Genomic DNA, 72,089 nt, shown 5'->3' with positions numbered 1-72,089 from the left:
TATCGCCTACGAGCGATTCCGTTTACCTTGAAGGGGGAAGCTAATACGTGGCTATTGCGGTTGCCTCCGGATTCTATCCGCACGTGGAGGGACTTCAAGTTAGAATTCTTAGATTATTTCTTCCCATCCAACAAGACGAATGCACTTAAGAAAGAAATACTAGAGTGTAAGCAAGATTACGATGAATCGTTGAGTCAGTATTGGTCGAGATTTAAGGGGTTGTTGGATGCACGCCCGAATCACCGAATGATAGAGGCAGAGACCTACTCTCTGTTTTACGAAGGAGCAACTCCCGAGTCAAAGGACTTAATGAACTCCTCGAGTGGGGGAAATTTCACAAGAAAAAAGGGAAGTGAGGCAAGAGAGATCCTAGGGAAGTTGATTGACGCTAAGAAGGCGTACGATAACCCTAGGAATGCAGTGAAAAGAGGATCGGTGCATGCTGTGAGAGAACAAGAAGATGACAAAGTCGAAGCAAGGATTGATAGGCTCGAGAAGGCTCTTTTGAACGCGATTGAAAAGACGATTCCACTGGCTTCACAAGGGAAGGAGAAATCTCCTGGTCCATGAGATAATCAAATGCAACAATATTACGGGACCCAGGAAGGAGATTATCAGGCCCAGGTCAATGCAATGGGAGCTGGAATCCCGATGGGAGCTGGAATCCAGGAAGACAGAGAGATACGCCTTGGAGAAACCATCCAAATTTCAGATGGACTGACAATGAACAGAATCAGCTGACACCACAACAAGGTCAGCAGTTTGCACCTCAGCCCGAAAGACAAGATAACTGGTCAGGAAGGAATCAAGAAGGGCAGGGCAACTGGATCAATCGTAACCAAGGAGACCACCCAAACTGGGGAAACAGAAATCATAGCAATCAGGGGAACTCTTATGTACCACCACACCAAAGGAATTTTCAGAACAATTACCAGGGCCAAGGAAATCAATACAATAACTCTTCAGGCGGTCAAGGAAACGCTCGTCAGAATCAAGTGAGTGGACCAACTCTGAGTATAGGGCCAGGGCCCAGTCAGCCCCCGAAACCACCAAAAAGTATCGATGATATGGTGCACGACCTCGTCAGTTCTCAGCAACATATGCAAAACAACCTGCAATCGAACAATGACGTAGTGCACAAGCTTCAAGACGCTCAGCAAGAACAGAAAGCAGCCATGGATATGCTGGCTAAGCAATTGTCCCAAATAGCCACTTCTTTGAGTGACATGCGGGGAAACGAAGGAAAAATTCCGGCCTCAGTAAGGCCACCTGATAGAGCTAATATAAGTCAGATTACCTTGAGGTCCGGGAAAAGATATGAGGGACCGGTGGTGAGAACAAAGGAGGGGACAGATCCTAAGGAAGGCACGAAGAAAGAGGATACAACTCCCAGACCCAGACACTTGGAGGGAGGAAGTCCCTTGGTCGAGGATGATCTTGAGGAAAAAGATTTGGAGAAACAATTGCCTAGACCGACCGAACCATTCTTCCTCGACCCAGAGCCGGAGTTGGAAGATGAGGCAGTGGGAAAAGAAACTGGAGAGTTATCAGCTGAAAGTTCTACCGGAGCAGGGAAGCGACTGAAACCTTTTCCAAGTCGGGGGGAAGCCAAGAAACAGAAGGAAGAACCGGTAGACTTCATGGACATTTTTGGGAAGTTGGAAATCAATCTGCCATTTTTACAGGCCCTGAAGATGCCAGTCTTTAGCAAGTTCATCAAGGAATTTATAGCTGGGAAGGCTAGGCCCAGTGGGAAAATTCTGATAGGCGAGAATGTCTCCGCAGTAATTCAGAAGAGAAAGATGCCTTCAAAATGCAATGACCCAGGTATGTTCACCTTACCCATCTCTATTGGTGACGTGAAAATCGAGCATGCTATGTGTGATTTAGGTGCGTCGATAAACGTGTTACCACTTTCCATATACAAGAAGTTAGTTGGGGTAGGCATGGTAGATACGAAAGTTGTGATTCAATTGGCGGATAGGTCATGCATCTGTCCTGAAGGGGTGCTTGAGAATGTGATAGTCAGGGTACATGACTTCTTGTACCCTGCTGATTTCCATGTGATTAAGATGAGTGATAATGAGTCTGCTGAGTCGGGCGGAGTACTTTTAGGGAGACCTTTCCTACGTACCGCTAAAACTATCATTGATGTTTTTGATGGAACAATTTGCCTTGATTATAATGGGGAGAAATATACATTCAGTATAGATGAAGCAATGAAGAAACCTCTTGACGTTGAAAACCTGCATGCTATAGATGTTATTAACCCTTTGGTCCAGGAATACCTTGAGACGGAATTAATGCAGGAACAGATTGAGAACTCCGAGATGAGTCATGCCATTGATAGAGAGGTAGCCAGTTGGTGTCAAGCAATGAACACAAGTGAGTTATCTGATGAGGAGTTAGCTGAAGCAATTCTGGAATTCTGTGCAAATCCGGAACTAGTTAGGTCAAGAAAGACACCGTATGTGGCGAGTGTGGAAGGTTCTGCTGGGTCGAGGAAGGGAATGACTACGGAAGAAACAGAGAAAAATCCCTTGCCCCAGGAAAAAGATGTTCCCAAGAAAGAGCTGAAAACACTTCCACCAGGTCTAAAGTATGCTTATATAGAGGAGAACGAAACTTTCCCTGTTATTATCAACAGCAGCTTGACCGAAGGACAAGAAGAGGAACTGCTGAAGGTAATCCGAAGAAACAAGAAGGCTATTGGGTGGACACTCTCTGACCTGGTAGGAATTAGTCCAGATTTGTGCATGCATCACATCCGTTTGGAGGAAGGAGCAAAAGCCTGCAGAGATCCTCAACGCAAATTGAATCCTAACATGAGGGAGGAAGTGCTGAAGGAAGTATTGAAACTACTCTCCCTAGGAATCATTTATTCCATACCAGACAGTGAATGGGTGAGTCCAGTCCATATGGTACCCAAGAAGTCAGGAATACAGGTGGTCAAGAACGACAAGAATGAATTGGTGCCCACCAGACTAGTCACTGGGTGGAGGATGTGCATCGATTATAGGAAGTTAAATGAAGCAACCAAGAAAGACCATTTCCCTCTACCTTTCATTGACCAGATGCTGGAAAGGCTGGCGGGCAAGCAATATTTCTGTTTCCTAGACGGGTATAGTGGGTATTTTCAAATCTATGTGGATCCCGAGGACCAGGAGAAGACAACTTTCACGTGTCCTTTCGGCACGTATGCTTACAGGAGGATGCTGTTTGGCCTATGCAATGCGCCAGGCACTTTTCAGCGGTGTATGATGAGTATCTTCTCGGATCTTTTGGAGGACTGCATTGAGATTTTTATGGACGACTTCACTGTGTACGGGAATTCATTTGACTCATGTTTGGCTAGTTTGGATAGAGTATTGAGAAGGTGCCAGGAAAAACATTTGGTTTTGAACTTCGAGAAATGCCACTTTATGGTCCCTGAGGGAATTGTCCTAGGGCACGTAGTCTCGGAAAAAGGTATACAGGTAGACCATGCAAAGATTGAGGTGATATCAAAACTGCCTTACCCGACGAACCAGAAGGAGGTAAGAGGATTCCTAGGGCACGCAGGATTTTATAGAAGATTCATAAAGGATTTTGCGAAGATTGCTCAGCCACTCACTCATTTGCTGCACAATGATGTTGAGTTTGTTTTCAATGAGGAGTGCATAAAGGCTTTTCAACTACTGAAAGATAGACTAGTATCGGCTCCCATTATCCGAGCACCCGATTGGAGTTTGCCATTTGAAATAATATGCGACGCGAGTGACTATGCAGTAGGGGCGGTGCTAGGTCAAAGAGTTGACGGAAAAAGTTACGTAATTTTCTATGCATCAAAAACGCTCAACCAGGCCCAGAAAAACTATGACACCACGGAGAAGGAAATGTTGGCAGTCGTGTACTCTTTTGAAAAATTCCGACCATATTTGCTTGGGTCGAGGGTGATAGTCTTCACTGATCACGCTGCAATAAAGTACTTGCTGGCGAAGAAAGAATCCAAGCCGAGATTAATCCGTTGGGTGTTGCTTTTGCAAGAATTCGATTGGGAAGTTAGAGATAAAAAGGGAACTGAAAATAAAGTAGCCGATCATCTGAGCAGGATATTTCAAGGGGAGACCGAGGAAGCAATACCGGACGCATTCCCTGAGGAACATTTGTACTACGTGAAAAAAATTCCTCGACCTATCAGCTGGGAGGAGGTTATGGAGTTAACAGGTCCGGGGGATGTCGAAAAAGGGAAATGCCATCAAAACGCTGAGCCATGGTTCGCAGACCTGGCGAATTACTTAGTCACTGGAGAAGTGCCCAGTTCGCAAGTAATCTCCCGGGCCCAGAAGATGAAATTGAAGAGCGAAGCCAAGTACTATTTCTGGGATGACCCGTACTTGTGGCGAATGGGAGCCGACCAAGTAATCCGGAGGTGTATCCCGGAGTGGGAACAGAGGGATGTGCTGAATCATTGCCATGCCCTAGCTTGTGGATGTCACTTTGGACCTAGGAAGACCGCAAGGAAGGTGTTAGACAGTGGTTTTTACTGGCCTACATTGCATAGGGATGCGTTCGAGTTTTGTCAGAATTGTGAGAGGTGTCAACAGACCGCGGGAATATCCAGGAGGGATGAGATGCCGCAAGTTCCAGTGATTGTGTGTGAGATCTTCGATGTTTGGGGGATGGACTTCATGGGTCCATTTCCATCTTCATACGGAAACACTTACATACTTGTGGCAGTGGATTATGTGTCAAAGTGGATAGAGGCAAAAGCAACCACCTCGTGTGAAGCTAGGGAGGTAGCAAAGTTTCTTAGAGCTAACATTTTCAACAGGTACGGAGTGCCCAGAGCTATAATATCTGACAATGGGACGCACTTCCGCAACCGGACTATTGAAGCTCTGATGAGAAAATATGGTGTCCACCACAGACTGTCTACACCTTATCATCCTCAATCCAACGGCCAGGCGGAAATATCCAACAGAGAAATAAAGGCGATACTGGAAAAGACGGTTAATCCGTCCAGGAAAGACTGGAGTAAGAGGCTTGGAGACGCACTATGGGCTTACCGGACGGCATACAAGACGCCTATTGGGATGTCACCATATAGGCTTGTGTTCGGCAAAATGTGTCACTTGCCCGTGGGAGTAGAACACCGAGCATATTGGGCGGTCAAGGAGATAAACATGAGACCCGAATCCTGCGAGGAAGAGAGGAAATTGCAGCTGCAGGAGTTGGAGGAGCTAAGGCTGGAGTCATATGAATCGGTGATGTGGTACAAAGAGAAAACGAGACTCTGGCATGACAAGAACCTCCGGGTCAAGGAATTGCAAGTCGGGCAGAAGGTTCTTCTATTCCAATCCCGGCTCAAGCTAATACCTGGTAAGTTAAAGTCCAAATGGATTGGGCCATACACTGTTGTGAGTCTGCGTGCAAATGGAGCTGTAGAAATCCAGGGAAGTTCTTCAAACTCTACTCCTTTTCTTGTCAACGGTCATAGGGTAAAGGTATTTAGGGATAGCTCGGAGATGTGTGTAGTGGACGAAATGCCACTACGCGCACTCCATGATATCGCCTAATAGATCTGGGAAGTGAGTGTTCTTAGAAATTTCCTAGGTCCAGCATCCAAGAAGTTTTAGCATGACCTGACCTAGGGAATCTTGAGAACACTTGAACATAAATTGTAAATATTCAATCGCCTTCTTTAAATCAAGAAAAACCCAAACAAATCAGAAAAAAAATAATCTTCCAAAAATATTTTCGAAATACCAGACTCCTTAAGGAATGTTTTTGATGCTGTCATACCCTAGACCCGGGGAGTCTGGCGTTTCAATTTTTAGTTTAATGTTTTTCTCTAAGTGTGATTTTGCAGAAGGAATTCACAAGGGTAAGGAGTTGTGGAGTAAAAATTTTGGAGGGAGTTGGCACCGGTTCGGATTTCAAAAGGCACTTTATGGGGAGGCGTACGGTCGCAAGCGTCATCACCTGCAACCGCCTGCCAAAACGTCCTCTCTCATGCCTACACTATAATCGTTTTGCCTTTTTATTTCTCGTTACCTATTCTCTCTCCAATATTCACAAACACAAAAATCCCCAATTTCCTCTCCCCTTTTACTCTCTCTAACCCTAATTTGCTAATTCCGCCCCAAATTCTTTACAAAAATTCCCCAAAACAACATCCATGGAAAACAAACAAGGAACCGGAAGCACCTCAGGGTCCGCCGACTCTGGGGCGGCGGCGTTTATGGCCGAGCTATTCCAGAAATTTGGGGGTGCGGAGAAGGCGATGGAGGCATTCGCCATGTTTGCAACCGCAATGGGTAAATCCGTACAAGCTGCTCCGTCTTCTAGTGTACCACAACCGGAGACCGTCTCAGAACCCGTCGCCGAACCCGAAACCGTTCAAGAAGCCATCGACATTCCAGAACCCACTGTCGTACCAGAGGAGACATTTGCTCCGGAGACCACCACACAACCGGAGGACATTCAAGAATCCACGACCCCTAGCCCGGAACCAACCACCGCAGGGAATCGTGAAGACGACTCAGATTTGGTCACAGGGTTGGAATTGTTGGCTATGTGCGAACCAAGATTAGACTCTGCAACTGAGGGGGAAACCCCTGTTTTGGAAGAATCTGTGGGGGCAGAGCCCCTATAGTTGGTGAAGGCAGGGGCGACGAGGCCCTAAATTCTGAACAAAATGTGGAGGGGGATACCCCTGAGAAACCGGTGGGTACTGAGGCCCACGTCGGAGAAGGATTTGAGGGGGTAGAGACCCCTGTTTACATCTCGGGGGCAACCCCATTGTTGTCCAAGGAGGGAGAAGCCCTCGATTCTGAAATTAGCCAGGAACCCGCTGACGCCGGGGTGAAGTTGATTGTGGATCTGACCGAGATCCCAGAGGAGACCGACTCGCCGGTCAACCCCAGAGATGCTAGGAGGCGGGCTCGCCGGAGCCTCATTGATGAGATTGATGAAACTGTGGAGCCGACGGAGGAAGAATTGCTGGGTCCAGAGACCGCAGCTTCTGAACAGGTGAACTCTCCCAGACCTGGCAGGGGGGAGAGTGATGAGGAGAAACGTCGCCAAGCGGCTGAGAAGAAAAGGAAGGGGAAACAAATTGCTCCTTCCTCGACCAAGAAGGCGAGAGGGAACTCTACTGAATCCACGCTTCCGCCGGCAGCTAAGGTGCCATATGCCGTAGAAACCGAGAGCACTTCTGAGTCCAGCAACTCGGAAGAGGAACAAGAAGAGGAATTCAACTTTGAGCCAACCGAAGTGTGGATAACAAACAGCTTGCTAGATGAAATGAGGAGGTTTGACGACCCAAAGCGCACGGCCATTTATAAGGAGAAGTGTACTGAGGGGAAGGTCGCTAAGTCCGGAAAGATGTATAGCTCATCGGAGCTCAAAACGATTGCTTGCAACGATGAATTCCGGACTTATATCGACGCATTGGTTGCTCAAGCACAGTACTACCGAGGTTCCGATTGACCTGGCCCGAGAATTCTTTTCCACCTTCCGATTTAAGTCCACTACCGATTTGGATGCCGACTCCATTAATTTCAGACTTTTCAGTGAGGAACATACGATGAGCATCCGGGAATGGACCTTGCGGATGGGTTTGCAGACGCGAACAGAGGACGATGAAGGCCTGTGGAGCGAGAGGATGATTGGTCCCCCGAAAATGACGCCGGGATTCAAAGCGCAAAGCGCATGGGAGTTCTTGACTCACCCGAGGGTGGGTCAGTTTAAAACAAGCTTTTCGAAGGCACACCACATCGAAAATAGGGTCCTGAGGTTTGCCCAGACTTTTATTAGTTACAATTTAATGGGCACAGCCAACAACGCTCTGACTACCGCCGATCTGTACTTCACACGGTGCATGGCTACGGGGGTAAGAGTTCACTTGGGCTACTGGATAGCCCAAGCCTGCCATCAAGTGACTGCAAATCCTTCCCGGCACCTATACACGTGCCACTTGCTCGGAGCTTATTTGCAGAGGAATGTGATCATGAAGATCCATAAGGCATGCCGAGAGGTAAAGACATGTTCGCCCCCTGAGGTTTTTAACATGGATTATTTTTTCAATAAAGGGTTGCTGATCGCACGCGGAAGGGAAGTATGCTTTTACGAGGTTGGGCAGTCAGAGACTCAGGTGAAACAGGAATCCGATGTGGTGGAAGTGAAGAATACTACTGGTTTGGAAGCAGGAGCCAGGATAGAAGTAGAGGAAGTGCGAAAGGAGGTTGGTTGGATGAGGTCAGAAATGAAGATGGTTCGGAATGAAATTGTGTCCCTGCGGGGTAAAGGGAAGGATAGTAGTGAGGCTGAGAAAGTGAGGAAGGAAGTCGCCGGAGTACGAACGGAGATGGAAGAAATAAGAGTAGAAGTTCGGAAGGTTAGGGAGGAAATGGTGACCCTCAAGGGGCGCATGTCTGATCTTGTGGCGACATCGACCAGATGTACTGAAAAGATGACGGAAGGTGTTGAGTTGATGATGGCAATGACAAAGTGGCTTAGAGCAAGGTTCCCAGAGACACCGAAGGAACTTCCGAAGCCTAGCGGCGATTCTACAACGCCAGGTCAAGGAAGTATGACTGCGCAGAAGCCACCGCATGCCCCGAGGCCCCAGACTACTCCATCTCCCTCTCGGCCCGTGATATTGAAGACAACCGTACCCCGCCCGACAGAAGAACGACAAGAGAAGCCGGAGTTGCTAGCCAGAAAGAAAGCTAAGGTGACCCACCAGACAGCGCCACCAAAGTCTGGCCCTCGCGGGGGCCAGACCCCGAATTGAACCCCCCCACAGAGCCAAGTAACCCTTATTTTTTTTTATTTTCTTTTCCGTTTTGTTTGTGTTCTTATATGCCAGCATGCTCTGTAATTGTACATATGTGTTGCCTTTCTTACACTTAGCCCAACTTTTGGTCTAAGTGTGAGAAGGGGGTGTTTTGTTTTTTTTTGCATGCCTTAGTTTGTTTGTTGCGCCTTCTCCCACCTAGCCCGATGCTCGGTCTAAGTGTGAGAAGTTTTGCTCTGTATTTGTGTTTGTTGTTGTTTGCTTTATCAGTCTGCTGTTAGTACTTCCCTTTCCCCCCTTCACTACGATGGCTTGGGGACAAGCTTGAGTGAAGCGGGAGGGGGGGGAGTAAGTATCGTTTTTGTGTCTTAGGATGTGTGCTTCGCATGAGCTAGCTAGATAATAAGGCAAGATCCCCTTAGTAAGAGTGATTGAAGAGAGAAAGCAGATCAACTTTGACACTTTCTTCCTTAATAAGCCGAATGCGATCTGAATGAAGTTAGGACGATGGAAAACGCCTTAGATAACCTAGTTGTACAGCCCTACTATAAAGAGAGTTATAAGCCTAAACACTTTTAGAGCTAACATGAAACAATGGGCTATCACTTGATGCTTAGGGAGTAGAGTATGAAGGAGAAAAAAAATGGGTTAAGGAGGAATAAGCTGGACGAAGTCCAGAAATCGGAGGTATAAGCTGGACGAAGTCCAGGGAAAAAAAAATAGGAGGAATAAGCTGGACGAAGTCCAGGGGAAAAAGGTCGTAATACAGAAAAAAAAAAAAAAAAAAAAAAAAAAAAAAAAAAAAAAAAAAAAGAAAAAGAAAAAAAAATCGTAGCCTGGCCCAGGGAAATTCATAGGAAAGGAGGAAGAATAGGGAGAAAACTCTCATAACCCGACGCATCAGTGGTATAACTCTAACTTTGGAGCGTTTTTTATCCAAACATCCCTGGTGAGGAATGAGTGATCGAGCGAACCAAACAGATGGGAAATCAATAGGCTATCTTGACTAACTGACAGACCGTTTAGGCAGACGAAGGAAGGGGGAAGATTTGAAGACTGTAATCGATCAGATTGAACTTAAACTTGTGGGGATAGTAGCTTAAAAATTCGAAACTAGTTCATGCTTGTTTGTTTTGTTGTGTTTCTGTTCTTTGTGTTATTTTCTTTTCTAAGTCCGTAGTTGCTTAGGTCTAGGAGTTTGTTTTGTTTTCATTTTTTTTAAAGTTTTACTTGGTAACCATGCATTGAAATTTGCCTTATTCCTATTTTCTTGTCTTTCATACTTGAGGACAAGCATGGTTTAAGTGTGAGCAGTTTGATAAGGCTAATTTCATGCATCGGTCTAGGGGTTCATTTCATGAAATTACTGGGTCTAACGCATTGAATTAAGTCAGGTATGTGAAGTTTTTCGCCAGATCCAGGAAAAGAAGAGGACGCTTGCATGGTCCTAGGAAACTGGCGAAAGGGTGAACAATTGGAAGAAAATTGCTAGACGGAGGAAGCCTCGGAGTTGAAGGGTAGAATAGGGATTTCTACGAAAACTCTAGAAGGCTATGTCCGCATCTATAAAAGGGAGAAGCATGCAGGCTGGAGGGACCTTCTCGGTGGAGGCCTCACTAACAGCCCCTTGCTCGATTCACCTTTCCACACACTTGACTCCAATTCGCGAGAGATTCCAGTTAGCACTTGGCTGGGGTTCACGTTTTAGCTTTCCGAGAGTGGTTCGAGGGTTGTAACACCGTCCTAGTTCAGGGGCGAAGAAACAATTTACATTTCCGTTGCTATTTACACTGATCCCGCCGAGCTTCGCTGTTCGAAGCTCGGTTTTCTTTTGTTAACCAATATTTCCTGTTTTATTCCAGATTTTACTTTCGCTTATGTCTATTGTGTTCATTTCTGGTTTGCTGGTTGAGTTCGCTTGATTTCGAGTTGGATTGTCGGAGTTGTTTATTTTCTTTCGCAGTTGGTTTCTGATTATTTGCTGATATTTTTCGTTTGGATCTGAAGAATGGTTCTGTTTTTTGGATGAATCAGAGGTTGGGTTTTGCTGGAGTTTGTGATTTGTTTGCAGATTGTTCTTGATTGATTGAATTTGGCGGTGATCGGAGCAGATCTGTTAGAATCGGAGTTATGGAGTTGATTTAGTTGATTGTTGAGTTTGGATTGCTTGGATCCGGAGTGGATTAAGCGTCCGACGTGATTCTGAGCAGGAGTGTTTAAATTTCGTGCCTAGCTTACGTGTTTTCATTTCATTCCACCTAGTTTACGTAGATCTGGTTTATTTCCGATTCGTAGCAAGTTTCCGGCATCTCAATTTCTATATTCTGATCAAATCTGGGAGTATGCTCTGTTTTCTGCATTTGCGTTTCTGAATCTGTTAGGAACTTTGCATGCGAAGCTAGCTGGAGCTGATCTGTTATCTGCAGCTTTTTACCGTACTTGCTATATTTGGAATCATGTTCCCCGCTGTTTTATTCTTTCTGCCTAGTCTCAATCAGTTAGTTATTTACTCAGTCAAGGAAGTGATTGTGTCTTTCGGATTTGATGTCTGATTCCAGTAAGTTTTCTGTGTCCTAGGTCTAGCGTTTACATTTCTTGCCTAGATCTAGTGGTAGTTAAAATCTCAACCCCTTTGCGTGGCAGCAGCCGTTTGTTTCCATAGTCTCTTAGCACTACCCTGCGAATCCATCTCTGTGGGATCGACCCCACTTCCCTATACTAATTCATAGTATTCGGGTTGAGGGATTTATTTTTTGAAGGGGAGTCGAGTGTGTCCAACGACAAAAACACTGTAGTTCTCTTGAGTTCCTGGACCCAGTGATCCAGTGGATTTAAGGAGCGTTGTGTCTGGACCGAGCCTTGCATTAATTCTCATATGTGCACACTTGCTTACTCCTGAGTCTAGTCATTCGACATTAGAGTCGAGAGGCAGGCCCAACACTAACTTCACTCACAAAGCGAGCAAACACATAGAGCGGAAGTATCATATCATTAGAGATATTGTGCAGAGAGGAGACATACAAGTGGTCAAGATTGCGTCAGAGAACAACCTGGCAGATCCTTTTACAAAGGCTTTGGCGGTGAAACCGTTCGAATGCCACGTTGAAGGGATGGGAGTTCGGCTCATTCAAGACCTCAACTCGCTTTCAGTATAAGTGGGAGAAATTTTGACGTGTGCACTATTTTTTTTGTATACTCGAAAGCTGTTTTGAGTATAAGTGGGAGATTGTTAGAGTTTTGTATGCTAGAAATCACCTTTCGAGTGATTGGATACTGTAAAACTCTACTTGTTATTTTCCAATGAATAAAACATATTATTTTTGTCATAATGTTGTTATGTTTTACATTTAATGGTTGCTTATTGCATATTTAAATGTATAAGAACGTAACAAAGTCTAAGTCTTTTTTCTAGTAGACCGGTTGTGGGCGTCGTCCACTTTAAGGTAACACGGTCAGTTCTGAACAAAGAAAAAGAAGAATTTCACAACCCAGATAGGCCTAGACTACCTGTCGTGAAAGGTTGCAATGTCAGTCCGATTATTTCTAAGCCTTATTGAAATAAGATGACGTTGGTGTGGTATAGCACTGAATGGATCTAACAGCAAGACGAGTCTTTATGCTATCTACTGAAAGACGAGGTCTTGATAATAATTTCTTAATCAATGTACGTTAGCATTGAGCATACGATATTGAGTATCTACTACTTTGACTTACCAAAGGTGCGGGTTTTTCGTAACCCAACGATATAGGTATATTGGATAGTGGTGATCATTATCTAGCGGTGCTAGGATTGCTATTACTTTGAATCGTGCGCGAGGAGAGTCTCGTTTGATAACATCCACAAGAGGAGCTCGAAACAAGGTTTTATTATTCGGAACCTAGCTAGTTGGAGTTTGATTACTCTATGAATAATAAATAAGAGTTTCTTGCTAAGTCCACTCTTGGAGATTAAATATGTTGATTAATTAAGTCCATAGCAGACATTAATTAATTAATGGATATTTCTATCTTAAGCGCGGGAAATGAATTGAACGCAAATAAAGAAAACCCGGAATACTTGTAATTTCGGATTTGGAAATGCAGTGTAATATTACTTCTGTAGTGGCTGCTTGTAATATTCCAATATAAGCTTATATTAAATTGTGGGTTCAATTTAATTAGTAAAAAGCTAATTGGGTGAGGCCTGATCCAATTCTTCCTTAGATCCCTGACTGGACCCAATTTGTGACTTAATATAAATAGGAGAATAAAGGAGACAGAAATCATTTTTTTTTCTACAAAAATAAAAATAAAAATTTCGTCCCCCTCTAGAGAGAGAAAGTTTGAAATTTGTGCCTCCTCCGTGAGTAGTTTCTGTCTTCTATTATTCGAGTCCTAGTACGTTGGTGAGATTTTCCCACACAAATATCAGCGTATAGTCCGGGACACCAGCCAGAAGATTCGAGGTCTGGTATTGAAGATCTTCACGTGGAGACGGAGCAAGCCATCATCGATTCTTGATTGAATCAACGAGGTAAATTGGCTAATTCCGTAGTAAGCATGTGTTTAGGGATTTTATATGCTAAAGCATGTTTTAATTCAAGTTATGAGCATGATACATGTGATAATTGCGCGAATAGAATTTGTCTGAATAATCTGCTAAATAGATCAAATTCATGTGATCGGATAAATGTTGCACGCTTCCGCTGCCAACCCCTTCAAATACTAACCTCCAATTACCGGAGCACAAGCCGCAATCAAATCGCTAATACTTGCGGTGTTAGCAGTTGCATTATCAAAACCAATAGAAAATATCTCGTTGCATAATTGAAACTCATTCAAAACTTGTATAATCAAAGAAGCAATTTCGGGTGCAGTGTGTGGAGTTTCAAATTCTCTAAAACCTATTAAACGATTGTTTAAAGTCCAACTATTGTCCACAAAGTGAACCGTAATGCCCATGTATGAATGCCGGTTAAAACAATCAGTCCACACATCTGAGCAAATGTTCACTTTGTGGCTCAAGTTAACTAAATAACGTGATAATTCAACCTTTTTCTCTGAACATTGCCTAACGGTAGATCGTTGAACGGTCATTCGCCCTATTCTTTTGATAGCTACGTTTAAACCACTTTGCATAGTAACCTCAAATTTTTTGTCATCATAAACGTTAAAAGGAAAATGCTTCATTGCCGCCCATCTAGTCATAACATCAGAAAAACAAATTTGATCATATTTAAAAAGAGGCGTACCTGACCCCCGAGCCCCTGGGTTGGAAGTTTAGTTGGTTTGAGTAGAGGTAGTGCCGCATTCTACTGGATGCTTTGTCACCAAATGGCGACGGAGGGTGCCATATCTCCCACCACTCGAGAATTTGTAGACTTTATCACAATAGTTGCAATACACATGAAACGCCGATGTCTCTTCTTGAGAGTGCGGATCATGAGGACTTGGAATCACCACTGGGACCTTCTTGTAGTGTTTGACAAAAATATCAGATTTCAAAGCTTTTGTCGTGTTAGTGGGTGGAGGGGGGAGGCATCTCCTCATTTCCGCTGGTGCTAGACGGAATACGTGAATGAGATCTATCATCGTTGTTGTCTGAGTCCGACGATATAGACACGTCGTACTCGTCATTTTGTTAGGAACCACCGCCCCCGCCCCCGCCCCCACCTTGATGCATTTCAGCGAGTAGCATGACCATCCTATGATCTTCTTCTATCTATAAATATAATATAAGTTGAAGTTTAATTAGGAACACAAAAAAATTAAAAAACTCAATCTTATGAAATTATGAATTGTAAAAATAATTTTTCATTACTTACTTGCATGCGTTCAGCCGCCACTCGGGAAACCTCTTCCATAACTTCTCGACGACTAGGTCGCCTTGATTTTGAGGGACGACTAGTACTTTGATATTGGGCAATTCCCTTGCCCCGATCACCACGTCCCGGTCCACCACGAGAAGAAGACATAGTGATAAATGAAAGTAGTATGGATTGAATATGGAGTATGGAATAAGTGGTAAATTACGAGCACAACAACAAATATAGTAGTAAGTAGTAACTAGTAAACAACTTAAGCAATTAGACTCAAATTTAGAAAATACATATCCTTGTTGTACGGACAGAAAAAGAAATAATGCATATTCTTGTGGGACGGATGGTATTATCAATTTTCGTTCATAACAATTAATTAAATTGCAATTCTATATAAATATTATAATAATTCCAAAGATAATTATATTATTTCTTTCAAAATATTCATTTTATATATGTAAATATATTTCCTAGTACACCATTACAAAGCGGGCAAATGAATCTTTCTTATTGATAATAATTAAAGGTGCCACTTTTTTAATTATGGAAACATGTGAAGGGCCTTTGTTGAAGATGTGGAGAATGACATTATATAAAACCTATTTTCTGAATTCTTAAAGAAAGCCCACAATTGTACCTTTCATAAAAATTGTGCAGTAAACAGAAAGTCCAATTCGTTCGTTTAAAATTTCTTAATTCGAATTCTTCTCACTCCGCTCTTAACTTCCGAAGATAGCCTTTTGAAAATCAAACAACGTAATATTAAGACCCAAGAAATTCTTAAACTTTAATAAAAATGCATGCCCTAATTAATTCTGGCCCAACAACTTAATTAGAATTCCAACACAAAACCAAATTAATATGCAGCCCAAACTCCCTTAGAAATTAATTCCATTTGGGCCAACTGCTCGATTATATCGGTCCAATATGAAACTGATCTGGCCCAACATCTTAACTTCACAAGGATAAGCCCACTTTCTTGCACCTAAGAAAAATTGGTCCAACAATTAATGCACCTTACTCCTATGGTCCAATCTTCAAACCTTAATATTCTGGCCCAAGTTCAAAATGAAAAGGCTCCAAACCAATTTAGCAGCCTCTGTACTCGCCGTCCCCATCTCTTTCTATCTATGCTATTATCCCCAAATCAAAGAACACAATTAGGAGAAGATCTTAGGCTTGTTGGGATGAATTTTTTTGCTATAAGACAATTGAAACTAGTACTTTTTTTTAAAACAGTGGGATAAACTAGAATTTGACTATATTTCTTGATTTGTTTTGAATATTTATCCAATTAATTTGTGGTGTACCAGCTATCATGTATGTTTGTTGTTTTCATTCATATGATTTGTTTTTCTATCTTGCATTGATTTTTAAGCCAAATTCTAAAATATACTACCATAGTATTCATGCTTATATTAGTATTGTTACTTTCTAGTGGCATTATTTTACATTGTACTATTTTTTTTTGGGGGGGGGGGGTGGACTATGGCTATGGCAATACATGCTATTTTTAATTGGTATTGTTAGTGTCGCTAGCATAAGACCATTTTATTACTATATGATAGAGATGGATACAAAAATGTACTCTCTCCGTCCCGCCCTACTCGCACTTATTTCCTTTTTGGGCGTCCCAAGTTACTTGCACTCTTTCCATTTTTAGTAAAAAATTTCACCTACAGCCGTCATTTTTGACTTTCCTATACACTCATTCCTTAATCTCCGTGCCGAAAAGGAAATGAGCGAGTAGCCCGGGACGGAGGGAGTAATATTTCTTGAGTAAATAAATTTATAATATATTCAATAATACAAAAACACGGTAGAAAGCGTGTTATTTTGTTATGTTGACGTTTGCCTAATCCCCAATTGTAATATTTTTTTGCACCCAATTGACAGATTAATGAACATCGCAACGAAGCTTCTTTTCCTATATTGACAAACCAAATAAGTCTCTAAAAACAAATTAGCTTAATATTAAATATGAGGAAGGTTCCAAACAGAAAGGGATGTGTAAAAATGTGTTGTCTGGATTTTGCTTCTAGAAATGGTGGCTCTCTAGAAGTTAATAAAAGACCCGTAGAGAAATCGACTTGCTTTATAAATACAACTATAAATCATATCACTCACACCACTACAACGACTAATACTCATAAATATTTTGTAGACAAAAACCCCAATCTAAAATCTATGGGCTTGTTTCAGACAAGGAGGAGCTTGTATTTGCTTTTGCTTGTAGCATGTTTAGCAATCCAAGAAACCAGCAGAGGTGAAGCTCGGACAATTCCCTTCCGATATCAACAAGGTAACAACTTCTTCTCTCCCTCTCTCTCTTGTCTGTATATACTCCCTCTGTTAATTGACACCGTTTGACTTGACACGAATTTCAATAATGTACTCGTACGTGGGTGGATAAAGTTAGTGAAAAAATCCTAAAAGTATGTAAAAGTAAGAGTATCAATTAATTGGAGACGCACGAAAACGGAAATTAATGTCAATTAATAGGGACAAATGGAGTATATTCCAAGATCACTTAGTAAAGCCCAAACATAGTCTTGTAGTTATAAATAATTATGATGCTCTTTATTTGCGTTAAATATTTCCCAACATGATAATGATGATGATGAACAGGTGACAAGAGAACATTTGCAACACTGGGAGTGGTATGCAAGTGTTGTGATGGCAGAGAAGAATCATGTACATCTTTGTGGAAAGGATCATGCTCCAAACTTCATTGTCTTCCTTGGAAATTTCAATAACATATTTTGATCAATATATATATATATATGGGAGGGTTATTCTCCTATTCATCCCTTAGATCCTTTATTCCTCTTAATATGGGGCCGTTAGATCTCATTCATCAACGGTCCAGATGATCTGCATTATTACACTATAATGGTGCATTATTAGTCAGTGTGCATTATTCAACTGAAAATCTGCATTATTACACAATAATGGTGCATTATTAGTCGGTGTGCATTATTCAACTGAAAATCTGCATTATTAAATGACACGTGGCACCAATCTAACCGTCGGATGACAAAATCGTGGGCTGAGATTAAAAAGAACAAAGAACAAAAGATACAAAAAGGAAATGAATACATCCATATATATATATATATATATATATATATATATAGAAAAATGATCAATACAAAACTTGATCTCAATACAAAATCCAGACCAAATCCTGACCATGAGATTTGACAATCCAATGGCCAATAATTAAACAAAAACACGGAGGGTCATTGTAAAGCAGTTTTAGGTCATATTATAAACTTTGGGTTTGAGGTCATGTTAAGATCATTTCATGTCATCCTTACTATAATGACGTAAAAATAAGCTTACAATGACCTAAAAATGACTTTTGTATGCTTGGTTCTGCATTTTTGTATTAAGAATGGTTTTGCATGGATCAAAACCCTATATATATATATATATATATATATATATATATATATATATATATATATATATATATATCCATATATAGGGGAGCGTTATTCTCCTATTCATCCCTTAGATCCTTTATTCTTCTTAATATGGGCCGTTAGATCTCATTCATCAACGGTCCAGATGATCTGCATTATTACACTATAATGGTGCATTATTAGTCAGTGTGCATTATTCAACTGAAATTCTGCATTATTACACTATAATGGTGCATTATTAGTCGGTGTGCATTATTCAACTGAAAATCTGCATTATTAAATGACACATGGCACCAATCTAACCATCAGATGACAAAATCGTGGGGCTGAGATTAAAAAGAACAAAGAACAAAAGATACAGAAAGGAAATGAATACATCCATATATATATATATATATTTTTCATTCAGTTGTAGTGATATACTCCATGCTTATATGCTGACTTTCTTGTCTATTTTTTCAAATTTTGATGTTGACTTGGCTTTGTTATTTGGTGAACTGAAGAAAATGGGTACAATAAGAAAATTGAATTTGATAGTGGATAAAAATGAAAATGGATAGTTAGAGCATCACTAACGCAGGCGGGCCGGAACGAACTTGCGTCCCGGCCCGCGTCATGCGCGTTAAACGTCGACATTTTTTGGCCTGGGACGGTCCCGGGGCTGCGCCCGGGGTCCGGTCCGTCCATGTGTTATGCGTACCCGTGCCGCAAATGGCGAGTCTCGGCCCGGCGTTGGAGGTGAAGCAGGCCTGACCCGTTGCCCCAATTTCTGATTTTTTTTGCATTTGGAAGAGGAAGAAGAGGGAGGGGGAGAGGAAGAAGAGGGAGAGGGGACGGAGCACCCCAATTTGATTTTCTAATTTTTAATTTTTTTTGCATTTTTTTGCATTTTTTATGTTATAATTTTTAATTTTTTAGTTTATAATTTATTATTTTTGAATTAAAAATGAATTTTTTATTTTATAATTGTTCAGCGTTTTTAATTTTTATAAGTAAAATAGGTTGAATTTATGAATAATCCAATTTAATATTTGTGGTCTGGATGGGACCTGCAGAATTAGAGGAGTTGTGGTTTGAGACTCAAATTTAGGATAATGATTACGTGGAAGGGACTTGGAGCCTGAATTGGGGATGGGGTTCGCGATGCTCTTACAAAACTAAAATTAAGATCACATACAATTTATTGAGGCGATATCATGCGGATTTATTATCAGAGTTAGAAAACACATGGAGATATAAAATCGATTATAACATTACAGTTTAATGAGGGTAGATACATTATTTAAATGGTGGATTGATGTCACATCCTAATTAGAATTAAGAGCATCTCCAATGGCGGACGTCCGGTAGGACATCTGCGACGGGCGACCGGGACGTCCGCCATTGTGGCGTTTCAACTCGGATACGGACGTCCCGTAAGGACGTCGGATGTCCTCGGACGTGCGGGCGACGGGCGGGCGGACGTCCGCCATTGTGGCGTGGGTCGGACGTCCGGTATTTAATTTTTTTTTAAAACTCTATAAATACAGCTCGTTGAACATCATTTCATTCGCACCACTTGTGTTAACAAGTTTCTCTCTTCTTTTACTACAAATTTCATTTCTACTTAATGGAGAACGACAGGAACTCCCCCGCCACGAGTGAGTCGCAGACCATGCCAGGGGGAGGGGGTGGCAGGGGCCCTGAACCACTAGCGGACGATGTCTATCGGCCGGTTATCGATATGTTGTCTACTGATACCCCCTCCAGTTTTGTTCCGGAGAATCAGTTCACCGGCGTGGATACTTTCTCTTTTGAGGAGTTGGGGCTATCTCCAGTCAGGGAGACTCTCGATGATGTGGGGACAGCGGCAAGGGGCAGGGGCAGGGGCAAGGGCCGTGGCAGGGGCAAGGGCAAGGGGAAAGCCACGGGCTCTTCCTCGCGAACGGTTGCTGAGGAGGAGGATGATGAGGAGACGGGAAAGAGGACGGTCTGGAGCGTGTGGGAAAACGTCGCGCTTTCGAAGGCTTGGGTTTCAATAGTCGAGGATCCCTATGTCGGTGCTAACCAGCATATTGACAGACTGTGGCATCGCGTCGCTGAAGCCTACCTCACACACAAACCGGCTAGGGCGAAGTGTCGCGTGCCCGAACAATACTGGAAACAGTGGGAGCGGTTGAAGCCTAAGCTTAGTCGATTTGCCGACCTCTACCAAAACAATCTCCGCCAGGCAACCAGCGGTATGTCCGAGGAGGATGTAAAGAACCGTGCCTTGGCGCAGTACCCCGACAGATCCTTGAAGTTCAAAGATTTCGACCAGTGGGGGGCATATCTCGTGGTGAAGGATTCCCAAAAGTTTTGTGGGGGTGTCGAATCGGGCTGGCAAAAGCAGACGAAGATCAACGCTTCCGGTGAATACAGCAGCAGTGCTGGTTCGCACGAGCTCCCGGAAGCCGAGGAAGTGTCCCCGCTACCTCAATCAGACTCCCGCCGGCGTCGTCGCCCGATTGGGCAAAAGGCTGTGCAGCGGAAGGCTAGGGGAAGCAGCAGCGGTAGCGGGTCGTTCGAGGTCCAATCGGAGGCCCCTGCTCCCCCAGAAGAGTACGATCGTCTCGCCCGCGCGCAGATAACGATTAGTTTGGTCCGGACCATGCATAGGTGGCATAGCACGACAAATCCTGTGTACAAAATGATGTTGAAGGATGTCATCGATGAATGTCGGCGAGATTTGGGGATGCCACCCATTGGAGATGATGGCGCCGAGATTAGCGGCGGGGACGACGGGGGCGGCACGGGCGACGAGGACAACGCGGAGTGAGCCGAGTCTAAATTTCCCGTATTATGTTGTTTTTATTATGTAATTTTTTTCTTTTTTATTATGTAATTTTTTTCTTTTTTTATGTAATTTTTTTAATGAAGCATTCGCAATTTTCCCGTATTCCTTGTCAAAATTATAATTCTGTTACGTTTATAAATAATTGTGATTTTTTTTATTGCGGGAAGTCCTAGTGGGAAGGGCGATGGGAAGGGAGGATTGTGAAGGGGATGTCCTAGTGACGTGGCAGTGGGATGGAAAGTCCTAGTGATGTGGCCGGAGGTGTTTTTGAGAAGTTCTAGTGGATGTCCGAATGGGACATCCGTGCATTGGAGATGCTCTAAAGGGTTGTTACAGCCTAGTCCAAATTCGAGAATTTACGTAAAATAAAATCTAAGAATCGATATTTCCCCTTTTTCTCTCTCTCCATATATTGGTTCAAATTTCATCGAACTCATTTCTTTTAAGATAACATTATGCAAATATTCTTCTTAATAAATTTAATTTCACTCGTAGATGAATGGTGGGTGCCAAAATTAAATAATTAATAGTTATAGTTAGAGCATCCACGATAGGAATAGCTCAGCAATAGCTTAGCCATAGCCTAGCCACAAACTCCTCCTGCCACATCATCAGCCCTAAATATCCTCCTGTCACATCATCAAGACAATCAAATAGCCCAGCCATAGCCTAGCCACATCACTCAAAATTATATAAAACAAATAATTAAGAGCATCCACAATAGGAATAGCCCAGCAATAGCTCAGTCATAGCCTAGCCACAAACTCCTCCTGCCACATCATCAGCCCTAAAAATCCTCCTGCCACATCATCAAGACAAGCAAATAGCCCAGCCATAGCATAGCCACATCACTCAAAATTATATAAAACAAATAAATAACAATCACACAACATACGGAATTAAATTTACGACACAGACACGTGAAAATTTAATAATACTATTAAAATTTAAAAAAGTACATTAATTAAAAAAAAATACAATAAAATTAAAAAAATACATTAATTAAAAAAAAGTACATTAATTTAAAAAATTCACTCCTCGTCTCCGTCGCCTCCTTCGTCGCCGTCGTCACCGTCGTCGCCGCCTCCGTCGCCACCGTCGCCGCCGCCTTCACCCAAATCGTCACGCATGCTCACGAGCAATGCGTGAAGAAAACTCTTCTCCTCAGGTTCCGTCGCCGCCCGCCATTCGGCTAACGTCTTGACCATCTGAGCGCGCGTTTGTTGACGCGCGAAGAATTTGAGATCCTCTGTGGACTAGCCAAGGGGGGATGCCGACTGGACCTCCTGGGAACCCCCGGCGACCCCCCTCGCCTCCCGTTGCGCCCGCTTTTGCCTAGCCGGGCGAGGTCGGCGAGCAAACGAACGAGGGGTGGGGATCACCTGGGCAGTCTCGGGGAGGTCGTGGGAACCACCACTGCTGCTGCTGTAATCACCGGTGTAGTTCAGTCGTTGCTTCTTCGGCCAGCCAGCGTCGACACCTGCTCGAAACTTCTCGGATTCATTCAGCACCACAAAGCAGTTCCAGTAGGTGAAATCGTTATACAACCCGGGCTGGGGGAAGGCTTTATCCTCTATCCTCCTGCAGTTATCCTCCGTTTGGCCACTGCTCTGCATGCGGAGGGCGTTGGTGTACAAGCCCAAAAATCGGGAGACCGCAGCCCTGATTCGGTCCCACGCCTTCTGGCAATCCTCCCCGGTGCTTGGCCTCCCATCCGGGCAAAATGTCTCGTAGGCTGCTGCTATTTTAGCCCACAAGTTGACGATCCTCTGATTGTACGAAGTGAGGGGATCATCGCAAACACTCACCCACGCCTTGGACAGCGCGACGTTCTCCGCATCAGTCCACCTCCTCCGTACCGAGCAATCGTCCTCACCAGGCTGCGACGACTCGCCGACCCTCTTCCCCTTGCCCTTCTTCTTTGGGGCGCGACGACCCCGCACTGCTCCCCCCATTTGAACGGGAGTATCCGAAACTCCGAGAATATCAAACCCCAACTCCTCTAAGAAAAAAGTCTCAAATTCCGTGAACTGCGCCTCCGTTGGGGTCGATCTGTGTGAAGAAGCAGTCGAAAAATCAAAACTGGGGCGATAGACGTTTTCCTCCCCCGGCATCCCCTGCGTCGCCGGTACCCCTCCTGTCGGGGGCTGCATCGCCGTCCCCCCCCCCCACCGGCATCATCTGCATCCCGGGCACCCCCCGGCTTCATCTGCATCCCGGGCACCCACCCCGGCATCATCTGCATACCGGGTTGCATCCCCGGTACCCCCTGCCACGCCGGCATACTCCTCCCCAACTGCCATCCCGGGCATATTCCCCCCGGCTGCCATCCCGGGCTTCATCCCCTGCCACGGGTACATGTTGTAGTACCCTAGCATCGGACTCCATCCACCTCCCACGGGTACCGGGGGAGTTTGAGACCCGCACGTCACTGGAGTACATTCGTTGTTGTTATCCATTTCGCGTTGTTGCTCTTGTACAGAAATTAAGATAGAGAGAAAACTCATTAAAATAAGTGGTGCGAATGAAAATGACGTGCAAAGCGCGTATATATAGTGTTTCAAAAATTAATTTTAAAAAAAAATCCGCTGGGCGATGCGCTCGGCGATCCTGGCGCCGAGCGGATCGCCGAGCGCCCGTATATCGCCTAGTGCTAGGCGATTTTTTTTTCGGAAAACCACTAGGCGGTTGCAATGGTTCGCCGAGCGCACCGCCTAGCACCGGGGCTCGGCTAAGCGGTGCGCTAGGCGCCATTGTGGATGCTCTTATGATTCAATTTGTTGATGCCGATTTTTAGCATGATTCACGTCATTGTTTTTACAAGATATCAATTCGGGCCATAGCTTTTATAATTTATGAATTATGATTGTAATAAATTAGTATTATTACATTGGAATTGTGATCAGTCAAAGGGATTTGACCGCATCATTCATATAAATGGACATTTAATTTATGAACATAAATTAAATGATCCTCATTCCATCCTATTAAAATAAAAACTTTTCGATGACACGAGTTTTGATTTAAAATTAGTAAAATAAGAAAGGAGTAAAAAAGAAAAAGAGTATTATTAGTTGAAAATGGGCTCACCTCATTAGAAAGAAAAAAGTTATCAAAAATAGAAATGTGTTATTTTTATGTAACGAACGAAAATGGAAAGAGTTTTCTATTTTTATGGGATCGATGTACATTCGCAGCAATGTTTTAAAAACCGGACCGGCAAACGAACCGGCGACGTTACTGGTTCACGGTTCAACCTGTCCAACCGGTCGAACCACCGGTCTAACCGTTTTACTGTTGCAAATATATATAAAAATATATTAAATTTAGTAAATGATTTACAATTAATAATATATCACAAAACATTAAACCTTAAAAATAATTAGTGATGTATAAATATAAATAATATTAAAATTTAGTATATATATTCAGATATATATATTTAATATTAGTTAGTCTAGATAAAAAATTTAATATTTCATGTATTAAAATAGATAATGTTTATATTAATTTAATAAAATTTATTTCGTAAAATAATATATAATTAAATATGAATTAAGTACTTATTAATTAGTTTAGATAAGATTATTCATTAATGTCAATAGCTAGGGTATATAAATTAAGTATGTAATATAAAAAATTTATTTATAGTAAATAATGAATCTTATATGGTACTAATAATAATACAGGTGGTAAGTAAAGCATCATTAAAATATAAAGGATGATAATTATATATATTATAATTAACAATTATATTAAAGAATAATAAATTTAAAATGAATTATTAGTTTTTGTAGATAAAATTAATGGTTAATGTATAAAAATATTTAACATTCAAATTGTTCAATGAGTCCATGTGGTGGAGTGGTAGAGGTCTTCTTAACTAGAAGAGAGGTCATGAGTTCAACCTCTACCAACAACAAATTTTAAAAAATTTTGAAAAAAAAAATAGAAAATCGGTTTCCGGTTCACGGTCCAACCAGTCCGACCGGCCGGTTCCACCGGTTCACGGCGGTTCAATGCAGTGGTGGTTTAAAGGGGTGAATCGGACTAAAACGGTTCGCGGTCCGACCGGTCGAACCGGCCGGTCCGGTCCATTTTTTAAAACATTGGTTCGCAGTAAATGACTGCGATATATTAATTTTCTCTATACCGATTATCGGTGAGTGATAAATAATTGATTAAAGTTGGCCACTAAAACGGAGTTATAAAGGAGTTAGGAGTAAAACCAAAGGAGCAATTAATAATGTTAATTATCATATATATATATATATATATATATATATATATATATATATATATATATATATATGTATAGTTCTCATTAAAAATGTACTCCCTCATTCCCTTAAATTTTGTTACATTTTTTCATTTTTATCCGTCCTACAAAATTTCTCGCATTTCACTTTTTACCATTTTTTTAGTGGACCCTATATTCCACTAACTTATTCCAACTCGCAATTTATAATAAAACTAATATGTAAAAGTGTGACTCACTCTCCACTAACATTTTCAACTAACTTTCCATTACATTTCTTAAAACTCGTGCCATGTTAAAGTGTTACAAAAATTAAGGGATCGGGGGAGGGAGAATTTAATATTCTAAATTATTATGTGCGGTAGAGCCAACGTTTTCAACGCCCCCCGGCCGCCAGCCCGCCTTGACTAAACTTGTTATGACAAAATAGAAAAATTGTGTAATCGAGACAAATAGAAACGTAAAGAGACACAAATTTATGTGGTTCACCAACAATCCATCAATCACAACCTTTCCTTAGTAAGACGAAAGTGTGGCCACACTTTTCACCCACGAGACCGGCCGACTAGCAAGGATGTCTCACGATCCCAACTGTGTACATTAGTCTGAGATGGTTTGCGGCCCTACTCAGACCCAAATTCGTGTACATAGTCTTATTGCCTAATGGATCGAACTCACAAACTAGACATTAGACAATATAGCCCTAGAGCTTAATGGAGCGAACCCACTAACTAGACATTAGACGCACAAAAACATCATCAAAACAATCGCAGGCATGGGATAACATTTAAACCGCCCTTGTAACACCATAGTCATGATTTCAAAATATGAAAGAGTTTAGGAAATAAAGCCCACCCCATTCGCTTAAATACTTAATTCTATTTATTCCAACTCCGACCTAACCTCGTTTGCAGAGAAAATGCTTTTGAAACATAAACAAAGCATTGATAGGGCTCGTTACAAGCATGGTTTTATAGGGGTTTATTACACTAACAAGGATGATAATGTACGAAAAAAGTGTGTATTTGAGTGTGCAGGGGCTGGAAAAGTGCTGAAGCAGCGAAGTGCATGGACGACTTGATCAACTTGAAAATGAAGCAAGAAATGACCAAAACCGAGAGCAAGCTGATCAGTTCCGGACAAGCAAGGGAGCCTGCCCGACCAGCGAGTTGGTCAAGTGGAGTTCACCACATGAGATGATGAGTCATAGGAGAGAGAAAATAATATGCCATCTTAGGGGCATTAATGTTATGACATGATGAGCTTAACCTAGGGATTTGAGACAAAGCCATCCTATAAATCGTGGGGAGAAGACACAAAGAGGGAGTTCGGTCCTTTGAAGAGTCCAGTATCATCACAGTCACTTCACAGTCCACATTTACACTTTAAGCATGGAGAACGGGAGCTAGGAGTTATCGGAGTCACTTTCTACTTCAACTTTCCTCTCTTGTTCCTCGTCAAGGAAGAAGAGACTCTGATCTGCCAAGAAGCCTTCATAGTTTATTTTTCTTTAAACCCCGAGGGGTCAAAACAGTTGTTATTCAGTTTTAGTTGATGTTTTTTCTGAAGTTTCAGTTGTTATTCAGTTTTTCTCTTAGTCGCTACTCTCAGTTACCTCTTTTTGTGATCGTTCTTTTGAATATGGAGTTGGGAATTCTGTTCTGTTTTGTTAATCGAAGATCATTTATGAAATGGAGTTTTTAGTGCAAGCTGTTTTGAATATGATGTTCATTGGTCTCGCTTTCTTTGCTTAGCTTAATTCTGTTTTGATTTGGCGTAATTCAGTCGTTCATGTTTAGATATGATATTTTGGATGAAGTATGCAATGCATGTCTATTTGAGTTTTGTGATTTCTGAGTTAGATCTTGTTTAGATTACCTATCGATTGCTCTGTTTTCGATTTATCGTAGTTGGATCTAAGTCAGATTACCTATCGATTGCTCTGTTTTCGATTTATCGTAGTTGGATCTAAGTCTTTACTCGTCAACTTGCATGAAAATAAGATGGACCTTTAGATCTGTTTTTCTCTTCGGCTAAGTCGCATGGATCCGTGTTTTAATTTGTTTGTTTCTCTCTTGGATGTCATATGCTATGTTTTCATCGGCCGTGTGTATTTTATTTGTTGCTTAGCGAAGAAGAAGGTCATAGTTCGTTAGGATTGCAGTCACTGTCACCTTTTCATTTTTGCAGCTTTGGTAGTACGAGAGTTTCCTTTTTGTGGTCCCATTTGCTTTGTGTTTACGTGTTGTTTCTACGTGAGTTGATAAGTTTGAAGTTATGATGTCTTCTTATTGCTAGTCCAGTTGATCAAGTTAGTTTACTACTTGAGTATTTTTAGTCTTAGTTAACCCACCTGTAGTGAAGCGTGGCAGCAGCCAACCCCCACATGTCTCATACACAATTCAACCCACTTCTGTCCCTGTGGGATTCGACTCTTACTTCCCTTTACTAGTTGATAGTATTGTGGGTTAAGGTATTGAAGGCCCTTAGTCTCTTAGTTTGCATAACCAACAACCCAATAGTTGCCGACTTGATCAGCTCAATACCTAACTTGATCAGTTGCGTTGACTCAGCGTGCTTTAATTTGTTCTGCGAACTAGAGTGTTTTTGCAATCACTAAAGGACATAAGGTGCACCTTTCAAGCATTCATCAGCACAAGGAAGCAAATAAATAATTAAGATACATGTGTCCTAAAGCGTCGAAATTTTTCTCTTTTATTCCTAGAATTTTTCAAACTCAACTTATTTAAATCATAAGTTTTAATCAGGTTTTGATTAGTTGTATTTTCTTTAATTGTGTCTTAATTATTCGATTATTCGCATTACTGGCTCACCAGAATTAATTTAAAACAAAGCAAGCCCATTTCATTCTACAGACAGACCTTTTATTTATGGCCCAATAATCCCATAGCCTAAACTTAACAATTCTTCTCACAGGCCCAACCAAGATAAGAGCATCCACAACCGTGCTCTTGCCAGCGGCACGGTTGTGGGCCCGGGCGGTACTATTCATGCCTGCTCTCTGGCAAGAGCACAATACCCACAACTGTGCTCTTCCGCAAGGACGAGCACAATTAATATAAAATTCAATTAAACAAAAACATTTCCATAATATTAAAATTCATTTAAAAACCACAATAAATATTACAAATTACAAATAAAATTAAAAATTACATAATTAAAATCCTAAAAATTAAAAATTACATAATTAAAATCCTAAAAATTAAAAATTACATAATTAAACTCCTAAAAATTAAAAATTACATAATTAAACTCATAAAAATTGAGATTTAGAGAGTTGTTTAGTATAGTGTCATTTTTTGTGTTTGAAATGAGAGTATTTATAGATGAAAGTATGAATTTTGGGGTAAAAATAATGAAAAAAAAATAAATTAAAAGTGTGGAAAAAATGGATATATATTATAAGGAAGTGAGAAAATATTTTTTTTTATTAATTTTGAATTTTTCAGATTTTTTGATTTTATTAAAAAAATAATAATAAAAAATGATAAATCAACGGGCCAATCAGAAGCTGCCACGTCGCCACCTCGTGCTCTTGCCGCTGGCACGGACGTGCTCTTAGCTAAGAGCACCACCCTGCCAGCGGCAGGGCGCATCAACGGACGAGCTCTGTCCTTGCCAGCGGCAAGGACGGCGGTGAGCATGCTGCTCACCGCTGCGGATGGTCTAAAAGAAAAAGTCCGTAGCTCAAAATAAATATTGCCTCCGTCTCACAATGAGAGTCCTATTTTCATTTCGGTCCGTCCCACAATAAGACATATTTTACTTTTACCATAAATGATATGTTGGTCTTATATTCCACCAACTTATTACACTCACATTTTATTATAAAACTAATAAGAATATAATTTAATGTAAATTCTAAATATTGTACAAACTCCAAACTATGATCTGCACCGTTAACAAATGTCAACCAATTACAAAATAATATCAACAGAAAATATCAACACAGTGTCAACGGTTGACACCGTGTTGATATTGTGTTGACATTGTGTTGATATCAAAATCTTGAAAATTTACACTGTGCTGACACTATATTGAAAAATTTGAAGTTTATAGAATATATGAGTTTGTATTTTATCACTACTCAAAATTAATAAAATATATATATATAAATGAGTCTCATATTCTACTAAATTATTCAACTCACTTTTATTTAACTTTCTTAAAACTTTATCATAATAAAAAATAGTTCTTCAACATAATCAAAAAGACTTGTATCGAAGAATAGAGGAAGTAACAAAAAAAAGGACTAAATAAAATAAAATAAAACACATAAAAAAGGCCCCTCGCAATGACAGAGCAGAATCCCCGATTTGATCACCTCTATTTTGAAACCCTCTCTTACTATGTTACCAAACTCAAGAAAAATAAACGAAGGTTGCCGCCAACTCTGCATTCTCCTCGCACGCCCACGCCATCTCCACCCCGCACGGCTCGTCGTTGCCTACACACTGCTCCGTCCAGCCGCTGCCGGGAGTTGCTCGTGCACGCTTTCTCCTCCACGAAATTCCGGCACTCCTCTCCGTCACGCGCTGCTACTCGGCAGCCCCATGCACGCTGGAACGGTCCCGAAAAATTCGTACAGCCCCGAAGATACTTTTAAGTTCGTAGTTCCGATTCTTTGAAAGTTCGCCCATTAATCGGTCTTCTTTCGGTATTTTCAGAGTTATAATGGAGTTATTGTTCTATGTTATAGGATGTGTATGAGATTGAACCAGAGATTGGGGTTGTTGTGAAGTATTGGACTTAGGCTCTCTTCGCATTAGCAAGACAGCTCTCTTCACCTCTCTTACTCTCGGTTCCCTCTGCTCCTTCTCTATCCTCTCTGATTCATCTTCTTCTTTCTTGTGATGGTGAACAGAGTGTGTGTGAGTGAGTGAGGCGGCTGGGAGAGATTAGGGTAGTAGCCGTGTTTATGAGGGAGTATTTTGGTAAGAAGATTGCAAGTCAAAGGGAAATTAGATTGCTAACTGAGAGTACTTATTGAGTTGCTGGCGTTGGAAACAAAAGAGAGTGTCTTTTTGGCTCAAGAAATTAATTAATTTAGCTCAAAACTCTCAAATACTAATCTAATAGATTGTATTTCGAAAGATTAGACCTTCAGTATTTATTTAATTTACCGTACCCAACCAGGAATTGAGTCGATCAAATTTGTAATTTCGATAAGCACTTAAATATCAAAATAAAAAGGCAAATTGCATCTAAAGTCACGAACTTTAATAAAAATTTGATTTTTCCTTTTAACTTTAAATGTTGCGTTAAAAGTCAAGAATTTTATCGGGTTGTACAAATTTCTCATCTTACACAACCCGATAATTTTCCGGCATAAACTTATCCTACGTGGCAGCCACAAGCATGACTTGGCAGCCGGAACACAAAAAGACATCATTTTGTATTTGTTGAAAATAAATTAAAATTTCAAAACAATCGGTCAACTCCCTTCTCCACTCTCCTCACTTCACTTCACCCAAATCCCGTCGCCTTCCACCTCCACCATCATCTACCGCCGGCCGTCACCTCGGCGATTCACCCTCGGAGAAGTACCGGAGAGTCTCCCCTCTCCGCTATCTCCCTCGCCCGACAGAGATCCCCAACAGAGAAATCCCCAAAATCCCGTCGACACCTAATTCACTCCACCACCTCCGTTCTGCCTCCTCGGTGGAGTCGCCGATACAACGGAGTTGCGAGGCTACAGTTCGGACAGCCCCGTCTGTCTCCGCGTACACCGACCGCCGCGGATAGCATCGCCGTCGCTGGCCACCACCCGCTGCGATTCGCCGTGCTGCTCGCTCTCGCCGAGTGTTCACCCAGGTCCGAAATTAAAATTAACATTAAGAGGGAGAAAAGGAGGGAGAGAAAGAGAAGAAGGGGAGGAGCAGGTGTTGCGCGGCGGCGCTGGAGTGAGGAAGTAGGAGATTTTTTATTTTTTTTTTAAATTAGGGATTGGGTAAATGAAGTGGAAAAAGAGTGACCGGAAAGGGAGTAAATACACTCATCATCCAAGGCATCTTCCACGTCAGCATGAATACAAACATCATCACACTGCTTACCCGGAATACCCGACTCGGTAAATCGGCACACGAGAATAAAGTTCATGACTTTTAACACAACATAACATTTAAAGTTAACAGGAAAAATCAAATTTTTATAAAAGTAGATGACTTTAAAGGCTATTTGCGCAAACAAAAAAGCACTAAACTTTAATCAACATTTCGAAGCAAGAACATTTGTTTCATTGATGTCACTGTATTTAAAAGCAATAAATTTGGCAGAGTAAGGGTTTGAAAAAGCTGGGTGTTGTACATACATTGTGAGTGAATGCAAAGATGTTAACGGAGCAGACCAAAATAAAAAATACCCCGCCACTACTTTTGTAATTGTAAATGCAACGCATAATGAGGCACGTTAGTCGTGGATAACGACAAACGTCAGTTCCTTCCGCCACCAATCACAAAGGCTTGTCACCTCCTCCCTCCCTAATCTAATTATTGATGCTGCCATTTCCTTAATTAAGGGATTATCAACCTCCACCACTTAAATCTTGATCCAGATATTCTTTTATTGGGTTAAAATACTTTCTTTTATGTTTTTTGAATTTTGTATTAATTGTTGTCGGTATAGCCACGCACGAAACATTTACTACTACTACTACTCTTATTCACGCACAAAGACACACTTGATTGTTGCATAAAACATATCCATGATGCTCTTTTTTTTAAATCGCTTCTTTGTCAAAGTACATAACTCGCACATAAGTTTAAGGAGCAATAACTATGAAATTATTGTGGAATATATAATAATATTATTAAAAGATTTAGAGCGTCCACTATAAGGTGGACGCGGCGGTCGCCGCGAGCGGGGCGATGGCGGGGCGGAAGGCGCGGCGCTTATAGTGGATGGGGTGTCCGCCGCGAGGGTGGACGCGGCGGAAGGGGTGGAGGGCGGCGGACGAGGCTTCGCCGCGAGTGGGGCGAGGACGCGGCGTGCATGGTATAGGCGCGGCTATAGCCGTGACTATTATAGTGGCGGAAATCCGCCGCGGCTATAGCCGCATGGTTTGAAATTTTTTTTTTTCGTTTTTCATATCTATAAATACCACTCTCCCTCCTCCCCCACTCCCATTTTCACAACATCCATACACCCACTTTCTACAAAAACACTCTCTACAAAATGCACCGAGGAGACGACGAATCACCCGACACTGAGGAATCGGGATATGACAGCAATCCATCTCAGCCGTCGGGTTTTGGTGGATATGCTTCTCAGCCGTCGGGATTTGGCGGATATGCGGTTCCGTCACAGTCTTGGAGTTGGAATCAATCTCCACCACCGTGGGCATCGAGTCCACCCCTTCCTCCATCTCAGTCGTGGAGATCCTCACCAACGCCGCCCGTTTTACAACGGAATCTGAGTCGTTCCGCTTTTGGAGATTACCGACCCAACCTAGACGCGCTTCACCTGGCGCGGCCGGGTTCCCCTTTTCAAGCCAGCCAATCTCCGATCACCGAAGCGGATCAAGACGCATTTGATACTATGTTGGGTCTGCTCAGTACCGGCATCCCAGATACGCCGGTAGCGCGGGTGGAAACACCTGTTCCGACCCGAGGAGGTGGCGGCAGCCGGGGCTCTGGTGGCGGTAGGGGCAGAGGCCCTAGGGGCGGAGGCGGCAGTCGTGGCACCGGCAACGTCGGTGGACACTCGGGCAGCTCCCCCGGCATTGCGAGTAGCGAGGGTAGTGGCCCCGGCGATAGCGGTGATCAGCCCGAGGGGTCCAGCCGCGGCAGGCCATACAGCAAAGACGAGAGCATTGCCGTGGCGAAGGCGTGGGATGCTATCACTTCGGACCCCGTGGTGGGTACCGATCAGGAGTCGGGGAGCTTTTGGAGGCGCGTCATGATGGCATACGAGGAATTGAAGCCCGACGGCGCCGAGAAGCGCGACCCAGAACAGATTCGAAAAAAGTTCGGTAGGATTCTGCGGGCTACCAAGCTGTTCGCGTCCATATACGAGAACAACCTTCGCCACGCCGAGAGTGGCAGAAGCGCAGAAGATGTGAAGACCCTGTCGGAGGGCCAATACCGCAAGACGGGCGAGCCGAAGTTCACCTTATGGGAGGAGTATCTTGTCCTCGCGGATTGTCCGAAATTCAGGTCGATCGTGGCGAACGAGGTGGAAACAGCCGGTGGCCCGAAGCGCACAAGGCACAACCTTGCCGGGGAATACAACAGTGGGAGCGGCTCGCACGAGTTCGAGCAGTCCGACGAGCAAGTCGAAGAGCCAGCCGCGACTCACATTAGGCGACGACGGCCCATGGGACAACAGTCCTCTATCCGCAGAGCCAGAGGAGGTAGAAGTGCTTCCCGCCAAACGGCGGCCACGTCCGGATCGCGCATCCCCCAGTCTGCCCCAATCCCACAGCCCACGGTGCAACCCCACGAGGTATTGGCCAATAGCATAGACGTAACATTGATGCAACAACTGCAAGACGTATGCAGGTCATACGCAGGGGAAACTGACCCGTACGTCAGGAACGTCTACAAGAGGCTCATCAATCGGCTTGAGAGTCGACTGGGGTTGGTTGATAATGCGCCTGGGGATACCGCGGCCGGCAGCAGCGAGAGAGGAGGAGGAGGAGGAGGAGGAGGAGGAGGAGAAGAAGAGGAAGACGAGGAAGCCGACTCCGACACCGAGTAGACGGTGCCGGAGTTTTGTAGTTGTATTTTATTTTCATTATTCGTTGTATAATTTTACCAGTATGCAATACAATGAATATTCGGCCTAATTACCTCGTATTCTAGTTATTTACACTGCGATTATTTAAATTACACTTGATTAAAAATGAAAATTGATTATAAAATTTTGGGGCTATTGGAGTTGTCCACTATAGTGGCGGAAGTAGAATTTTGGGGCTATGGACAAAAAACTGGGGCGGGGCTATTGGGCGTGTCCACCTTATAGTGGACACTCTTAGTATGTCCACCTTTGTGTGTTACTTTCTCTCATTTGTAGGATTTTAAAAATAATTTCTCTGATATTCTATATTGCATTTGACATACTACTCATTTAATAATCAAACACCGGCAGTGTGAAAGAAGGAATGGAATCTGACAGTGTATATTCCATTTAGATTTCAGAGTAATCTGCAAAGAGCTCATACTTTAACCATGTACATAATTCCCCCTATCCACAATCAAATATACTACTTTCAGTTATTACAAGCACTACTTATTTAACTAATGAAATACTATAAAAAAAATATAGGCCCAAGTGAGAATAAAAAGGGGCCCAAATGCGGGAACCTAGTGAGAGGCGGACCCCACCACCATCTTACAACTGTATTTCAAAGTGCACCGCCGCGCTTGTGCTGCTCCAATTGCTAGGGTTCCCACCTTATATAACTACTCACTCTTCACCTAAATTTCCCACCATCTCCGCCTCCCACATTTCGCATTGTTTTCCAAAGTTGCCATGGCGCAAGAGCTTCACGACGGAGAGTTCTGGCTACCTTCAGAGTTTCTCACCGACGATGATTTGCTCATGGACTTCAAGTCCAAGACCAAGACCAAGAGGGCGGATGATCTGAGCTCAGCCACAGAGACCGAGAGCGACGAAGACGATTTAACTCACACCTCCAAGGTTTCTACTTCTCTCTCATATTTATCTCTCATTTGCTTGCTGAATTTGAATTTATGAATTTTCAATTTTGTAGGGGTTGGAGTCGCCGCAATCGACTCTCTGCGATTCTTCGTCCAAGGGAATTAGTGGTTGGGATTTACTATGTGCTGCTGCAGAGCAAGTTCAGAGGATGCGAATTACTACGTTTGTCAAAACACCGACTCCGCAAACCCAAACATCTCTCGCTTTTCGGCACCTGCAATCTCAAGAACTCGCTATGAATCAAGAACTCAGGCTACCACAAGAGTGGACGTATTAAAGCTGGGATACATCGAATCGCTAAATCATGAATTTTGCATTTTTTCATTATACTTTTAGTTACTAGTAGAGAAAAAGAATATGGGTATACGGCACGGGGGGTACGCAGAAATTTTTGTTAGTAGTGGCTTCATTATATATACTCTCATTATCTATGAAAAATAGTCTTATGGACGAAACAAGTTTTAATGCTTATTGGAATCTTATAAAGATAAAGAGAAGCAATGATAAAGTACAATGTGAGGGGAGAAAAATTGATGGAAATCTTTCTATAAATAGAAACGATATTATTTTTGGTTATTATACCAAAAAAATAGTATTTTTGTAAACGGGCATATAGTATTTTTTATGATAAAAAATATAGTAAAAATACAACAAGTTTTCGCATAATTAGATTGAAAAATAAAAGTCTAAAAATTTAATTTATGGATTAAAGTCCCTAAGAAAATAAAAATTGAGTTTACATCGATTATTTGGAAAGAAAATTAAAATAATACTTTGTAAATTATCATTATGGAAAAAAGTTACTCCCTCTTTCCCATAAAGATGGTCTCACCTTGACCTGACACGGGTTTTAAGTAATGTAATAAAAAGTGAGTTGAAAAAGTTAGTGGAATGTAAGTCCTACTTTTTTATATTAATTTTATAATAAAATGAGAGTAGAAATGATTTAGTGGAATATGAAGTTCACTACAAAATATGGTAAAAAGTAAAATGAGACAAGTTTTGTGGGACGGACGAAAATGGAAAAATGGAACAATCTTTGTGGGATGGAGGGAGTATAAATGGACTAGTCCTTCACAAATCCGACACTAATCGGGTGGAGCTCAAGGATTAGTGACGGATCAGTTTATCCCAGTTAGTGACGAATTTGTGACGCGGTAATTAAATCCGTCAAAAATTTGACGGAACCGTCCAAAATGTACCAAATGTGATCCGATTTCAAATGTGAGGGGCCGAATAATTCAAAAGATAATGTTTTGTACCAAAATAAAAAAACGCAATATGTTAAGGACTATTTTGGGACTTTAGTCTACTTTTAATTTAATTTATTAGCCAATAAAAGAATCGCAATTTTTAGAAAAGCACACCATCTTGACACATTTTACTAGGAAGTTTATAATATTAATTGTAATAAAGTATTCAAGTCATCTTCTTCCTCAAACTCATCTAAGTAAATCATTGTTCTTCATTTTATTCTCTGTAATGTTTATCTTCTTGATTCATTTCAGCCCCTCTTAATATTCAATTGTTGATGATTTAGTCTTTAATATCGTTAATTTGGTGAGGGCTAGAGATAAATTTAAAAAAATTTAATCATTTTTGAAATAGAAAAAATCCCAAATTTTTTTTTGGATAGGGGCTTAAACCCTCCCTCATTTGTATGTGTGTCCGCCAGTGGTATACGGAGTAATTAGTTGGAAGTATTGTAGGACAGTGGCAGTAGTTAATAGTAGTAGACGATGATGAAAAAGATTAAGCAGAAAACTGATGATTTTTTATTTTATATTATAAACTACTCCACTATGCTATGTTGAGAAATGGAAAGTTGACATTTGGAAAATATTCCAAACAATTAAGGAAAATATTCCAATCAATTATACTCCAAGAATAGAATAGGGAAATTGATCTTTGATTGATACTTTACCATAATTACAAATGTATCAACCCTATATAATGGGGTAGCATCTATTGTAATACATACAATACAAAAGTATTATCAATCATATTACTCTGCTATTCCCCAATTATGTCTAATATCCCATTCAAGATAGTATCAGAGCGGGGGTGAGACTCAGAGTCTCATCACTGTCTCGGACCAATCTCAAACCTTTCTGGCCAAAAATCCGGCAGACCCTACAAAACAAAAGCCATGTCAGACAATAACGAACCACCAAAACCAACGGAAACAGAGCAATTCGCTCGAATGTTTGCCGAATTCATGCGTGTAAGTATTGCGCAAAATCAGAGCAAACTAGTAAACACCAACACTCCAGATCCAACCCCAGAAACATACAGAATCGATTCCTCACCACTAGTCATTGCAGAGAAACTAAATGGTGACAATTACCCCCAATGGTCTATCCTCATGAAAGCGACGATTGGCGGAAGGGGGATGATGTCTCACATCACTGGAGTCCCAACCCCCCCGCCAAAACCGACCAAGCGTTCGGAAAATGGCAACAAGCCGACCATTGTGTGTTCACATGGTTAACCCAGAATGTGGAACCAAGGCTGGTGAGTCGATTGACTCAATACCCGACGGCCAGAGACATATGGGTGAGCATCGAGGTCACCTATGCCAGCAGGAGCGACAAAATCCAAGTATACGACCTGTATGCAAAGGCAATCACATTAAAGCAGAAGGAGGAATCACTAGAGGAGATCTGGACCAGATTAAACGACATATGGATCTCCATAGATCGGCGACATCCAAATCCAATGAAATATGCAGAGGACATCGACATATACAACACGAAAAAACAAGAACAAAGGCTATTTCAATTACTAGTAGCCCTAAACAGCAAATACGAGAACACCAAGAAGGAGATTATCAGGACATAGCCACTTCCCTCAGCCGAGGCGGCCTATGCCATCCTCCGACAAGAAGACGTCCGGTCAAGCATTCTCCAGACAGAGGACTCCGGTACACAAGGGGTCGGGTCAGGCCTGGCCGTGACTGACCAATGGCAGCATCGAAGCCATCCTCAACGGAGCGGCGGCAGTAGTGGCGGTGGATGGAACAAACGGCCTGAAGAACACAAATCAAGGCTCGTATGTTCACACTGTGGGAAGAAGAAACACAGCCGGGAAATGTGCTTTGAAATCCACGGCTACCCAGAATGGTGGCAAGAAAAGAAAACCAAGCCACCGCCACCAGCCCCATTTAGAGGAACCGGCCGAGCAGCGACGACAATAGGCAAAGGTGAACCAGGCGCCGTCATCGGGAGCAACTCGGGAGCTGCTTACAACTGAGGCGGCAACCCGGAAACGAAGGAGATGACAACCGGTGTAGCAACCATCGCTAGAGGAGAAGGTTTGGGGAATGCCGAGAAAGGAATGGAGGCGGATCAGTTAGACGGTATATTAGGGTTTGAGAATTTATTCTCAAACCCTTACTCTTTCCTTAACTCTTATCCTGACCCCCCAGATCCAGGTATATTGCAGATTAGACCCCGAAATTTGCAAGGAAACCCTAAAAAGCCCAGAAATTGCAAAATAGCCACCCACTTCGGAAATTCCCAATTAAACCCCGACAGTTGCTGAAAATTCCGAAAAAGCCCCTATACTTTGTAAAAATCAGTTCCAAATACTTGACAATTTACCCGAATCGTATGCCTTAAACGTCTCCTCTGGAAAAAAAAATGATAAGTGGATTTTGGACTGCGGAGCCACTGACACTATTACCTATGACATCTCTGATATATCTAATATGCATAGGGCACCGAAAAGCCATATCCAGACAGCCAGTGGCGAATTTACACCTGTTGAAGGAGCAGGAACAGTCACAGTTTCATCCGCTCTGACGTTATCTAATTGCTTATATGTTCCGTCCATGTCACATAAACTGTTGTCAATCAGTCATGTAACAAAAGAATTAAATTGTACTTTACTGATGCAACCGACCTTATGTCTGTTACAGGATATCAGGACAGGGGAAATTATTGGACGTGGCACTGAACGGGACGGGCTGTATTACGTGGATGAGATCACACAACGAGGAACTGCTCTACTAACCCACATGACTACTGATAGAGAGGCCTGGCTCTGGCATCGACGCGGACATCCTTCTACGGGTTATTTAAATATCCTCTTTCCTAAATTCAGTCAAGATATGTATTGTGAAACTTGTGCGTTGGCCAAGAACCGTAGACATTCATATAAATCAAACAATACTCGTGTTGATTCCCTCTTTTCACTAGTCCATTCTGATGTGTGGGGTCCCTCTCCAACTTGTGGGGGGACAAGGATTCAAATACTTTCTCCTCTTTATAGATGTCTGCACTCGTATGACCTGGGTCTATTTTATGAAACAAAAGAATGAGGTTTTTGAACATTTTAGTCACTTTCATGCACTAGTTCAAACCCAATTTCAGAAAAATATAAAAGTCCTTCGTTCCGACAATGGGGGAGAATTTGTCAATTCAAAGATGAAAACCTTTTGCCACAAAAATGGTCTTGTTCACCAAACCACATGCCCATACACCCCAGAACAAAATGGCGTGTCAAAAAGAAAGAATCGTACCCTCTTAGAAATGGCTCGAGCCATGCTCATTGAGTCTAAAACCCCCGGACACTTCTGGCCCGAAGCTGTCGCCGCATTTGTCTATCTAACAAACCGCTTACCCTCCAGGACTCTTGACCTTCGAACCCCACTAGAAGTCCTCTCGACCCTAGCCCACATACCGTTACCTTTAACCTTTCAGCCTCGAGTATTCGGATGCTCAGTTTTTGTGCACATTCCCAAACATGAGCGAAATAAGCTCTCTCCATGTGCTATCAAATGCGTCTTCGTGGGTTATGGGAACTCACAAAAGGGATATAGGTGCTTCGGCCCTAAAACTAATCGCTTATTCACTACCATGAATTGCGACTTTCTTGAAACCGACTATTTCTTTAACCAGCTTAGTGGTCAGGGCTCCAACAAAGCCCAGCAGAAGATGAAGAAGAAATACAGCCCGCACCAAACAGTGACACTATCCAAGACGATCCCCTACTAGTATCTCATGTAAGTGTCTCTGAAACTCCGCCTAGTGGTGATGACTTGACTATACTTGGTGAAACTAACCCAGAGACAAATAATGAGCCTGAAGCAGACCCGCAAAATGATCTAGAAATTTGTGATCTGTTGGAAGAATAGATTAGTGAAGAACTTGGAGGATATTAACTTCCACCAAGAGCCAATAGAGGAGTTCCGCCAAAACGATATAGCCCTGAATTCATCGGCAAGAAAGCCAAATACTCCGTCGTGAACCTGGCAAGGGGACACCTCTCAGAGATGGCGCACGCATTCGAGGCCGCCCTATATGAAAAAGAGGAGATCCCGTGTACTGTGGAAGAGGCTTGGAGACATAAACACTGGCGAGAGGCAATGGTGAAAGAGATGGGAGCCTTAGAAAGAAACGGTACATGGGAGAAATGCAAAACCCCAGACGGGAAAAAGGCAGTAGGATGCAAGTGGTTGTTCACTATCAAACGAAGGCCAGATGGTTCTATAGAGAGGTACAAAGCGCGATTAGTCGCCAAGGGCTACACGCAGACTTACAGAGTTGACTACGATGAGACTTTCTCACCTGTAGCAAAAATGAATACCATTCGAGTACTACTCTCAGTTGCTACCAACAGGAACTGGCCACTTCACCAATTCGATGTAACAAATGCATTTCTACATGGGGAGCTGAAAAGAGAAGTGTACATGGAAGCACCCCCGGGATTCTCGGAAGGATTTGCAAAAGAGGAAGGATGCCGCCTAAAGAAAACACTCTATGGGCTCAAACAATCTCCGAGGGTTTGGTTTGGAAGATTAAAAGAAGCCATGACCAAGTACGGATTTCGGCAGAGCAACTCCGATCATACTTTGTTCTTGAAAAGGCGAGATGACAAAATCACATGCCTGATTATCTATGTAGATGATATGATTATCACGGGAGACGATACATAAGAGATAGAGAGGCTAAAGGGGAGCTTATTTCAAGAATTCGAAATGAAAGACTTGGGAAACCTTAAATACTTCTTGGGAATAGAAGTACTGCGGTCTGAAGGCGGAATCTTCTTGCGACAGAAGAAATACATCCTGGACATTCTAGCGGAGACAGGCTTGATTGATTGCAAACCAGCTGATACACCAATCTTAGTGAACCACGGGCTACAGATCTCCGATGAACTGAATAAGCAGACCAAGGAAAGTACCAGTGCCTGGTGGGGAAACTCATTTATCTCTCTCACACTAGACCAGACATTGCCTATGCTATAGGAGTAGTAAGTCAATTCATGCACCGACCACAAAAAGACCACTATGAAGCTGCGTTAAGGATCGTGCGGTACCTCAAAGGAACAGTTGGGCATGGAATAATGTTCAGAAAGAATGAACACCGAGGAATTTATGGGTTTACCGATGCTGATTGTGCAAGTAATCCAATTGATCGGAAGTCAACCGCAGGATACTTCACATTTGTAGAAGGAAATCTGGTAACATGGAGGAGTAAGAAACAAAAAGTGGTGGCATTATCAAGCGCAGAAGCTGAGTTCCGAGGAATAAGAAGTGGGTTGATGGAGATCTTATGGCTTAGGAGGTTGATGGAAGAGATTGGACTCACACAAAACAAGAGTCAACTATACTGAGACAACAAGGCAACAATCTGCATATCCGAGAATCCAGTACAGCATGATAGAACAAAGCACGTTGAAGTCGACAGACACTTCATCAAAGAAAAATTGGAAAGTGGAGTTGTGGAACTACCATTTGTCCGGTCCGAAGAACAGTTAGCCGACATCCTCACCAAAGCCGTCAATTCAAGAAGCCTCATGAACATACTTGGCAAGTTGAGCTTTGGAGATCCCACCACTCAACTTGAGGGGGAGTGTTGAGAAAGGGAAAGTTGACATTTGGAGAATATTCCAAACAATTAAGGAAAATATTTCAATCAATTGTACTCCAAGAATAGAATCGGGAAATTGATCTTTGATTGATACTTTACCATAGTTGCAAATGTATCAACCCTATATAATGGGGTAGCATCTATTGTAATACATACAATACAAAAGTATTATCAATCATATTGCTCTGCTATTCCCCAATTATGTCTAATATCCCATTCAAGACACTAAAGTTATGAATGAATAAACCAGATTGAAGAAGAGTGTTTTATTTGGCTCGAGATGACAGCCTTTTTTTTCATTTCCTTTTCTTTCAATTAAGAAGAGAATCTCAAGATGAATCCCCTTTGTTTACCTTTGTACTTGAAAAGATACAAGTTTTCCTTTTTAGTTTATCCCAATTAAAGTATATGATAATAGGATAATATTATTCAAGAAGAGTGTTTTATTAATTGGAGTATATGACAATATTATTCAAGAATACGATAGGTGCCCTTCCAATTGGCTAAAATTGATAACTTAAGTAAAACAATTCATGAGTCTGTAAAAGGTAGTACTAGTACCTATTTCCATCAAGACAAACATTCAAAGACCAAATGATTTTTCCATTGTACTTTTAGGACTCTATCCGTCGGGCATTTTATTTCTACTTTAATTACTCTAATTAAAGTGGGGAAAAAGTAAAGTACTTCTTTATATTATTATCTGTGTTACTTTATTCTTTCTCACTTTAACTATACACTAAATCTTACTTTTTTTTATAGAAAATTTCTTCAATCATACTATAAATCCGAACTCATTTTAACGTTTTTCTAAATAAAAAAAACACTAAATGGGTGTATAGTAGCCACAATAAAAATTTTGTGAAACATAAATGGTGTTAGGATGTAAATAGTTGAAGTAAGAGCATCTACTATAGGCGGACGTCCCGCATAGCCCCGCCCCCTTTTTTGTCCACAGCCCCAAATTTTTGTTTTCGCCACTATAGGCAGACACTTCCAATAGCCCCGAAATTTTATAACCAATTTTCATTTTAATTTTTTCGTTTAGTTTTAAAATGAGCTGAATTGAAATAATTATAAAACGAGATAATTGAGACCAAATATTCGTTGTAGTGGCAAAGATAAAATTATACAACCAACATTTAAAACAAAATACATATAAAAAACGCCGCCACCGTCTCCCTCGTTGCCGCTGCCCCAGGACCCTCATCAGCCAAGCGTAGACGGCGCTGGATCCGACGTATGAGGTCGGAGTATATATTCTTGATGAATGGGTCAGTTACTGCCTCGTATTTGCTGCACACTTCATGCATTTCGTGCATCAGCTGCACATATACGTTATCCCTCAAGACCTCGCTGGCAATAGGGACCCTTGGCTGCAGTATAGGCGCGGGCTGCGGGGCGCGTGATCCAGACGCTTCTGACGATCGGCGGGAGGAACCTCCAGCTTCTCTAGCGCGTCGGATAGAGACATGTTGTCCCGGAGGGCGGGCGCGCCTAGAGTGTGTAGCGGAGGGCTCTTCGGCTTGCTCTTCGTTCAAGTTGAACGATTGCGAGCCGCTGCCGCTGCTGTAGTCCCCGGCAATGTTGTGTCTTGTCCGCTTCGGCGCCAGAGCCTGCTCTTGCGCACATATGGCCTTGAATTTCAGAGAGTCCTCGAGAACAAGATACTCCTCCCACATTGTGAACTTCGGCCAGCCCTCCGTGTTGTATTGGCCCATCGACAGTGCCTTCACGTCAGCTTCGCTTCGGCCACTCTTCGCGTGGAGCAGGTTGTTCTGGTATATGCCCGCGAACCGCCTGGTGGCCGGCAGAATCCTAGACCACTTCTTGCGGAGCTGTTCCGCGTCACGCTCTCTGGCTCCGCGAGGTTTGAAATCATTGTACGCCAACAGGACGCGCTTCCAGAAGCTCACCTCGGTCTGATCGATGCCAACTATGGGGTTGGATGTGGCGGTATCCCACGCCCTCGCCACAGCAATGGACTCCGCTTTGGTGTAGTGGACACCCCGTCTGTTTCTGGCTTCCACTGTGCCGCTGCCCGAACTGCCACCATCGGAGCCGACGCCGCTGCCCGATCCGCCGGCACCGCTGACATTGCCCGATCCTCCACCGGAACTGAGCAGACCGAACATCGTATCCAGTGCGTATTGATCTGTGTCAGTGAAAGGAGAGCTGCTGGATTGGAAAGGGGTCTCCGGACGCGGATGGTTAAGGGCGTCGAGGTTGGGTATGTAATCTCCAAACGCCGAGCGGCTCAGATTCCTCGGCTAAGGTTGGGGCGTGGGAGAAGACCTCCACGACTGAGATGGTGGAGGAGTTGGATTCGATGCCCATGGCGGGGGAGATTGACTCCAAATCCATGGCTGGGATGGAGAGCCGCCATATCCTGACGGCTGAGAAGGATAGCCGTCATATCCCGACGGCTGAGAAGGATAGCCGCCATATCCCGACAGCTGGGAAGGATTGCCGTCATATCCCGATTCGTGAAAGCCAGGTGATTCATCGTCTCCACCGTGCATTTTTAGAGAGTGAAAGTGTAGATAGTGAATGAAGGGAGAGTGTGTGAAAATGGTGTAAACGGATGATGGAGGAGTGGTATTAATAGGGTTAATTTTCAAATTTTTTTTTAAATCGGAGGTCCGCCCTGGATAGGCGCGCCGACCGCCGCCCCAATATAGACCGGCGCGCCTAACCCCCACCGCTGCATCCTCGCCCCGTAATCGCCGACGCCTCATCCGCCCCCATTTTTTCGTCCGCCTGGTCCGCCCACTATAGGTCGCCCCGACGTCGCCCCCTCCGAGGCTATAGGCGCGCCGGGGCTATAGTGGATGCTCTGAAGTTACTTTTTTGTATAACATATATTATTAAAAAAGAATATGAATTAATTTAAATGTTTGGAATAAAATAACTTTTTAATGTAACATATTCTTAATTTGAGTTTAAATTTAATATAAATAATTGGACATTAATACTACCATATTTACAAATTTGTTAAATGGAAAAAATAATAAGTCAATAAATTTAGACAAAAGTGAGTGGATTGTTCCAGAAATTACGACAGAAATAAAAATAAAATGAAGATCAGACAACATAGTAAGACAGAAACTATAAAGGCGACAAGGTAATCAAATATCTAGATTAAATTCCTTTGACTGGAATATGTCCAACACATTCAACTGTTTAATTAGTTTGGCTCAATTACTCCACTAAACTATTAGTCCTAGAGCTGGGGAAAAATATCGAAAAAATAATATATCGCTCTTTTCGTATTGAAAAATAGCAAAAAATTATCAATTTTTTGGTCGTTCATAATTTTTAATACAATATGATACCGTATCGTAAGTTTTCAATACGATAACGATATGAATTTCCTTATATCGCGATATATCGTTTTATATCGAATATACTATATATATCGATATTTTCGGTATATCGAATTATATTGAAAATCAATACATATTGAATTATCGATATATACCGTATATATCGAAATATATTGAAATTCAACATAATTTTTAATTAATTTTTGTGTTATTTTCAGTTTTAAAATTATATTTTTCGATATACAGGTATTTGAAACGGTACGATATTTCGATATATTGTATCGATCTTTGATATATCGTTCTGAACGATATATCGAATTTCGGTACGATATATCGAAATATCGATACGATAATGATATATCGAAAGTTCGATATATCGAAACTTTCGATACGATAACGATATGAAATTCTTTCATATCGATATTTTTGAGACGATACACGATGCAACGTTTTCGATACGATATATCGTATTGACCCACCCCTAATCACTCCATTAACTGTTATTGGCGTTATAGTTAGTGGCATCAAATTATACCGTCATTTTGTCGTTAATTTCACCGAGGTATAATGCCTATGTTATTCCCCGATAGTTATTAGTGTTGAGCTTATATTACTAACTACTAGTAGTAATTACCATGGATCTTCCCTTTCTTAAATAATTTAAGTATGTCCTTCCTTCATCCCGACTAAAATAACACATTTTTAGTCGATAATAAGTTGTTGGTTAATACATTTAATTGGAGAAGAAAATTGGATGTAAATATTAAATAAATAAAGAAATAGAATTGAATATTTTACTTGAAGATAAAAAAAATGGTTAAATATATTAGTTCAAAAAAGAATTACTAGTATTTTATTATTTTAAAAAATAGATATGTGTCATTTTATTTAGTATAAGTTAAATAAAAAAGTTGGAATGGGTATTATACTTTAGATTTGCTAATGATGTTTTGTTTAGGTATTAGTGAATATCCATGTGTTCTATATTTTGATGTATTGTTCTCCGAATTTGCTTTAATTTGTTTAATTGAGTGATAATGGTCAAAGCGTAGGGTGAAGCGAAAGCTCCTTGCTGTCTGGCGCAGCATTGCATCTTTTGCTTGTCCATTTGATTTCTGTTTTAGGCTAAACATCACTCTTCAGTCTCGGCAACTTTTTTCCGAGTTAGATTAATTCTTTTCAGCGTCTCGATTCTCGACAATGTATAGTGATTTTTATGGTTAAAATTTAAAGCTTGCACATAATTAATTTAATATACTCCCTCCGTTAATTAATTCAATATACTCCCTCCGTTTCTAAAGAATATGTATTTGGGTTTGCACAAATTTTAATATAAAATTGATAAGGTAAAAAAAATAGAGAGAAAAAATAAATAAAGTATTATTAGTGAAGAATGTGTCACACCTCATTAGAGAGAAGAGTTTCCAAAATTAGAAAGTACATATTCTTATGGGACAGACTAAAAAGAAAATAATGCATATTCTTGTGGGACGGGGGAGCATATACTTTCTCTGTTCATGAAAAATAGTACACCCTCCGTTTCATAAAAAGGACATTTTTCATTCTAAGATGTCCCATAAAAATTCCCTTTCTATTTTCGGTAACTTCTTTCTCTGTAACAAACAATATCATCTCTTATTGACCAAATCTAATCACATCATTCTAAAAGTCTCATATAACCACTTTCTCGGTCACACATGAATTCCTATCCTGTAATTTGGCAACCTACTACACAATATGTCAAATCCTGACAAACTTATATACCAACATACAGTAGTAGCTGCATCAGGTCACTGATATCGAAAACGACTCAACATCTTATGTGGCATGTGTCTAAATTTACTTTAACCCAACCAGAAACCTAGGAACACCTAAACCTAGGCTCTGATACCAAACTTGTAACATCCCCCACCCAATCGTCCGCCGGCCGAGTAGGCAATGTTACAATTTCGGTACCATAAAGTATGGCAATTTAAAATTTTCATTTTCCGAATCATTCAAAACCAAATCTTTAAATCAATAATTATTTTTATAATTACAGTGGAAGTAACTTAGCATAATATTTAGTGCTAATATGCCCAAATAACAATTCGAAACATCTATTACTAACTGAGCTCAGTGACCCGTCAAAGATGCAGCGTTGAGACAGACATGAAGAAACATCGACCGGTACTCTCCAATGCCGACTAACCTGTATCACACTCAACACTTTAGTCAAAATTCTCTTCCAGCAATAATCATACAACTTAAAACTCTAAAAATTCTTATTATCATTATATTTTCCAATTATTACCAACTCTATTATATTATTATAATCTTATTAATTTCTAACATAAATTGGACAACATCTCCCCTAATAACAACACATGCCTGAAACCAACAATGAATAATATCAATCCCAATCGCAGAACATATCAACAGTCATCACTCTCTATCTCATGGAATTTACTAGATCTAAACATCATATATCACTTCGTAAACTAGTAGGATAGAATACAAAGTAAAATGCATATTACCAAATTATTATTCACATATTAACGCGTATATAGACCACCAACATTTTCACATAATCAAACACATATAGCCCCATTAAGTGCTCAGTGACAGACTAGGGTACACGGACCAGATCAGAAACAGAATCAGATGTAGATGCGGATTTAGTCCTCGAGAGGGCTCCGCACAGACCACCCATTTAGGGTGCAAACAGATAATCATATAATCAAATATAGATATCATACAGATCAGATTTGATTTCAGACGATCATCGCGTCGGTTATCCAGAAGACGAGTGATCACAGATAATGCAGTGCTGATGTCCTATGGCATGCCAATTGTACCCACATAACATACTCAAGTATACTTTATTTCTAACAATTTCCAACATAACACATCAACACATACAGATCACACATCATCATAGATAGATCAAACATCATCACATATAATCATATTTGTATACATCTCATCAGCATATATCTTATCGCGTTCACCTTAATACTCATTTCCACATTTATCTAACCATCACCTTAGTACCCGTTTACACATTTATCTAACCATCTTTACAGTCACAATCATATTCTCCCTTTTCATATTCCATTATCAAATTATTCAACAATTCTTCTTATTTTCATATTTTACTTATAAGTCTTTTATCACATACATAATAATAATTTATCAAGACAATAGGTCACATAATAATCACATTAAAAGCACATTAAAAGTACAATAGGTCACATAATAATCACATTAAAAGCACATAAGAGCATGCTAATCAGAAACAATGACAAGATCATCACTTGTAGCAGCAGCACCATGGTCAGTACCATCTTCTTCAGACTTCTTTGCATTCTTATTATTTCCATTCTTCTTGTTCTTCAAAGACCAACAATTTTTCTTGATGCGATCTGGCTTGTGGCATTAATGACACTCAACATCCTCGTATTTGGACGATCTAGACTTGCTTCTACTCTTTCCATTATTACCTTGACCTCTATTTGGATTTCTACCCCTCTGCTCTGTAAACAAGACTTCATTCTGCAAAGATATGCCTTGAGTCTTCCTTCGAATCTCATCATTGAGAATTCCATTCTTGGCATAATCAAATGACATTTTTTCTCTAGGAGCAGAGTTAGTGTGCGAGACTCGAAATGTCTCCTAAGAGTCAGGTAAAGTATAGAGTAACCATAAACTAAGTATCTCATCCTCAAAAGTAACACCAACACTAGAAAACTGATTTAACACGCCTTGAAACTCATTCACATGATTTGATATAGACGAGCCTTCAGAGTATCTCAAATTAATCAACTGTTTCAGTAGATAAAGTTTGTTGTTACCTATCTTGGAGGCGTACAACTTCTCACAAATAAAAGATCTTTCATCTTGCCCTTTCATATGTGATAATTCATTCCATTCAAGGAAACCATTTTGCTAGTATTAATTGCCTTCATAATTCAAGCAAATCAAACAACCACAACCGTGGCTCTGATACCACTATGTTGGGAGGAATTGCCTAATTATGAGGCGCAGCGGATAAACAAACCTTCCAAATTGCATGAATATGATAGGAGCACAATATAATAACACCTGATGTGGACGAATCAATAATATGATAATGAGAAACGATAATAGAAAATATCAACACCAAGATTTTACGTGGAAAACTCTCTTCAATGTGAAGATATAAAAACCACGAGACCCACCGGTCTACCAAATCCACTATCACCAAGGAGAGAATACAACCAAGAAGTTTACAATGACATATAATCCTTAACAACACAACGAAGAAACTTGATAATCAATACAACTTCAAAATAGATGAAATAAACATCTCAAGAAATTGCAGTCACGTTCAGAAATTTATAACTAAAGATATAACCGTTCAATTTCAATTTCAATTTCCTTCGGTCAGAATGAAGAACCACGAGTCATCTATCTTCAGTTAAAAGTTGAAGTCGATCGGACAATGTTTGGATCTCCGATCAAGACAAAACCCGAGACTGTGCAGTGCGAAAACTTGGAAAACACTATTTTCTCTCTTCTTTCCTTCTACACGTTTTTGTCTCTCTCTTCTCTCAATTGTAGCGGCTCTTACACTCTTGGTAGGTATTTATAAGTTCTCCATTGACCTATTTAAGTAAATAAATGGGCCAATAATATATGAGTTTTTTTCCACAAGTTGGGAGCCCTAACCCAACAATTTTGTATAAATACCTCCTCCGAGATTGAATACAGGTATCCAAGGGATCAGATTTTGTGAATAGCAGTCTACCACGACGTTGTTAAGAGGATTGCTTCTTTGTTATTTTATTCCCATTAGTTATCTTTTGCTTTCCACTCCAGAGGTGTGATCAATTGCTAACTTTCTTAAGTTGCTAACTCTGCTAACTTATCAACGTGGCGTATTTAAAATGATAACACGATTACATTAAAATGTCAACATTTAATTTTGTTTACATTTCAATATAATATGTTGACATTTTAATATCATCGAGATGAAATTTTTAATACACTGCGGTGATGAGTTAGCAGAATTAGCAACTTAAAAAGTTAGCAATATAACACACTACTGGGGTTTAGTGCCCCTTGCACGGCGGAAGACATGTATAAACAAAAGAATCAGATCTACCAATCTATTTGACTGATTATGAGATCAATTACTCACATGTTAAACAATCAATTGCATACAAGAACGCACATAAATTCATGTAAAAAGAATTAAAACCTAAAACATGAATTTCCCACGGTTTAGAATTATCGACGATTGCTTGCGCCTTTTCAACATGAAGCTCTTCGTGCTCTACCACGAATCTTCTAATCTGTATCCCGAACTCATAAAATGATATTTGGGTGGGCAAAGCTTGTCAGGATCTAAAGGACTTAACTAGACAGAAGACTGAACTTCAGTTCCGTGAAACTGAAAATTTAGTCAACTCCCTGGAAGAGGGGGGCACGAATTTTGATGATTAAAATTAATTTATTAGTCTTCTATTTAGTCTCTATATATTGAGTTATGATGGGCCGAGTAGAGATCCATGGAGGTTGGATTTGGGCCAAAGCTGTTGGACTTTTACTAATTAAATTGAACCCAAATTTAATTCAAATCCAAACAAAATATTATTATCATCCACTATAGTTTAATAATATTGACTGCCCGTCCAATCCCAAATTACGAGTAATCCGGACTTTACCTCTTTAATTTATTATTTCCCGTATTTAAGATATAAATATACATTAATTAATTTAAGTCTACTATTTGACTTTAATCAGTTAATATTTTTTTTCAAGAGTTGTCTAGTTCAAAATCTATATTTATTATTCTGGAATAAATTCCAACCGGTTGGGTTTCTGAATAATAAAACCTTTTTTCGAACACCTCTTGAGGATATTATCAAACTGGACTCACCCAACACACGATTCATTGCAATAACAATACTAGCACCTGTAGACATAGATCTCCACTACCCAAGATATCAGGATTCTTGGATTGCGAAAAATCCGCACCATTTGATAAATCAAAGTAGTGCATAATCAATATCATATGCTCAATGTTATGTCAACAATGATTAAGAAATAACAATCACCGAGGCCTCGTCTTTCAGTAAATAGTAAGAAAGACTTATCTCAACTGTTAGATCATTCAGTGCTATACCACACTAGTGTCGTTTATTTCCTAAGGTAAGGAAACATGCGGACTGACACTGAAACCTTTCGCGATAGGTAGCCAAAACCTATCTAGGTTGTGATATTCTATTTATCTTCTACAATGAACCGACTGCGTCACCTTCTATGAACGTCGTTCACGACCAATCTACTATACAGAAGAATTAGCCATTTAAATATTTGAGAAAGATCTTATAAATGCATAAGAAAACACCAATGCGATACAATTATTTCTTCTCTCGTTTAGAAATAATTTTATACAAGCAATTCTATCATTTGGATTTCGTTTTCCTTGGTTGTTTTTGTTTCTCTCTCGTTTCTTGTTCCTTTAAGGAAGATGTAATGTTTTGTAATACTCTTCCTCTTGGACCTTCCACTTTTGGGAATGGGCATTGTATAAACTTTGTTTACATGATATATATGGGATGAGGGTCCTACTCAACCCTCCACCGTGAAGGTGTTTAGCAAAAAAAAAACAATTATATCCGTGCAACATGCTCGAAATATGCTTTTTCAGTATACCAATCCTAACAATCTCCCACTTATGCTCAAAATCATGCTTTCGAGTATACTCTAAGCAGGTCTCGGACCTTATTACATCGAACTACCATACTTTCACCTCATGTGTAAAGCATGTTTTCATATAGGCATTTTGTGAAAAATTATGCCAGGTTGTTTTTTGATGATATCTTGGTAACCATAATGTCTCGGTGCGTACTTTTTCCTTAATTAATTTCACACTTTCTCTCTATGTGTTTACTTAGCTTCATCAGTTTGTGTTTGCCTCGAGTTAGACATATCACTAGAGTAATCATAACATAATATAATACTCATGCACATACTCGGAATCACGGTCAAAGCTATTAGTAAGTTCCTTCATGTCCCAGTAGTCAACTCCTTAAAGAACACATAGTCAGAGAATGACTTGATCATCGATCAATTATAAAATTGAGTCGATGTAACCTAAAGGACATACATAGATGTCTGGTAAACTAGAGTATGCCGTTTAGTCTTCTTCAAGTACTATAGTATATTCTTTACTCAATCCAATGTCCTTGGCTACCCAATCCAATGTCCTTGGCAATGGTTAAAATGATATTGATAAGTCGTATTCTAGGCCTTGGTTACTGGTCAGTATGATGAGCTTAACGTGCATATTCTGCAAGAAAAGTTGCGTAAGTGTGCAGGAAAGGGTACAAGTCAGCAGGAAAGGAATTGGGAGGCTCAAGTGAAAAAGGACGTCAGACGGGTGCAATATTGACTAGGATGCATGCCCAAAGGCTCGAGATGGAGAGGAGAGGATTGCTAGTAGACGACCAACTATTTAACGGGGGCATACGCGACAATGAATAGTGAAGAACAACTCTAATTTTGGGGCAAGCCACCCTATAAATAAAAGGTCACATCATTTTTTTAGAAGGCACACTTATAAAACGCTCTCGGAAGTCCTAGTTCCGAAGCGGAGGCTAGATCCACACCTCTCGTTCCTCACCACCAGTCATGATCACTTGAAGTCCTCAGAATTCCACCGTGGATAGTGAAGGGGTTGGCAGCGGAAACATGCGATTCTAACGGATCATATAATACTGATCTATTTAGCAGATTATTTAGATAAATTCTATTCGCATAATTATCACATGTATCATGCTCATAACTTGAATTTTAAACATGCTTTAGCACAAACGATTCCTAAAACATGCTTACTACGGAGTTAGCCAATTTACCTTTGTTGATTCACTTAAGAATCGAAGATGGCTTGCGTCTTCTCCACGTGAAGATCTTGAGAACTCGACCTCGGATCTTCTGACTGGTGTCCCGGACTGTAGACTGATATTTGTGTGTGTAATTCATTTCCCGTGCTTAAGATAGAAACATCCATTAATTAATCAATGTCTGCTATGGACTTAATTAATTAACATATTTTAATCTCCAAGAGTGGACTTAGCAAGAAACTCTTATTTATTATTCATAGAGTAATCAAACTCCAACTATCTAGGTTTTGAATAATAAAACCTTGTTTCGAGCTCCTTTTGTGGGTGTTAGCAAATGAGACTCTCCTCGCGCACGATTCAACATAATAGCAATCCTAGCACCGCCAGATAATGATCACCACTACCCAATATACCTGGATCGTTGGGTGATGAAAAACCCGCACCTTTGGTAAGTCAAAGTAGTAAATACTCAATATCGTATGCTCAATGCTAACGTACATTGATTAAAAAATTAATTATCAAGACCTCGTCTTTCAGTAGATAGCATAAAGACTCGTCTTGCTGTTAGATCCATTCAGTTCTATACCACACCAACGTCATCTTATTTCAATAAGGCTTAGAAATAATCGGACTGACATTGCAATCTTTCACGATAGGTAGTCTAGGCCTATCTAGGTTGTGAAATTATTATTTTTCTTTGTTCAGGACTGACCGCGTACCTTAAATTGAGCGCAGCCCACAACCGGTCTACTAAACAAATACTTAGACTTTGTTATGTTCGCTAATACATTTAAATATGTAATAAACATCCATTAAATGTAAATCATAACAACATCATGACAAAAATAATCTGTTGCATTCATTGGAAAATAATAATTAGAGTTTTACAGTATTCAATCACTCGAAAAGATGATTTCTAGTATACAAACCCTAACAGATAGTTCACCATCAACTCCTTCAGCCGTAGTAGTCGCCAGAATACTGTTTCATCGCCCGAGTGGCAAAACAATCTTTACTTGCTTTCTTTGTTTAACTTCATATTTCATTTTATCTTGTTGGATCGACTGTTGAAACATATTTCTCTTCTTGTTTATGAAGTATCGTGTTGAGATCCAAACGCTATGATATGGAAGTTGGTTTTTATTCATCTTTTCGTTGCTATCGTGTTTTATTCTACCTAGATTAGCTAGATCCAATTGTCTGCAAGGAATTTATAAGTGTTGATGTCTGATTTCGTTTGAGTTGGCTAGATCTAAGTCTGTTAGCTAGGATTCCAAGTGTTAATCGTTCAATCTGAAGTTTAATGCATGAGATCTGTGATTACGTGATTGTCGCCATCTTGCATGTTAGTCAGTATGTTTAATTCTGGGATTATCGGTCGTTAATCGTTGTGTTTTAACTTTTAATTGTGGATCTTAATCGGTCGTTAATCGTTGATTTGAGTTGTTATCCATGGAATCTGTGTTTATCTGAATTTTTTGCAAACTTGTTGGAGAAGACAACATCCACATCTGAATTGGGGACCACTTTTACTTTTCAGCTACTTTACCTTTTGTCCTCCACTTTTGTCAGACTTTTGGCTGATCTAGCAGTTCATCAGTCCGTTCGGTCGGAGATCCGTTTCTATCACTGTCTACCTATTTTTAGTAAAGTTTCACTTTTCACATTCACTGGAGTTGTACCAACCCACCTTTCACATACCTATTCTGATCACGGTATGAGAACTTCTTACTAGCCAGTAGAGAATAGGTCCACCCTTTAGTTTGTGTCTAGATAGAACCTCAACCCAAGCGTGGTAGCTAACCAAACCCCCTCCAGATTATCACCACAATCACAAGAAGCAATCATCCATCTCTGTGGGATTCGACCCTTGCTCTCACTATACTAGCCAGTAAATGTGGGTTGAGGAAATTGTTGATACCAGGTTTTAGGTCGTCGTGTCAGCGACACAACTAGGTTGGGAATCACCTGCTGATCAGTTGAATACACAAACCTGCACAAGCCTGCTCTTTCAAATGGCGCCGTTGCCGGGGGTAGATGGCGTTTTCACTTGCTTTTGTGTGTGATACTTTGGCGTATATACTGTTCATAATTTTTTCCTCTCTTTTGTTTTTCAGTTGATGAGAAGGAGCTCAACTTTTGAGCAGTGGAGGTCGAAAATACTCCCATGAGGATCGATACTTGTTACCACTCGTTTTGGCCTGTCCACATCCCTGTCTGACCTAGGCACGAGTAGCAACAAGGAAAAGTATACCATAGAGGAAACAAAACTATCAAAACCATCAGAACCAAAACTCCCAACCTCCACACCATTCCCACCAAGACAATCCGAGCCACTCTAACCAGTACAGTTACTACACACCTAACCCAAATCAGCCCCATCCTACCTTTCACTCAAATAACCTTAATTACTAGTAGAATCCTGACAGCCAGTATAACTCTTACCACCAGCCAGGACCCAACCTATACCAGAATCCGAACAAACCAAGAAGGTTGATCGAGGACTTGATGAGAGAGCTACTTTCCTCACAGCAAAATATGTGGAATGAGTTACAGTCCAACAACGAAGTGGTGCAAGAGATGCAAAGTGCTCAAAAGGAACACACGGTTAATATGGATATGATGAACAAGCAACTATCCCAACTGGAAAATTCGATGAGTAAGATGAAGGGGAACTCAGGGACGCTTTCGTCTACAGTCCATATATCGAGGAAAGAATGTGAGCAAGATTACACTACGATCTGGCACATCATACAAGGGACTTGAGATGAAAAGGCCGGTGGGAGAGCCGAGTGCAATGGAAGAAATCTGGAGAAAGGGAGTAGGATTGCCGAACCCTCAAGTGATGGAACTAGTACAAATTGGAAGGGACTCGTGTGTGATTGATAAGGATGGAGACCAACTGCCTGGGAGTGATAGCCATAACATTACCGGGTCAGTTACTAAGCCCCTAACCGGAGCAGAAGGAGAGAATTCCGAGGAGATAACCGAAATTCCAAGGAGGGTAGCGAAGGGAGAAAAGCTATTCCCATATCGCTTTGTAAGAAAAAAGAAAGAAGGAGGACCCCGTGGATTATTCGTCCATATTTGGGAAGTTGGGTGTCACTATACCGTTCATTCAAGCTGTGAAGCTACCCCCATTGGGGAAATTCATCAATGATTTCATAGCAGGAAAGGCCAAGGAGGACGGGAAAATCTTGGTGGAAGGAATAACGTCAGCTATTGTCTAGGAGAAGCTCCCACCCAATAAAGTCGACCCAGGTATGTTCACTCTACCCATAACCATTGAAAATGTAAAAATTAACCATACAATGTGCGACCTGGGAGCATCCATAAATGCCATGCCTTTGTCAATATATAATCGTTTGAAGGGGGTAAGGTTAACAAGCACTAGGGTCTTCACTCAGCTGGCTGATAGGTCATGCATTAATCATGAGGGTGTCTTAGAGAATGTGTTAGTAAAGGTGCATGATTATCTGTACCCTGCCGACTTTTATGTGATCAAAATGAGTGAACCTGAAGCTAGAGAGTCTAGTGGGATACTTCTAGGATGACATTTCTTGAGAACAACAAAAACGATTGTACACATAGCTGAGGGGACAATATGCATAGATTTTCATGGTGAAAAATTCACTTTCAATATTGATGAAGCCATGAGAAAACCCATTGATTCTAAGAATCTATGCTATGTTGATGTGAATGACCCCCTAGTCCAAGAAAAACCCATTGAGGCTGAGTTATTGCAGGAAAACTTCAGGCCTTAGATGTGTATGAGCAGGCAAACGTGGATGCCGCTTCATGGTGTAAATTGATCAACAGTCAGGAGCTTACTGACGAGGAAGTCGAGGAAGCTATTAGGGAGTTCTGTTAGAAGCCAGAGTTCGCGGGAACCACAACTGCTAAGCTACCAGCCAATACAGAAGGTATTGTTGAGCTAGAAACGGAGAAAGAAGACGAATCAGGGAGAAATCCTTTGCCGTCAGATACACTCTCCCCACAAGTTGAATTGAAGAAACTACCTGCCAATCTGAAGTACGCCTACCTAGGGGAGGAAGATTCACTCCCAGTAATTATCAATAGCAAGCTGACAGAGGAACAAGAAGCGAGACTACTAGCTGTGTTGAGCAAGAACAAGAAAGCCGTCGGGTGGAGTCTGACAGATTTAGTCGGAATAAGCCCAAATGTATGTATGCACCATATCAGGTTGGAAGAAGGGGCTAAAGCAACCCGGGAGCCACATCGAAAGTTGAATCCGAATATGCTGGAAGAAGTTTTGAAGGAAGTTCTGAAGTTGTTGTCATTGGGGATTATCTACACGGTGCCTAATAGCGAGTGGATCAGTCCAGTCCATATGGTTCCCAAGAAGTCGGGGATCCAGGTGGTGAAGAACGACAAGAACGAGCTGGTACCCACCCATTTAGTTACCGGTTGGCGGATGTCTATCGATTATCGCAAGCTGAACGCTGCCACTAGGAAGGACCATTTCCCTCTGCCTTTCATCGACCAGATGTTGGAGCGGTTAGCGGGGAGGCAATATTTCTGTTTTTTGGACGGGTACAACAGATACTTCCATATCTACATAGATCTTGAAGACCAGGATAAGACCACATTTACCTGTCCGTTTGGAACCTTTGCATATAGGCAGATGTCGTTCGGTCTGTGCAATGCTCCAGGAACGTTCCAATGCTACATGATGAGCATTTTTTCGGATTTGATCGAAGATTGTATAGAAATCTTCATGGACGACTTCACAGTCTACAGTGATTCTTTTGACTCCTGTCTACGCCACCTAGACGTGGTTCTGGAGAGATGCCAAGCAAGGAATGTTAGGATTGGTATACTGAAAAGCATATTTCGAGCATGTTGCACGAATAGAATTGCTTGTATACAATAAACTCTACAATCCACTTTTAACCCAAGGCGAGAAGAATTAATTTTATCGCATTGGTGTTTGCTTATGCATTTATAAGATGTTTCTCAAACATTTAAATGTATAAGAAGCAAATAAGTCTAATTCTTCTGCATAGTAGACTGGTCGTGAATGACGTTCACAGAAGGTGACGCAGTCGGTCCTTTGTAGAAGGGAAATAGAATTTCACAACCTAGATAGGCTTTGGCTACCTATCGTGAAAGGTTGCAGTGTCAGTCCGCATGTTTCCTTACCTTAGGAAATAAACGACACTGGTGTGGTATAGCACTGAAGGATCTAACAGTTGAGATAAGTCTTTCTTGCTATTTACTGAAAGACGAGGTCTCGGTGATTGTTATTTCTTAATGATTGTTGATATAACATTGAACATACGATATTGATTATGCACTACTTTGATTTATCAAATGGTGCGGATTTTTCGCAATCTAATAATCCTGATATCTTGGGTAGTGGTGATTAATGTCTAGAGGTGCTAGTATTGTTATTGCAATGAATCATGTGCTGGTGAGTCCAGTTTGATAATATCCTCAAGAGGTGTTCGAAAAAGGTTTTATCATTCAGAAACCCGGCCGGTTGGAATTTATTCCAGAATAATAAATAAAGATTTTGAACTAGACAACTCTTGGAAAAAGATATTAATTAATTAAAGTCAAATAGCAGACTTAAATTAATTAATGGATATTTATTTCTTAAATAAGGGAAATAATAAATTAAAGAGGTAAAGCCCGGATTACTCGTAATTTGGGAATGGACGGGCAGTCAATATTATTATACTATATATAATATTCTATTGGACTTGTATTAAATTGGGGCTCAATTTAATTAGTAAAAGTCCAACAGGTTTGGCCCAAGTCCAGCCTCCATGGATCCCTAATCTGGCCCATAATAACTCTATATAAAAGGAGATTAGAAAGAAGATTAAGAGAGATTAACACATTAATTTTCGTGCTCCCCTCTGGGAGTGGACGAAAAATCAGTTTTTGACAAAACTGATATTCTGTCTTCTTTGTAATCAAGCCCTTTTCGATTTTGACAAGCTTTGCCCACCCAAAGGTCATTATCTGAGTTCGGGATTAGAAGGTTCGTGGTTGAGTACGAAGAACATCATGTGGAGAAGGCGCAAGCAATCGATGATTCTTTGGAGAATCAGATGGGTAATTCTAAACCGTAGGAATTCATGTTTTAGGTTTTAATTCATTTTACATGAATTATGTGCGTTCTTGGATGCAATTCTGTGTTTAACATACAGAATGCATGACTTCCGCTGTGCAAATAGATCTGTATGTATGATTTATTTATGAATGCATGACTTCCGCTATGCAAGGGGCTCCAAACCCCAACAATTGGCATCAGAGCCAATTTTTGGCTCTGATTATGTGGATTAATTTCATGTTATGTGAATCGCTTGAAAGGATGAGTTTCTTCGTTTTTGCGTTGTTTCGGTTTGTCGATAGCAATTAACGTGATGAACACGAAGAAAGAATCGCACATTATTAAATATGCAAGCCGCCACGTCTAGTGCAATTTGAAGCTAATTCCTAAATTGAATTTTTGACATCGCGTATGGTGGAAACTTGTTCCAATATTCATGGAATTAAAATTACGTAATAATCACGCGGTGATATCGCTGCGGACGGAGAGGGCACACCAGTAGGATACCGGCAGCGATGGTGGTCTGAGTGGGACCCAATCGTGGGCGGTTCCCGGGCTCAAAAGACAGCGCCCTTCGTGAGCAGCTGGGGTTGGAGAAGGCTGGTAGTCCTCGTCCACAGTCAGCAACATCGGAGTTGCAGCGACACAGCGGCAGCAATGTTGGAGATGTCGCAGCAGCAGCAACGGTGGTTTCTGCAAGACGACAGCACCAGAGGCATAGCAGCGGTGACGAGCACGACGCTGCAGTAACGGCAGCGTCGTCGTCACGCAGGCTGGAGTCCGGCGAGGCACGGCGAGCGACGTCGACGCAGCAGCGTCGGAGGCGTCAGGCTCGTCGAACTGGTGAGACGAGTGGGAGCTCATCGGCGGCTGTGGTTCAGTGGTAGTGCGACGGTGCAAGATTAGTGTTTACCCTATGCGCGACGTCGCATCGTCTCGTTCCGTGACTCCGATTTCCAAATTTGATTAGGGTTTTCAAATCCTTGGATTCAATTTTGGAAAATAATTCAAGATATGATTTAGATTAAGATTTTAATATATATTTAAATGGATTATCTAAAATTTAATTTTAATTAAATTATGGATTAGTTGAAATTTATCCTTATTTTATGGATTTGGATAGATATCCCGATAAATCCTAGATAAACTTGGATAATAACAATTAATTTATTTTCTTTTGTCTTATGGATTTATATAAATTAATTTTATGAAAATGAATCCTAGATAGACTAGATAAATAATTAATTAAATTTAGATTTTATCCTTATTTTATGGATTTAGATATATTTAATTATATCTAGAGAAATCCTAGATAAATTTGGATGAATAATTAAATTTATTTCTGTCATATGGATTTAGATTGATTTCATTCTATCTTGTTGAATCCTTGATTGACTAAGATAAATATTAATTAAGTTTATCCATATCTTGTAGATATTGATAGATCTATATCTATCTAGAATTTATCTTAGTAGATTTGGATAATTAAAATCTATGTTTATCTTTATCTTGTGGATATTTATAGAATTAATTCTATTTAGAAAATATCCTAGTAGATTTAGATAATTAAATGTATCTCCATCTTATAGATATTGATAGATTTATATCTATCTAGAATATATCTTAGAAGATTTAGATAATTGTTAATCCAGTATTGTAATTATCTTTTGGATTTAAGATAGATTTAGTTCTATCTAGTTAAACCCTAGTTGAATTAATTAATATTAATTCTAGTTTATCCTAATTTTATGGATATAAATAGATTTATTTCTATTTAGAAATTATCCTAGATAAATTTGGATAAAGATAATACAAGATAATCCTAATCCAATTAGATTTTGATAAAGTTAATTTTATCTAGAATAAATCCTAATAGATATGATATATTCTAGGTTCTTATTCTAAATAATCTAAGATTTCTTTAAATCTTGGAATGATTGGGTTTTATCTTAATCTTATGGATTTGGAGAAATTTGTTTTCATCCTGAAATATCCTGGTATGATTTAGATAAAGATAATCCAAGGTCAGTTTTATCTTGAATTTTGGATTTGATTTTATTCTTATAAAATCTAGAATAATCCCAAAAAGGATTTAGATAGATTAAACTCTATCTAGATAAATCCTAAATTAATTAGGATAGTCATTATCCAAGATAAATTTATCAAATCCGAAATTCATATTTTGGATAAGATAAGGAATTAATTATTTATTTAAATCTCCCTAGATTTATTAAATAATTTCAATAATTATCCAGTGTGATTAATCACCATGAATTAAATGGATTTATCTATTTATTTGGTGTTAATATGTTTTAAGTGGATTGTCTGCCTTATCTACTTATGTGATAATTATGCAAAAGCCATATTTAAAATGACTAAGCGATAATTACAACAGTGTGTTGTATATGGTCTCCATAAATTGGTCTATATATGAAGCAGTTTCTAATATTATCGCGATCCACCTTAGTGGGAGCAATAATCCTACGAAATAGCAAGTTCATAAGATTAGACTTCTTTATAGTAGGTTGCTTAAACTAGAAGCTTGTTTCTAATATTATCGCGACCCACCCTAGTGGGAGCCATAATCCTACGAAATTGCAAGTTCGTATGTTTAAGAGTATATATAAGATAGCTATGGAATTTTGTTAGTGGCGTACGACCTTCCCTAGAAGGAGTATCAAAATAGAAATGAAATTCCTAGATGCAAACATTTATGGTAAATGCTTAGGCAATATTTGGCGGCCAAGCCACCTTAGTGGTCTTTGGACTATCCGTCGGTATTGTGACCAGGAAATTGTTGGAATCCGAATTTGTATGACCTCCCTAGAGGCGTACTTATTTTGGTTTTCACAGTTGTGAGATACATAAATTGTTTTGTGGTTGTTTGCCATTATGTATCAAACATAGTATGTGATAAATAGTTTTATTTATTCTCAATCAAATTCTTAATAATGTCTGCGAACCTTAATGAAATCAAACTCGAAGGCCAAAATTATGTAGACTGGAAATATAAAATGAATAAGATTCTCATTGTTGAAAACTTAAAGTTTGTATTCACCAATTCATGTCCTCTATTTCCTTAACAAAATTCTATAAAGAAAGTTTAAGAATGCATTTCATGCATGTGCCTGACAAGTTCTTTGAGATAGAAGGTCAAACTACTTTCTTTTAAGTAGTAAGACACGTCTTGGTTTATATTGATGAAACAAGAATATCCAATAAGGACGATGTCCAGATTCTATTGGAATATCCACAAGAGATAGAATGTTTTGAGGAATCTTCTGGTTCAGTTACTCAAATAGTTTCTACACTCAGTTCATCGCCAAATATAGTAGGAAGTGATTATATGAAGGTTGTTACTTAAAGGTTGGAAACCTTCTACATGATATTCACTTTATTACTTTTGGAGGAAGATAACATGATAGTTGACGAATTCATTAAGGCTGCATATTTCCTATGTCTTAGTTCAATCGAACAGAAGACTAGCAATGGAAAGAGGGAAGAGCTGAATTGTCATCAATGAAAGCTATAAAGGCACAAAAATTAGGTGAAAAGGCAAAAGAGAAGATGCATTGTGAGTCGGATTGACCTCTTCTATAGAAGGACAATGACTTAGATAACAATGCAATTTCTAAAAGAGAGATCTAGATCCAGTTGGGCAGTTGTTGCAGTGGGAACTATTTTTTTATGCTCACTTTATTGTTTTGTTTTGATGTATAAGACTTTGTTTTATTGGTGTAGTTTAGTTTGGAATGAATTCAGTTTCAGTTTCTAAACTTGTTAATGATTAAATGATGTTCGATGTCATTTGATAATGCGTGCATTATTGAGAAATGTGGATCGAATATCTATCATAGTACCATAGAAAAACAAATTATACATCATAGTATCTAAACAATATAATTGCAAAAAGATTGAGTTTAACACGACAGTTCAACTTCTTAAACAATGAATGATAAAGTATTTATGGTACTTAAACATAAGGCCAAGAAAATACTTAGTAATTATTCAAACTAATTTTGTCTAACTCAAGTGACTATCAAGATTTTAACAACTTGTTTGTTAAATAGTTTAAAGGTCAAGTAAGTATGGTTGATGCACTATAAGTTAGAATCCTTTGGTGGTTCAAGGGATTAAGAATACTTATAGAGATGCAACATAGAAAGACTAGTAAGTCTCAATGGTTTACACCATAGGAGACGAGCAAATGAGTTAAGATCAGTAGTGGGAGTTAAATCCTAGTTGACTACTCCATGCATTCTTCTAAAGAATGAGATAGTCATATAAGAAGATATCGAAGTCTCTCGAAGACAAGTTCGATAAGTGAACAGTTTTACTCAATAACATCTTATCATTGATGGGATATACGATGTAAACAACGAGTTATACCTTAAAGAAACTATCATAACATCAGTACCTTCTACAACACACGAGTTGTGGACTAGAGGCAAGTTAGTCCAGCATATCTCAAGGTGTGGAAAAGGTATCCAAGTAATTGGAGTTGTGTACTGAGGTATGTTTTAAGGTTGTCCCAAATGATAGAAAAGGTACAGGTTCTATAATCTTCACGGCAAGATGTGTTTGTTTACACAAATACTAGATTCTTTGATGAAGGTTATGAGGAGAACTACAAGCCTAACAAACATGATAATTCTCAAGATAATGAGAATATCTATTTTCCATCTTAACCAAGAAGTCATATCATTAGAAACTTATGCACTAAGAAAATCAACGTTTGTACCTAAGATTGTAAGAGTTGTGTCGTAGTGGGAGCGTTCTTTGCGAACATAATAAGTTCATGGGTCTAAAAGAGTCTTAAGACTCAGTCTTAGATCAACTTGAACATAATCCCTGTAACTACAAGGACACAATGACTTATTCAGATAATCATTTTTGATAAGATGATAGATTCTGAATAACAATCTTAAATAGACAAGAATGTTTGCAAGACTTGCGATACTACCTGAAAGAGCATGGTTTGCGTAGGTGTCGCTCAAGCAAGGATCTATCCTACTGATCAGTATAAGAATCCCCGCTAGCCTAGAACCTGCTTTCAAAGAATCCTCAACCCTCTTCTACTGGGTAGTATAGTGAAGGTAGGGGTCGAATCCCACAGAGATGGTGACGGTTGGACAGATTGCGGTGATATTTTGGATGGTTTGGTTAGCTACCACGCTAGGGTTGAGTCTCTACCTAGACGGGAAATTAAAATGGTGTCCTACTGACTAGGAAGGGTGAATGGTGGTCGACATGTAGTGGTGTACGTGGAATTATGGTGGATGCGGTGTAACAGAAAATATGCGGAAAGTACTAGGTTTCTATAAAAGGCTAAACAGAAAAGCAGAGAATAAGTGGTAGTTGTGGTGACTAGGCTGACAGATCTACAGGGTGTACTAAAGGTGAAGGACAAAAAGCAAAAAGCGTCTAAAAAGCAAAGTGGTCCCAAACTTGGATATGGACATCATCTTCTTCAACAAACACAAACTAAAATAAGTAAACAAACCAGATTCAGCACCACAAAAACACAGATTAATAACTCACGAAAACAGATCTACAATCAAAAATTCCAAATCGAAAATCAACATCGAAACTGAAATCCCGCCTACTGATCAGCATGGAAGAAAACAAGAAACACGTAACTGCACTTTGCATGAAACAAACCTCTATGAAATAAAAGTAAACAGATTATGCTAACTCTAAGAAATAAACTACTAACTGGAAACACACGATTCGATACTCAAAACAACCAGAAACTCTAGATCTAAGCTAACTAGGCAGAAGGAAAAGAGATCGGCGAAGTAAACTGAACAGAAAACAACTTCATAGCATAAAACATGTTTGGATCTTCAAACAAAGTACTTCTAGGCAGTGAAATTCAAAAGCAAACAAAGATCCAGCGTAAGGAAAAACAAGCAATTTAACTACGAAAGTGAAATAAAAGTGTTTTGCCACGCCGGGCGATGGAACTTTTAACTACGATCTTGCTGACTGAATGAGAACGTCTGGAACTCTGGGAACTTCTTAATCTTCAAGTGACCATGGCAGTGGCGAGGAACGAGACTCTAGACTGGGCTAAAGGACTGAACTACCGAGAGAATTCTACCTAAGAGTGATGATGATTAAAAAATAGATGTCCCATTTTCTCTCTCCAAGTGGCTTCCTTTTATAGGGAGGCTTACCCTTGATTTTAGTGTAAAACCTTGCGGTGAGATGACTTCTTTGCCCTTAATTGTGGTTGATCAGTCCCAGCTATCCTTCTTCTCCATCTCGAGCCATTTTTGCATGTATACTGCTCCCTACGTAATCGTCCTGACGCCCTTTTCACCTGAAGTATCTGAAGCTTTGCCTACTGGCTAGAACACTCAACCTGCAGTTCAAATATGCACATCATACTGACCAGTAACCAAGGCCTAGAATACGACTTATCAAACTGCTCACACTTACCACATGCTTGTCCTCAAGCGTGAAGAACAAACAAAAAAAGAAATAAGTCGAATTCTAGCCTGGTTACTCCCCTGACCTACTCTACCTAAACTAGACTCTATACTACGACGCAAAGAAAAACACTTGAACAAACATAGAAAAAAAAACACACAAACAAACATAAAAAGACTAAAACACAAAGATCGGGCTATATTTTCAACCATCCCTCCCCTCGGGATCAGGTGCAATCCGGCCTTAGACAGCCTTGAACTTCTGCCGCCCCCCTTTTCTTTCCCAGTCAGTACATCCTCTTGTCAAGATCGCCCACACTCTCGGCCGAACACTAGGTTCACTCAGTCACTCATACCTCACCAGGAGTATTAGGATTGTTCTCTCTAATTGCTGGACCACAAAATGCTTCGGACATAGATCTCACGTGCAGCGACTGAAGGACTTAAAAGCTTGTAAATGGGCTATTGGCTTGTAATGTTTTGGGGTGGATGTTCCTAAGGCTCTAGGTTCAAAATTTCTACTTTATTGAGGTGGGGGAACTGTGTGCATTTGGGCTCTTGGTTGCTGTTTCTCTTGGCTGGCGCTTCTGGCTATGTTCTCCAACTGGTCAGTAGCTTCTTGTGGCTTCGCCACCCTTATTCCTTCTTCAATTTTTTTGTGGCCGAGTTTTTTTCTGACCATTTTCTTCATATTCTTTCTTCTTCTTTTTTTTCTTTTTCCCCCATGGCTTCGCCACCCTTATACCTTCTTTTTGGGCCTGGGATGACTCCCTGGCCTATTTTCTTCCAAACTTTCTTGTCCAGCTGGATTCTGCTTTCTTGTACACCCTTCTAGCCAGTAAGCTTCATTCGCTTCATGCCTTGTACACACACAGTCCCAGTGGCTAGGGGTATTTATCTAGGTATAAAGAGTTAGAAAAGAGGTTCTAAAGGTGGTTTTTTTTAGGGGGGGTTCCTACTGTCTTCAGTGTTGCTACACGCAGTCACTTCACCCTAGGCAATTTGTGGCAGCCGCTCTTTTCTTTTCTAAACATGTGGAAAGTGGTTCCACTTAAAGCTTATAACTCACATTTTAAGAGGGCTTTCGTGTTTGGCTCTAAGTATGGGCTTTTCTCTCATATTCACATCATCTATCCTGGCTAGGAGGTACTAAGGGGGGTGGTTTCTGTTTTCCAGCATGTCTTATTTCCCTCAATTCCCCTCACCGTCAGCTCAAGACAGTTGAGTTTTAAGCCCAATAAACACACAAAATAAAAAAAAACTATACCTAACAGGACACTAACACAAGCACAAACACAGACCGCACATATACACATTCATCATACTGGTCATTGCGTCCCCCCTCCCACTTCACAAGTGTTTGTCCTCAGATAGGGCTGTGAAGTGGAAAAGGTAATGGCCAGTATGATGGACACATAGACAATCAGACAAAAACAACATATTAAAACTAAAACTTCTCACACTTAGACTATGGAATGGGCTAAGTGGGAGAGTTTGATAACCTAAACAGAAACCAACAAACAAAACACACATATATACAAAACTCCTCACACTTAGGCCATGCAATGGGCTAAGTGTGAGCCAACATGCTTACGAAAAAGAAAACAGAAAACACAAACACATGCGCCAAAAAGACAAACCCTTAACTTCTCACACTTAGACTATAAAATAGGCTAAGCGTTATGAATGGGGTTTGCGCACAAACAGAAATTATACTACCTAAAAGCACAGAAAACAATAAAAATACGAAAAACTAAAGAGAAAGAAAAGAAAAACTAACTTGTGGTCGGGGGGTGTGGTCTATTTGTGTCGCCTGCTCCTTCGCGGGGCAGGTGGTGCAGGAGATTGTTCCTTCTCGGTCCCAGCTTGCTCCTCATCTACGTCCGCCGGCTCCTCGGCCTCTCCTCTCTCTATCTTGGGTTCTACTGGTACACTTGGTCCGGGATGCTGGGCTTCATGGCCCCTGTCTCCTGTAGCTTCTTCCTTCCTCTGGCTGGTTACTTCCTCCAATATTTCATCTATCACAGATGCCATCCTGTTCATCTCAGTTATCAACCGCTGGTTCTCCTCTCCAAGACTGGTAACAATCGTCTCCAAAGCTTCTTGCTTCTGACTCTGCCTCGTCTGTCTTGCAGACTCCTTCAGGATCCCTTCCATTACTGATGCTAACCGTGTCATTTCTGATCTCATCTGTCTGTTTTCCTCCGCTATCTCGTCCACAGCCTTCTCTATCCTTTCTTGATGCTGCTCTTGTGTTGATTCCTCCCTGGCTGCTGCTGATCTCCCAGTCGGTATAGCTTCTTCTCCCATTGCGTAGAATTGGGGTGTGCCCTGCCTCATGTAAACGGTGTTCGTTAGGACGAACAAAGGTGTATCAAAAAGACCAGGAGGATCCACCATGATCTGGTCGGATAAATCTTCGGCCTCCGTGATGATGATGTTGTTTCTGACGAACACTCCCAAGACATGGCAGAGAGTGAGGTTCCTCGCTGGGTGGGTGGCAATTAGATGGCATTGGTAGGCGGTCCAAAAACCCAGATGCAACTTTTTTCCCTGCTTGGCGCACCAGAGAAGATATAACTCCGTCATCGATGTCCTAACAGCGGAGTTCGACTGCCCCAATAAATTGAAATCCAGGTAAAGCTGTACAAGACGCAGAATTGGGTTGTTGAAATGAACTGGAAATAGTGGACTGGAATTGCCCTGCATCAGGGTGAGTAAGTTCTTCCCAGGCTTCCTGGGGCTCAAATTCCACATGTCTGCGGGGAATTCCCCGCTCCCTACTTCTCCACTCAGGCCCTATGGCCTCCTCTAAACAGCACATTCCCAGACGCACGGTCCACTCAATCAAGCTCATCCGTATCTCTCCGCCAAACAGCCTAAAACTGATACATTCCTCATCTAGATCAGTGGTGACCTTAAACCTAAAGGTCGTGAAAAACTCCTTCGCTAATCTAACCGGGACACTCGGATCCCCATTCTCCAACAACCATTCGAATCCTAACGTGTGCAAATAAGATAGAAACTGCTCGCGGGCACCTAACTCATCTAAAGAAGGAATGTGAAGTACCTTTCCGCTCTTCACCTGCTTACTCCCTTCATCCTTGCTATCGAAAGCTTTCTGTAGCTCCTTCGAGTCGAAAAGCTTCATCTCCTCCACCAGATCATCAGTAAGGTCCACTGTCCAGCGCCGGTACCTCAGTCTCTCTACCGGTGGGTGGACTAACTCTCGATGATCATTCTGAAGCTGTTGTTCTGCGTACTCCTCATCCTGCAAAGAGATATCGCTGTCGGAGGCTGATTCCTCGCTGGCAGCGTATTCGCTATCACTTCGCTCCCTCCGGTGTTCCTAGAATCGCTGAACTGACTCAGTAATGACTATGCCAGTGTTTACTGTACGTGGCTTCTTATTGATGGGCTTCTTCTTCATAGGGGCCTTCCCCTTTCGTTTTCTCTTTTCACGGTATCTAACTTCCTCTCCGTCATCTTTATCTTTCTCTTCTTCGGGTTCCTTCTCAGCTTGTGTTGAAAGTGGATCCTGGATAGAAGGACTGGTCTCCTTGTGGCCTACTGACCTGGATGCGAGGTCCAGACCCTCAGCCATCCCGTCAGCCTCTTCACCTTGGCCACTCAGTGTTGGAGATACCGCTCCAGTTTCCATTGCAGTATCCTCTAGGTCGGTAACAGGTAAAGGCTCCTCCCCAGGTTTTGTGGGAGTGGTCCTTTCTTCTTCACTCAAGATCTCCACGGGATCTGCCTCTGTGTTCGGCTTCGCCTTACTAGCTGCCCATTTGCCCAGGCATCGTTGCGATACCCTTTGCGGCTTCGGTTGTACCTCCTTCTGGTCTCCCTTCAACACTAACTTCCTCTTAACTGCCTTTGGTTTTATCACGGGTGGTACTACTTGTTCTGATACCTCTAAACTCTCTGCCGTCTCCTTCTGAGCAGTATGCTCCTCAACTGCCCCTTTTTCTTGCTGGGGAATTTCTGACTTGTCTTCCACCATTCCTCCTGCTACCCCGGATTTGAGGTCCGGTCCCTCAACCATCCTGGCAGCGTCTTCTTCCTGCCGATATACCCCTTCCAGAATCGCTTGAAATTCTTCATCCGTCATAAGGCCCTGCTTCCTGGCCGTCTCATTTAGATCTATGGTCTCTCTTGCTACTCCTTGAGGAACCGGCTCTGCTATCGGTGTCTTCTTTGTCTCACCGCTCCCTTCTTTGTCTCCCTGTCCCTGACTCGCCCTGGACTCACGCTCCTCAGGGTTAGAGTCGTAATGGGCAGCGACAGCGTCAAGTTCCGCCGAATTGGGTACTGAGGTTTCCGATGGCGCGGTCGCCGAGGGAGTTCCCTTCTCTGAATGTACTGCTCTATGGCTGACCAGCGCAGGCGAAATTTCACTGAGTGAGGTTCCTACGCCCCCCATTTGGCCGAAACTGGCCAGCGTCGTCGTCCAGTCCCTTGTCAGGTCTTGTTGGCGAAGGAATGCCATCATGGCATCCATGGAAATCATGGGTGGCGGCTGAGCGGTCGGTGCCGGTGGTGGTGGATTTGGCTGGGGTTGTGCCTCCGGCGTTTCTTGGCGGCGAGGTTTGATTTTTCTTGGTGAACGCTTTCTTCCCCATGATCGGAAATTTACGATTTGGTGGTGGAAAATAGGGTTTGAACTGGTGGAAATGGGAAAGAAACTTTTGGGAGAGAAAGTGTAAATGAGGGTTTGTGAGGGCCCCCCTATACTTACCTAATAAGGAAAATAAATCAAATGGGCCCTTAATTAAAATCTGAAATAGCACCAGATAGGCAATTTTTCAATACGTATTCCAAATTAAAATTAAGGCCCGAAAATTTTTTTGGATTTTTTTTTAGAAATTATCTTGCATGTAGAGATTAACTACGTATTTACAATATTTACATCTTCCTTAGGCAATTTGGAATTCTACTTGGCCAGTATATGCAAACTATTTTCAAAAAAGAAACTAGCCACGTGGAATTCCAAATTCCTATCTTACTGATCAGTAGACAACCGTAGTGAGTGGTTGTAGTGGAATTTCATCCACTACACCCACCTCACTATGCTCCCTAAATATTTTTAGCCTATGTCCGTTTACTATGAACGGTTCAGAGTTAGGAAAACTCCCTGAAATTTCCACTGCTCCATTGGAACGGAGTGAGGTGATGACATAAGGCCCTGTCCATTTCGACTTGAGCTTCCCAGGCATGAGCTTCAGCCTCGACTGGAAGAGTAGTACTTTCTGCCCAACATGGAGATCCTTGGTCCTCAGATTCCGGTCGTGCCACAATTTGGTTCGCTCCTTGTACCACATAGCTGAATCAAATGTCTCCAATCTAAGTTCCTCAAGCTCCTGCAGCTGCAGCTTCCTTTCTTCTCCACAGGCTGTAGCATCCATATTCACTTTCTGTACTGCCCAGTATGCCCTGTGTTCAATTCCAACCGGTAAATGGCACATCTTCCCAAAAATGATCCGGTATGGGGACATTCCTATGGGGGTCTTGTAGGTTGTACGATATGCCCACAGAGCATCCTCTACCCTTGCACTCCAATCCTTCCTAGAAGGATTTACAGTCTTCTCCAAGATCTTCTTTATCTCGCGGTTAGAAATCTCCGCTTGACCGTTAGCTTGCGGATGGTAGGGGCTTGATAGTCTGTGGTGTACGCCGTATTTTTTCATTAGTGCTTCAATTGTGCGATTACAGAAATGTGTACCTTGGTCCGATATGATCGCTCTTGGTACTCCGAACCGGCTGAAGATATGACTCTTTAGGAACTTGGCCACCTCCCTTGCTTCACACGTGCTTGTGGCCTTGGCCTCCACCCATTTGGAGATGTAATCCACTGCAACTAAAATGTACAAATTGCCATAGGACGAAGGAAACGGACCCATGAAATCCATTCCCCATATGTTGAACAACTCACAAACAATGACGGGTACCTGCGGCATTTCATCCCGGGCAGATATTACTCCGGTCAGTTGACAGCGCTCACAAGTTCTGCAGAACTCGTTCGCATCCTTGTTGAGCGTTGGCCAATAAAAGCCGCTGTCCAGAATCTTCCTTGCTGTCTTCTTAGGACCGAAGTGTCCTCCACATGCCAAAGAGTGGCAATGTGTCACATCGTCCCTTTGCTCCCAGTCAGGAACGCACCTCCTTATCACTTGATCGGATCCTACTCTCCACAGATAGGGGTCGTCCCAAAAGTAGTATTTTGCCTCACTCCTGATTTTCATTCTCTGGGCCTTGGTAATACTCGGCACCTCTGGAAGTTCTCCAGTCACTAGGTAGTTGGCCAGGTCTGCATACCACGGCTCTTGCCCTACCTTTTCTTTTCCTTTTTTAGTATCGTACTAGCCAGTAAGCTTCATCACTTCTTCCCAGTCAATCTTCCTGGCCTCAAAATTTACCTCACATAAATGATCTTCTGGAAACTTGTCGTACACTTCTTCGCTGTTTCCCTCTTGCACTATTCTATTCAAATGGTCCGCCACCTTGTTCTCGACTCCCTTCTTATCTTCCACGTCCCAATCGAATTCTTGTAACAAAAGGACCCATAGGATCAAGCGGGGTTTGGATTCCTTCTTGGCAATCAGATACTTTATCGCTGCATGGTCAGTATAAACGATGACCTTGGATCCCAACAAGTATGGCCGGAACTTCTCGAAAGAATACACCACTGCCAGTATCTCTTTCTCAGTGGTATCATAATTCCACTGGGCTTGATTCA

General features: G+C 41.1%; 1 protein-coding gene and 1 long non-coding RNA gene across 2 annotated transcripts; both read left to right on the top strand.

Moving 5' to 3' along the window:
- The first annotated feature begins 16,721 nt into the window (after positions 1 to 16,721).
- Positions 16,722 to 17,394, top strand: LOC121800442. Its single transcript, XR_006050504.1, has 2 exons — positions 16,722 to 16,882; positions 17,209 to 17,394. It is a non-coding gene; the product is annotated as an uncharacterized LOC121800442 (long non-coding RNA).
- Positions 17,395 to 34,510: 17,116 nt separating this feature from the next.
- On the top strand, positions 34,511 to 35,217 carry LOC121800290. Its single transcript, XM_042199866.1, has 2 exons — positions 34,511 to 34,741; positions 34,815 to 35,217. The coding sequence occupies exons 1-2, from the start codon at positions 34,574 to 34,576 to the stop codon at positions 35,037 to 35,039; spliced, it is 393 nt and encodes a 130-aa protein (XP_042055800.1). The 5' UTR covers positions 34,511 to 34,573; the 3' UTR covers positions 35,040 to 35,217.
- The last annotated feature ends 36,872 nt before the right edge of the window (positions 35,218 to 72,089 follow it).

This window comes from Salvia splendens, chromosome 4, assembly GCF_004379255.2.
Source record: "Salvia splendens isolate huo1 chromosome 4, SspV2, whole genome shotgun sequence".
Taxonomy (NCBI): Eukaryota; Viridiplantae; Streptophyta; class Magnoliopsida; order Lamiales; family Lamiaceae; genus Salvia; species Salvia splendens.
This window is presented reverse-complemented; position numbering and strand designations above follow the sequence as displayed.

Excerpts from the sequence above, each read along its gene's own strand:
- LOC121800290 (XM_042199866.1), top strand. The coding sequence starts at position 34,574 with ATGGCGCAAGAGCTTCACGACGGAGAGTTCTGGCTACCTTCAGAGTTT. Across the intron at positions 34,742-34,814 it reads ATTTAACTCACACCTCCAAG|GGGTTGGAGTCGCCGCAATC; the intron begins GTTTCTACTTCT and ends TCAATTTTGTAG.